The sequence below is a fragment of the Aphelocoma coerulescens genome, chromosome 1 (assembly GCF_041296385.1).
Source record: "Aphelocoma coerulescens isolate FSJ_1873_10779 chromosome 1, UR_Acoe_1.0, whole genome shotgun sequence".
In the NCBI taxonomy this organism is placed as follows: domain Eukaryota; kingdom Metazoa; phylum Chordata; class Aves; order Passeriformes; family Corvidae; genus Aphelocoma; species Aphelocoma coerulescens.
In genome coordinates, this window is record NC_091013.1 from 6,091,754 (window position 1) to 6,163,842 (window position 72,089).

General features: G+C 41.6%; 1 long non-coding RNA gene across 1 annotated transcript; it reads left to right on the plus strand.

Moving 5' to 3' along the window:
• The first annotated feature begins 10,913 nt into the window (after positions 1–10,913).
• On the plus strand, positions 10,914–48,070 carry LOC138114440 (uncharacterized). The gene is made up of 3 exons (XR_011152641.1): positions 10,914–11,046; positions 12,587–12,692; positions 46,903–48,070. It is a non-coding gene; the product is annotated as an uncharacterized lncRNA (long non-coding RNA).
• The last annotated feature ends 24,019 nt before the right edge of the window (positions 48,071–72,089 follow it).

Here is a 72,089-nt window from a genome sequence, read left to right on the forward strand (position 1 = left end):
CAGCTACAAAATGTTTATATTAGTGTATCTACAGGAAAATTGAGGATTTTTTAAATACAAACTAAGCAATACCTTGATTCAGACAGTTTTGATGTGAAGATCTGTAGCAGTTCTAGCAGGTGGTTGACACTGCATCTATCTACCACGGTAGCTAAAACAATTCCTTTTTATAAATGTAAAAGTGCTGTAGAGCTGAATGATATTTGTTTGCTGTGCAATTAAATCGTTAAGGTCGACATTTCAATTACCATCATTAGCCCTTAGCCTGAACACCCCACTGAGAGGGATGGAATCAGTTTACAACCACACAGAGAGTCCTGGCTTCAGGCTCTCTGAAGAGCTGGGTGTAATTCCCTGTGCTGGTCTCCTGTTCACACAATGTCTGGAAGGTTGCTTCCATCCCCAAACAGGCTGGAAATGATGGTTTAGTTCCCAATACAGCCCCACTTTTTCCCACTGCAAGCCAGTTTCAGTAATTTCAGGTGCTGAGAGCTGTGATGACTGCTCGCATTCACTGCAGTTCTTCAAGTGAGACCCACGTCCTCCTGTTGTCAACTTCTGCCCCACTCTCTCTGGGAGCTTTCTCACCATTCCTCTCCTGGACTCTCTGTTCCCAAACTTTCTTTAATTCCACATCTTGTTGCACATGTTCCACACCAGAGCCCTGTCCTGCTTCAGAGCCCTGTGAGGCAGCTGGTCTGGTACAGGATCTACTTCATCTGCCGAGGGGAGTGGGGGTGTGACAGACACACAGCCAGGAATTTTTGTCTCTTTTTTGCCCTAAGCCACTGCCCTTGCCCTGTTCCATGCTGGCATTTCCATGACCATGTCTCCTGGTGGAGCAAAACACCGGTGACAAGGATGATACTGAAGGTGGGGAGAACAGCCAGCTGAGAAAGGGGAACGTGGCACATTCAAAGCAGAGCTGGCAGTTTTGTAAAGCTGACACCAGCAGTGCAAATGCCCAGACAGATTACCCAATACACCTCAAAGGTTTCATCAGGAGAAGGCAAGAAACTCTGGTTTCAAGAATGGAAAATTTGGAGCAGTTCTGTCCAGTATGAAGAGATAGTTGAACCTCGAAAGCAGATTTTTGTAGGGTACCTCACATTTGTGCGTTGACTCTGAAGTTAATCCCTGACTCACATCCAGTCTAAATGCTCTTCCCAGTTACTCAGGTGTCATCCACACAGGAGACAGAGGGTGGATGGATGCACTGAAGTCTCCTTGAGCCTGCAGGCAGAGCTGTACAGGGGTCTCAGGGGGCTGCAAACCCTCTTCATTCAGGATGTCTGACACTCTTCCTCTTCTTTCTCTGTAGCTTTTCTATTGCAGTTCCCCTTCTGCAGAGGTGGGATGAGAATAGGCTTCCCACACTTTGTGTGCATTTTACCAGGGCTGGACTGGACCTTTTGGGAGATTTAACCACATGATCATTGCAGCCAGCTCTTTTATTTTGCCAGGTCAATAATCCAGATTGTGGGGTGAAGAGATGCCCAGCATGAACCCGTGGGGTTCTAGCTGGCCACCTCACTCCAGCTCAGAGCTGACCATGGATGAACACTGTGGATGTCTCCACACTGTGCTTCCAACTCCTGCATAACCCCAGCCCCTGATCCCAGGAAAGGGGGAATTTACTGTAGCTCAGAATTACACTACAAGCAGTGCATTGGCAGGCCTGCTAGTGTGGACTATCAAATTAAAAGTGACAATAGCTTTTTTTTTCTTCCTCTCTTTATGAGCATTTTTCTCATTTTTAAGTCTGGCAAAACTGATGCAGAGAAAAGGTGACTTATACAATATCACTCATCCAGCGAGTAGCAGTCAAAATATAGACTAAGTTGGCTGAATCCCTTTAGAGGCAGCTTTTGTCTCATATTTTGGCCTGACTTAGCATCATCTCACATCCCAAGGACTTTTAAGTGGGTACTGTCTTCAGCAACGCATGACAGTGACTGCATGACATTTCCCAGACTCCTGAAAACTTAATGCAGGAATCTAGCAGTGATTCTGATGTGCTTTTATGTGCACATCAAATCAAACCTCACCTAAGTACACAGGCACATTACAATGCCAGGTTTATCCCCATCATAACTCTGTTGGCTTTAATGGAGCTGCACCAGAAACAAGGTTTGGCTGTGAAACATTAAAGTAAGTTTCAAGATCAGGCTTTTCAGCCCATGTGCAACTATTTTCCACAGTGGCAAGAGTACATTATTCAGCCAGTGAATGAAATAGAAACACTGACAGTTTGAGTGTGATGTTGAAGAAAGTAGTTTTTTCTTCATGTGTTGAAGGAAAATGAACTGGCTGTGTTTAAGTATGTGGCCAAGCATGTGTGATGAGTAACATATAAAATGACTCAAGAAAAAAACCAGGACATTTTCACCATTGCTGGGAGCCATGCTTTCAGACCAGAATTCACACTAAATCCAGGTGGTGAGATTTTTTGGTTTGGCTTTTTAAAAAAATTTAAATCCATCTCAGGTTTATCAAAACATGGCAGAAAAAAATCCTGTCCACAGCATTTTTCCCTGTGGGGAAGGTCATGGTGGCAGAAATTTCACAAGGTCAACTGGCATCATCCTGTCCACAGCATTTTTCCCCGTGGTAGAGGTCATGATGGCAGAAGTTTCACAAGGACAACTGGCACCAGCAGATTTCCACCTTTCAATTGATTTGGGGCCAAAATAGTAATTGATTTTTCACTTTCTGCTGGTGACTTTAAATAGTCATAGTGCCTTTTTTTTTGCAAGTTTTTTTCACTAGTATGGCACTAATCAACTACAACAAAATGACTTCTGATCAAATTTTAATTTTTTTCATCTTATCATTAAATGTAATAATTTATATTTGGCCCATTCAATAAAATTTGAACTCAGATAAGCTATCTTCAATGAAATATTAAATAAATGGCAAAGAAGATTGGAGGGTTTCTTGAGTACTAGTATGAGTAGTAAAATCATAGAAAATTGGTAAATGAGTATTCAATTCCTCTATTTAAATGCCTAAAGAGAAAAAGGTAAACAAAAATATATTTGACAATGAGTATGTCCAGTGGGAACATTTCCTTGCATTTTACTTTATAGTGGCTAAACATTAAGTCAAGCCTTTAACTTGAATTTAATGTATTAAAGCAATAACAATCAAGGCACAAGGCATTTCCTGGGAATTAATGACTGACTGGGAGAGTTGATGGGCTAACATGAAGCTGAGGGCCATTAACCTCGGCTAGTCATTAATTTCCCTGAAAATTCCCTGTGCTGAAGTTGTTAGTGCTTTTCACAATCTTCTTATCTCTTAAGTGTAAATATAAACATTTTCCCTCATGTCTAAGAAATTTTTAAAAATAATCCATAGGCTGGAGCCTCTGGCAGCAATGTGGCTCCAGATGTCCTTTCCAACCCCAACCACTCTGTGACTCCAGGAGGACAGAGAGTTTTGACCACAGAAAAGATTCTCATAGGAAATCCTTATGAATAAATGCCCAATCTCCAACATCTTCTAAAGGGCCTGCATGGCAACAGACTCATGAAATCAGATCCTAAGATATCTCATGGAGTATAAAACCACAAAGGGCAGTTGTGATCCTTTACTCTGATGACCCTGTGTTCCTATGGACATGTACCTTACCAGGTCATCCTTGTGCATTATTAGTTGCTATTAATGAAGCTCATTGCAGTAATAGCTCAGGGTCCTTGGGGAATGGCTTCCTTTTGTGTCGAGGGAACAGAACAGACCTCCAGACATTCCTATGGCATCCACAATCTCACTTCTCCTACTCTGCTTGGAACAATAAATACATGTTCCACAGCAACTCTGAGCAACAGAAATGGTGATGGCATTCTTTGTCTGGCTTTCATTTTTTATCCTTGATGGTATTATTGATTTAACCTTTATGAAAATTAGTACCTGGAGAGGGACAGAGCCTGAAGATTTTATTTTTAAGACTTGCAATTTGCAAGAGCAATTTAAAATTCTTGCTCCTCCTCTTTGTTTTTATTTTTCCTTTCCAGTTTTTTTTTTTTTTTAAGCTGTGTTTTGTTTGGGTTTTTTTTTGTAGGGGCTTTTTTTGAGTTTTTTGTTTGGGTTTTTTTGCTGTGGTGCTTTTTTTTTTGGTTTGTTTCTTTGTTGGTTTTTTTTCTGTGTGGATTAATTTTCTTATTTGATGAAGAGGTTATTAGTCAGTGCCTTCTAACTTGGTCAACCTGCTTTCAGGAGTCATTAATTCATCTTACAATTGGCAATAAAATGTTCCATCTCATACTGTAGCCTGCTTAAAAATCCGCCATTGCTATCAACAAATGAAAACTCAGCATGTGGAAGTGTTGAAAAAAGATGCTGAACCACATGTAGAGAATTTTATTCATCCTGATATTCTGTGCACCTCTGAAGTAATTGGGGGATGTGAGCCCATGATTAAATGTAGATAGGAAAGTAACTCCAACCCTGTATTAGACCTAGTGATGAAATTACTCATTCCTCATAATAACCTCTGTATTAACAGATTTGAGATACACCCCTTCAGCATGGAAAAGTAAAGAAAAAAATCCATGACTGGGAAAGGGCCACTCCTCTTAAATCTGAAATCCAGCTTCTGTTTAGGTAGCATTGCTGCACAATTTTCCATAGCTCTGTCAGTTTTCTTCATGGATGCAGCTCTCAAAGTAAGCAGAGAAATGGAATGCAGCCCTCGCTTGACCAGATCAGAAGAAAAATAGAAGATATCACTTCCCTCTGTGCCCTGTCCTGACTATGATAGGATAAAGGAAGTCTAAAGAGGATCCTAAACCAAAAGGACTTCATTCTGGGGAAACTGTGACCCAAGTCACAATCCGAACTTCGTGGCTGATGCTTCCTTTTTGAATGGACTACATTAAAACTTAAAACCCAGTAAATGAGGTTGCATTGACAGAGGGGAAAAGACAATTCAGATACACACTGTGTTGCCTCAAACAGTGGTGAATTATCTAGTAGGAAACTATAGAAAGCTGTATCAGTCCCCTTTCTTTTTGGCAAAATACCATATATTTGACAAAACTGTTGCCACTAACTGGAACAATTGCTGCTGAGGAGGCTGTATTTTATCATTTGAAATGCCACCCCAGCTGTAAGAGTTCTATTAGATTGTCTGGCTCAATGTTTTATATTTAGTCTTATCATTTAGGAGCATCAGATACTCATATCTTGGAAGGTGTCTCTTCAATAAATGTTTAGTACTCACACAACAAGTGATAACACTGCCCTGGAGTTAACTCAATTTCACAACCTGTGCGTTCAGAGCATTATCATGGAAGGATCTGGGAGTTTATTTACATCAAATTGACCCATAATTAAGCTTGGCACTTGCATATATAAAATTTGTGATTTCTCTAGTGCTTTCTCTCCAAGATGTTCTACAATTCTTCCCTAGGCAGTCAGTCATCTGATTTTCCTATTCATTGCTGTTACAAACCCCTCACTTTATAAATGCATATATTGCATGGTCAGTTAGAGACAGAGCCCTTAGAAATAAATTTTAAGAATATATTCTAAAGAGATCCAAACTACTAGAAGACCAATAGTCCACATGTTGCAGTGTTACAAGCCAAAATGACTGCATGGAGCAGAAAGAGGGGCCCTGGAACTTTTCCTCCTGTGGAGTTGGGGAGTGGTTGAAGAAGTGTAACCAGGCAGAAGGAGATGTTTGCAGAGAATTGCAGTGACTCATTAGCGTGGCAGCTATTTGGTTAACCAATTAAGAATTATATTGATTTACACAGCAGTTTTTAGAAATGCATGTCAGTTTTATTGCAAGTGCTTTTAATAACCAGTGGTGTCTCTAAATGGGTTTGGTCCAGGGAAATGGTTGCATTAGAAAACAGATTAATAAATGACTTCAACGGTTGATGTGGACAAAAAAGGATATATTTCCCAGGGAGTTATGTGGTCATGGACATCTAATTTGTAGACCCATATTAGCTACGATCCACTTAAAAGTAGATAAAAAATTGTAATGATTTCCCAGTCTGTTGGAACTGAGCTCTTTTATTCTAGATGAAAAATACTGTTTTTTTAAACCTGTATTGGAATCTAAAGGTAAACTTTAATGCTTTTTGGCTTCTCCTTGAAGAGGGTTTCAGCAAACCCATGTATTTTTCTGGGGGGGAAAAAAAAGTGACTTGAGATATACTGAAATCCACTTGGAAAAGAACATGGGAAGGGGTTGAGCAGACCTATGGTGAAGACCATTCTAAGAAAGAAGACTGATTCTAGGACATGTGTTTAGTTTACAAGCAGCACTGATCATGAACCTGCTACACAGATGGCAAGGGAAGTACTTTAAAGCACAGTAGATGAAGGAGGAGAGTTTTACTAAATGGTTGTGTTTCCATGGAATTGACACTCAAGCCTTACTTTGCTCCTGCTAGATGGTTGCTGGCATGATCATGTTCATTGAGTAGAGACCAGAAATAGTTGGTATTGACGAAAGTGATGTGAAGAAAAATCTCGTTTTCTTGTCCTGATGATTGGAGATTTTGTAACTCTGAAAAAAAAACGAGTTTGGAATGATTGTAACACCATCAGATTGAAACTGCCTGTTTCTTTAAAATGTTGTCCAATTTTTTTAACATTTTATGACTGAACATAATTCTCAGCTATTCTTTTCCAAAGAAGGAGAAAAAGGCTCTTGATGGTCCTATTAATAGAAGGATGATAATTTAACCTGGGAGGAGAGATGTAACGTGAGGAAATTGGTTGTTGTTATAGGCAACTGTTATGCATTCCCAACGACTTCAGATAAAGCAGTTCTTCGAGGGAGAACTTGTTCTAGGGGAGCTGATCAGCTGCCTCCTGGCTTTTCCAGCTTGGCTGGAGACAGCCTTAGTACTTCCATTTGCTTAGATGTGGGATTACATGCAGGATTGTAATATTTCCTTACCCTTGCAGAAGTCTGGTCACACTTCTCCCACTACCACCATGAGCAGTTCCTTCCCTCTGCCAGCTCATTTCCTTTGCTCTTCTGAATCCCATGTCAAATATTTTAATCTCCTCTCCAGCTCTGAGGTTCTCTGGTGTAAATTTTAGTGCTCGCTGGCTAATGAATGTCTCTAAGCAGATGTTAAAACTAAATTAATAGTTTTAACTAGAACTGCATTTTTACTCCATAGCTCTGCCCATTTTTCTTTTGTCTCTGATGTCCATTGGGGAATGTTGCAGAGATTTGACAGAGGTTGAAGATATAAAAATACCGTCATTGCACCATGTTGATGTTCAGTGTACATAGCAAATTGAGGCAAGAGGATTCCCTGAAATTAGGATAACTTTCCAGCTGCTTGCACTCCATTTTGCACAGTTCATAAGGGCTGTTTAACACAGATTTCTCATTAGCACAATATTCTTGCATGTTAATGTTTTATAGGGTTGGTTTTTTTTTGCAGCTATTATGGGCAATAAATGGTTTCCCTATAAGAAAATTCTTTCTTGATAAATGTGCTTATGAAACGGTTTTAACTCCTTACTGCTACTCAGAAATGTCATGTGCTATCCTAACTCTATCTTTGATTGTTTGCATTCATCTGTGAACATCAAAGAGCCCACACTGTTATTCTTCCTCAACCAGCTGTTGGCTTTATTATGCCAAATTCTGGTTTCCGTAGACTGAAGCCATTCTTTTGATTATAAATGGATTAAAATTTGCTTTGTCACCTCAGTGACTCTTAGAAGGGATTTTGCATGTAGAGAAAAAACCCATAATTTTCTCAGAAGTAGTTTCTACAAACTACCTTGACACAGGTGAAAGATCTCTGAACCCACCATTCGGATTTCCCTAGACAATAAACAAGGGTGTAGTCCAGGCTGGAGAGTGGAGAAAGCACCATTTAAGATGATGACCTGCATGTTCTCAGAGCTGTAAGCACACCTGGGTAGCAACTGAAACAAGGAGCTAGACCAGAAAAACACTGGAGTGGAAGTGTTTTTGCCTGATCTGGTCTCAGATGGACAGGGAAGCACATGGTGTGGCAGATTAGATGTGCAGACACAGGATGGTGCTTAACAAGTCCTGGTGGAAGCAAAGGGAGAGATGATTTACCAGCATGTAAAATAAATGGATGGTGCATTGAGATGTATCAGTAGGAGTACTGAGTCACAGCTCATCATCTGGAAAACTGGAAATTTTCAGTACTACAGCAACCCATTAGTTTGGGAATGAGGGGACAGTGATAAGTAATGCTTTCTGGAGCATATTATAAGAGAAGTGAGTTTTATCTTCTGTGTGTTTCCATCATATAAGTTTTCCTGTCAGATTTGGGAGAACAATATTTCACTTGGCTTTCAGTTTGTCTCTGAATCATTGTTACAATGGAATTTATTCTCCCAAGCCTGAACTGCTGAAGAAAAAAAGGCAGAGCTGTTTGGGAGGTGGGTGTTATAGAGGAGAGGAGGCGAAAAAAAGGGTCTGTGCATGACTGATCTAATTTTCTGCATCTCACACACTCAAGGCAAGTACGATAGTGTCTGATTAATAGTCATTATTAAGTGACCAAATGCTTATTTTCTGGGTTTGAAAATCGGAATCAAGAGAGCATTTTTCCTGTGATGGGCTAGATTCAACAGCAGCGTTGTGTAAGACCTGAAAGGAGCAATGACTTTTTTTTGCAGAGGGAACAGTGTGCACCGGCCATGCTTCAGTGAAAAAGACAAGAACTTTCTGCCAGCATTTAATACATTTGTAACAGTTATAGGAAAGACACCTGTAGACAAAACATTATGTTTATGAAGGGCTTAGTGGAAAATGAATTCTTCTACACTAGAGGCATGTCAATGTGGTTTCTATTGCTGAGGTACTGTTTGAAGAGATACAGTCCTTGAAGTCATGGGCAGACCTTACCGTAGGTAACTGTGGAATTTCAGTATGATATGCACCAGTTGGTAACTCTTGGCATATTGATAGTTACATTTAATCAAAATTTAAGCAAGGAGGTAAAACTGAAAAACCTAATATTTTTGTCTCATGTACAACGAGCTCAAAAAGAAGGAGGATAAACATACAATCTGGAGATAAAAATATTATTCATTACTTAGCAGCTGTAAAAGCTTGCTCTGCATGTTTAACAAATGCTTTTTTAAGCAGAGCTATGGCACAACAATTTTCAGTGTTCACATTGTCTTCTGAATTATTGCACCAATGTGCCACTAGGTTGTTAAGTTTTGAAGAGAAAGACCAGGAATGTTTTCTTGGTTGGAGAAGATTAAAAAAGCATTTTCTACATGCCTGTATCAATTTTTATCCTCATCTCTTATGGGTTCATTGATACTTTTTTTGGTGTAAGTTTTGCTTGATTTTGATATTTTTACATTATGAATGGCTGCAGATATGTTTAGGTATAATTGCTGTTTATTAATCTACTGAAATTAAATTGTCCAAACTTCTCTCAGATAAGTACCCGTCTATGTTGCCATCAAAATATGTCTCTTATATTTGCTACTTTTACGGACTTCTGGTTTACTACTCATTAAATATTCAGGTAGTCTGGCGTCTCACTTATGAGATGTAAGAAGAGGAACTGAAAATAGCCCTAATTCTGCAGAAGACTAGACAAAGACAAGTGATTTTATTTTTGCACCTTACATCTTAATATGACTAGACTACAGCATGATATCATAGTCTGTAACATGACTGTATGGATTTCTGGCTTACCTTGAAAAGGTTGGGTCCCAAAATATTAGGATTAGAATAAGACATTTGGGAAAGATAAAGATTGTCTTAAACGAAGTGGAATCTATTGCTGTGAAAAGAATGAATGTCATATATTTTTATTATATGAATTTGAAAATGGTATCAGTTGGTGTGACGCTGCATCAACGCACTGAACTCCTCCCAACCCTCTTTTTAACTTGGTAGGGCACACTTTTAATGTCAACATCACCCACTTGACCAAAAAGATACAAACTCAAGAATTTAAATATCTCATATGTTTCCAAAATGCAAATACCCAAGGCAAAAGACAGAGAAGGAGAAAAGTGTTCATAAGGATGGGCTGTTCTTCCATCAGTGCGAGAGCTCAAGACAGCATGTGCACAACCCTCAAGTTCAGCTGCAGTTTTAGTTACGACACAGGCATTTTCCTAACACTTTTCTGTATTTACCTGCTGCTTTTTTCGAATTTTTTAAGCATCGCAACCCAAATTTTTAAGAGCCGACCGCCTCCAGCTAGGTCATCTCTCACCGCCAGCTGTCAGAGACCCATCAACAACTGGGCTTCCAGCACGTTCCTGAACACGTAGATTATTTGTAGCGGCCAAGACTCCTCGTTTGTTTGGGCGGCAGAGCGGGGAGGCACTCGGAGCTCCTCCAGCGCCTGGCAAACGCCTCCCCGCCGCGGGGGCGGCGAACATCCCGGCGCTCGGGGGCTGCGGGCACAGGTGGGACGCGGCCCCGCTGTAGCAGCGCGGCCACCGCGGGAGCGTCACCGCCGCCTCCTCCCTTCCCCCCGCAGAGCCCCAGCCCGAGCCCGCGGGCGGCTCCGGCGGGAGCCGCAGAGCCCCGCACTGGCGGAGGCCGCTGCGGTGAGCGGGGCCGGAGCGGGGGCGGTCCGGCGGGGGCGGCTCCGGCGGGGCCGGGGCGCGGACAGGTGGGTGGCGGGCGGTGCGAGCGCGGCGGCGGCGGCGGCGGCGGGGGCGGGCCGGCCGTGGGCAGGCGGCGGCGCGGATGCCGAGCCCCCCGCACGGCGGCGGCGGCGGCGGGAGCCCCGGCCCCGCGATAAAAAGGGAAGGGGCCGGAGGTGCGCGCTGCGGGTCCGTCCGGGTGCCGTGCGGCAGAACGTGCCTGGAAGGGATAGAGACAGGATAAGCCGGCGGAGGGAGCGGGAGGCTGTGCCCAGCGATGAGCCGCCTCCCTCGCTCCCGCCCGCCCTCCCGCAGGAATCCCGGGCGGGCGGCGCGGCGGCACCCGGGACGCGCGGCTCCCCTCGGCTGCGCGGAGGCAGCGGCACGGAGCGAGCGAGCCGCGCTGGCGAGGAGGAGCCGCCGCCTCATCCTGCGGCACCGGCCCGGCCAGCGCAGGTGGGTGGGCAGCGCCCGCTCCCCGCCGCGGCTGTAGCGGTGATCCCCCTGCCCAGGCTCCGTCCCGGCGGAGCCGCCGCCGCCGGTGTGCGGCTGGGGTGGGGGGCGGCTTGGGGGCCGTGAGTGCGAGGGGCTCCGCGGGGCTGGGGCACGGCTCGGGGCGCCGCGGCTGCCGGGGGAGGCGGCGGCGGGGGCCGCGGGCAGCGGGGCGGTGCCCGGCGCACCTGAGCGGCCGCAGCCGGGCTGGGATGCTGGCCGGGTCCCGGGGGGCTCCCGCGGCCGGGGGAGCCTCTCCTGTCCGGGAGTGGCCGGCGCCTGTGGGAAGGCGAGAGGGTTACCTGGACGTGTGCTTCGGGACGTGGGCAGCCTCGCCGGCGCTTGGAAATTTTATTTCTTTATTATATCATCTTCGGGGGTTTTTTTGTTGTTTTGTTTTTTTTTTTTTCTAAGACCAACTTGTTCTTGGAAATCGCGTTTGATTTCGGTTTCTGTTCCAGTGTGAGGTTTCTGGTGGCGGCTGCGGTGCCGCTGCCGTAGGGCAGCGCAGAGGTGCGGGTGCCCGAAGCCTCCCGTGGCGCGGGGACCCGAGTTTGTTTCTGCCCGCTCCTGACTCCGGAGCCTTTTTCCAGGGAGACGCGCAGTGGGAGCATTCGGGCGCCCGTTTCCAGGGATGGTATGAGCAATTCTTAACTGGAAGAAAGGAGAAGGCATGTGCGTGCAAAAGCCAGGTTTCCCCCCAGAGCTTGTACTCCGAAACTTCGCTATTCGGTGAAACCCGTGTTCTGAACAGCGAGAAGCTTTGGTTTTTCCAGGAAGGCATGAATTTTCTGTGGGTTTTTTCACATTTTCAGGGAAGGATTAACGTGAGGGCTCTGGGTACTGTGTGTTTAGGTCTTATTTTGTTGTAAACGGTTAATTTGGCAGGATCTGTGGCATATTGCTCAAAGTGCAGTAAGCCTGGAATAAATCGAGTGGTTTTCATTGTATAAAAAAAGTTCAGGATCGCTGCTAGTTCTATGAGATGATCTACCAAATACTGGCAGTTTTTAATTGTATACATTTCTTTATAGCCTACATCAGGTAACTAAGCTGAGCATGGAAATTATGTTTCTGTAAAATTATGTTCATTTTTCAGATGGAAGAACAAATCAAATCAGGGGGTTTTTGTATTTACGAAGTAATTAGGTGCAGATGGTTTTGCGTTGCTGCTTCAGAAGTCACCTTGCTTCGTCGAGGTTATGATGTGTCCACTAAGCAACAGGGATAAAATAAAAATCTGCAAAGAGTCTGAGAGTTTTAAATGTTCTCTTGGTTTAAATTGAGTTGGGATTGTTTGGTGGTTTGGGTTTGGTTTTTTTTTTCTTTTTTCCTCAAATGTAATAAAGAGAAAAATGTAAATAACTTGGTTTGAATATCTAAATGCAGCTTTTATGAAAGGGGATGCTTTAGAATGTTTGTATAGAAAAACAAGTGAGCTGAAACATTGTGCTAATAGGATTTGCAGCATAAAATATGGCTAATTTCTCTCGTATGACTACAGGTGGCAGTGTAGAAGCCAAGAACAAAAATTGGCAGAAATTGTGTTCTGTGTACAAGAATATGAAGAGTGTACTCATGACTAAGCACAGGAACCTGGAAAACCACAGGTATGTGAAGTGATTCATGCTGCTGCCTATGGTGCTCCCAGTATTTACTGTATTCTGATATTCCTGGCTCAATAAGTATTTTTGGACCAATTATCACTTAATGTGTTCACAGTGAGAGCCTAATCAAAATGTCATGGAAAAATCTATATTTGACTACTAAAAAGAGCAGAAGTACTTTGAAGGCAATATGCAAGGAGAGGTGGGATTTTCCTACTTTTATGGTTTGTTGTAGCTGTTAAGAATTGGAGCAGTAAGTTGCCTGAAGATTTTTTTTTTTAATCCCTTTAAAGAAATAGAGTTTATATTGATAAACCTGGCAGCAGTTACAGGCCTAAATATCCTTGAAAAGGAGAAATTTTAGATGCAAGAGATGAGTTTGCATGTCTGGATGTTTTGGATGTCTTATCAGTCATGTTTTTTAATGAGCACTGAAGGATTGAAAGTGTGAGGAAAATTGCAGAATTATGAAGATGTAATAAGAATTACCTGTCATTTCAAATAACTGTGCAGTGGAGATATGTATACCTTGTTAAGGGTTAAATCTTGTTAAATTAAAAAACCAACACAATGCTGTTTTCAATTAAGAAATAAAGGTAAAAATAAGCAGTATGTAATAAGAGCTCAAGATTAGGTCTCCTATTTCAAAGCACACGGAAATACTGGATTATTTCAATAATTATTTGCTCATTAATTAGCAACATTAGAGTAAGGCAAAGCTTTTCTTGCGTGTTTACCTTGGTGTGCACAGCCTGTGGAAATTAGTCCATGGGTCTGTATTCCAGGGTTCCTGGGAAGCCATGGAGGATGAGACAAACTCAGAGCTGGGGCTTGAGGATTTTTTAGAACTGATGAGTGGGAAGTTATCCTGGTAAGAAGCATCAGAGTGGAATTATCACTGCAATCATGGATATATTTATACTCTTGCACTTCCTTTTCTGGTCTAAGAGAGCAGTTTGTCTAAACCTTTCAGTTGCTCCTGAGAGAATGTGGTTATACTGCAAATCCCCACAGATGACTAAGTCACCTTATGTCAGCCACTCCACAGGAACTGGCCTTGGGCATGCTTTGAGTTGTGACCAGTTGCAAAGGAAGTTGCAGAGAGAATGATTTATTTTGCTGTTAAAATGGGTTAAGACTGTGCACCCTGTAGGTTCAACCAACCAGCTGACACCACAAAACTGTTAAATTATAGTGGCTTGGCATCCTGAGATTATGGAATCCAAGTAAAAATGATTAATTACTTCCACCCAGTGCTTAAAGTACCAGCAAGGAAACCATAGTTTGGGTATGGATTTGTGGACTCTCAAGCCCTGAAATTGTAAGGTCTCTGTAGTAAACCTGTGTCTCTGCTGGGGGATAGTAAGACCCTGATCTCTGATTTGGGGTTTTGGGTGCCATCATAAAGCTTTCCAAATACTGTGTGCCTTGGATAGAATACCATGCAAAGCTTTAAAAGTTCTTCAATTACAAATGAAAAGGTGGCTAAATCTAGATCTTCAGGCTGTTGTGCAGCAGAGAGCTCTTCTAAGCATCTGGCTGTCATGTTTTTCTTGTCACCTGTTACTTCTGAGTGAGCATTGGCACTAATTTCCATATAGACCAGTAGTTCTTTTATTATGAGCTGTTATTGAGCAACAGAGTTAAATATCCATCAAAAACTTATATTAGTATCCCTGATAAAGTCAGTTGAACTGTTTATGTAGTACAGGTCAGCATATGCTTGTGGCTTTGTTGAACATTGTTGAGTTCATTAGCTTGTGCTAACACATTTAGAAGAGAAAATGAAAATGTAATTTGTCATTGGCACAAATTTTAATGGGGTCTTCCATTACATCAAGTGCTGAAAATATGAAATTAAAAAAAAAATGGTAACTAAGCAGTGTGATGCTCAAGAGTTCAATTTACAGACACTTCTCTGTGCTAATTATGAAGTATTGACATAAATGAATGAAACCACTTGTTAAAGCTCCTTTTTCAGTGTATGGCAGTTATGTGTTCACAAGATGATTCATAACATTCAGCAATTTGTGATGAGTTTCCCTGCCATTACAGGAGATTACTAAGTATCTGATGTATTTGCACTACACTGGGTTACTTTAAATTAGATTTGGTGGTGGAAAGGGAAGTAGAACCATTTTCTATCAACTGAAAAATCAGGCCTGTTTTGTGAATCAGTTAGTATTGAATTTCTCTCTACTGTATGGCACAATTTATCCCTTACAATAAAATGCAAATGTTTAAGCATCTTGCCTATAAATACAGCACTGACAGTGCGTGTGTGTAAGCTCTCAAGACTTCTTTTGTGTCAAAAGCTGTGTACATCAGAGGCAATAAAATGCAGCAGACTTGATGTAATTGAAAGTAGAACTCATAGTAAGAAATCTAAATGTGGAATCTAAACGTGTGAGGTCCCCTTTTGAATCAGCAAGTCTTGGTTATGTAGAATACTCCTTGATTTGGTGAAGGGTGTGTTTGTAAGTGGAGCTCCCCTCAACAGTGGAGAAGAGGCTGCATCTTAGAAAACAGTTCTGTGCTTCTGTTTTGAACTAAAAGTTGTGGCTGGTTATGTGTTCTGTTGTCTTGGGAAAGCAGTGCTTAAAAGCTTGCACAATCAGTCCTTTCATGCTATCATGGAGTGGCTGTGATCTCTTAGATTATAAAGCATGATTGCCCAGCAGTTATGGGAAATGTCTGTTGATGATACCAGTGTGTTACACAAGAAAAATTAAACTTTCTCACTCCTCGTTACTTGCATAGAATTGTCTTGAAAATGGTTTGTGGGAACCTGGGGAATGGGTTAAAGATCCTGAATGGAAGGCAGGGAAGTTATTAAAATTTCACAAAATAAATAAATACTTTAAACTTTCCCAAGCACCAACCAGTCCAGTATTAAAGATGGATTTTTAGAAAACCACTGGAATGGTTTTAGATTTTTAGAAAACCAGTAGAAAACCAATGTCTTCCAGGGGGATGAGGATAGTCTGAATCAAAGTCTCTGGAGGGAGAGACACAAAGTGAAAATTTCAATGGAATACAATGAGAGTAAGCCTAAAACACAAGGAGTGTGTCTGAGGCCATTTAGCTTAGACCCTTTGGCTTCTCAGGCTAGAGGCTGATATCAGATCTCCAGTTAGAAAAGACCAGCATTTACTTGCCCTCAGTGGTATTAATGCAGCTGTTAAACCGAAGGGATGGTTATGACACTGCAAGCAAGATGCTCATTGCAGATTAATGCAACTGAACTCTTGTGAAAGTCACAACATGCAAAGTGTAAGGAAACATCTCCTAATTAGCAAATGCAAAAAGCCAATCTCCAGGCAGGTATTCCCACCTTTGTCTCCAGGGAGGCTGCCACTGGGGTCCCATGAGAAGTTGTAATGCAGCAGGACATCAATCCTGCAGAGGAGGAATGACCCTGAAATTACATCCTGTAGAGTCCTTGAGTTCAGGTGATGGCCAAGTATCCCTTTGCTCTAAAAATGTCATTGCAGGGTGTTGGTTCCAGGTGATGGAGAGACGCCTCCTGCTGTGGAGTGCAACCAGTGCTGAAAGGGAGCATTTGGTACCTTTCCAGCTATGTGCCAAGGTGGCTTACAGCAAAAGGAGTCTAGGCTTTCTTTTCATGGTGGAGAAAAGTGCTGGTGATACAAAGGCTACCAGAACAGTGCTGGAAGCAGTACATGAGTTGCTAGATAAAAGATTTAGCATAAATAGCTACACAGCATCAGTCTGCAGTGTAACCCCAATGTTCTGTATGAGGACAAGCAGGAAAGGCACACAGGTCAAGGTGACACTGCCAGTGGCTGAAGTACATGGGACAGAAGTAGAAAACAGTGAAGAACTGCTGGAAAAATTAGGTCCTATTTGGACAAGAGCACAGAAGGACAGGCAGGCAGACCAAAATAGAAGTGTTTCTATGCAAATGTTAGAAGACTGGAAGATAAAATGGAGGGATTGATGGCTTAGTTCTACAGTGAGTTATTGACAGTCCAGGTCTGCCATAGAGAAGGTAGCAAGCAGGACACTGATTAGAGTTCCTATGGACAGCCTGGTAAGAGGAACTGTCAAGAGAATAAGATGCTTGCAGCCATTGTGGAGAGGCTCAGAAAAAAAATGCATATTCCCTAAAAACTTCTTCTCTGACTCCCTAAAAAAGTTCTAAGGAATATTTAGCATGGTTGAGCAAGCTGTAAGGAACAGAAAGATACTCTGCAAAGACATGTCCAAACATTTTAAAAAGGTGAAATTTGTGCAAAATAAACATGAAATGTACAGTAAAACGAGTTAAAGCCTGATATGTGATTTGTAAAAGGCAAAGAAGCTCGTCATAAGTTCTTTCAAAATCATCAGAAATGGGAAGGCCAGTGGTTCAATAGATAATTAAGTTCTAAAAGAGCTCAAAGAATATTGCACCTGTAGCTAAAGGCATATGAGATAACCATGTTCACAGTAGCATTGAAGCTGGGGGTGCCAAAGGTGATGCCAGCTTTTTAAAAGGCTTCCAGAAAGCCTGTGGGAAATAACAGGACAAGTATGACTGGCATTCATACCAGCCAGCTTTCTGGTAAATACAGGGGAGAAGAAAACTAAATCATTCATGGATAATTTGATGTACCAGGAAAGAGTCAGAACAGTCTCACAGGTCTGGTGGAGTTCTTTGAAGGCACTGTTGAGGTTGTGAGTAAGTGTGATTTAGCTGATGCAGTACACTGGGGTTTCAGGGAGTCTTGTGGAAACGACTCACCAAAGGTGCTGAGCAAAATGAAACTGCTCTGACATAAGAGGAATTTTTTTGTCCTAGACTGATAGTTGGCCAAAAGATGAATAAATGACCTGTTTAACAGAGGGGATGGAGGTCACCAGTAGAGTTACTCATGGATCTGTGCTGAGTTTAGCACCATAATGCATTGGTAATCTGGAAGGGAGAATGCAGAATGATTCTAAGTTAATGAGAGTAGCATAAATGAAAGCCAGTTATGAAGAACCCAAGAGGGATCTTGTGATGCTTAGTAACTGGGGATGAAGCTCGCTGCTGGTGCTATGAAGTAATGCATGTGGAGGAGAACAGTCCTGCCATTATTGAGATCATTAGCACAGAAAGAAGCAATGTTGTAGAGAGTTTATCATGCCAAATCCAGGCACTGATCAAGTGTTTGGGACTGGTCAAAAAAAAAAAAAATAGGGAAAATTTTCTCTCAGAGAAATTTCTGCTCACAGAGCAGAAGTCTGCTGTGCCAGTTTATAAACTGCCTGTGCTTTTGTCTTGACCTCTGAGTGCTGTTCTGATCCCTGGGTTTAAAGGAAGGATGAGGGGGGAAAAAAGGAGAGATAACAGAACTAGAAATGGGTGGCAGTGATGATAAAGAGCAATTAAATAGATTGAGAATCTTTAGCCTGGCAAAGAAACAGCTAAAGATGAAAATGATAAAAATCTATATAGGAGTGTAATGGAAAAAAATGAACAGGGAGTGTTCATTAAGTGTCTCTTGTAGTACAAGACCCAGAGGGGATCAAATAAAATTATCAAGTGACAGATTCAGAAGAAGTAAGAGGTGGTATTTTTTTCATAGTGCATAGTTTAACTGTGAGCCACTGCACATACTGCAGGATTATCTGGGTGTGGACTGTCAGTGCAAAAGCATCAACTCTTGCTTAGAAGGACACAGAGCCCAGTCCCTGAAGGCTGCAGAGGGATCCCAAAGTGCATCCCTGCAAGCTTTTCTTGTCCTGGTGCTCTTCCCAGCCCTCAGCTCTCAGCCTTTGCTAAAGACACAATATGGGGATAGCTGTATCTTTGGCCTGACTGAATGTGGTTATTAATATGTAAAACGAAGACAAATTGCAGTCCCCTACAGAAAATGCTGACCATATGCCACTCCAGATGCATAACAGAAATATTGGGGAGGAAAACATGTTGAGAAGGACAGATTTTATTTTTCTTGGGCCCAATAACTTCACAAAGAAAAAACAGTTCTGTTTTCTTTGAAGACTGTACCAGTCTTTATTATAGCACATTTTAGTGCTATGGTTTAGTTGATATGGTGGTGATTGGTCAAAGGTTGGACTCCATGACCTTGGAGGTCTTTTCCAACCTTTATGATTCTATGATATGTGGAGTTTAATGCCTATACAAGGGAGTTGAGATTCTTTGTTCTGAAGTATCAGTATTCAGCTTTAATTCTGCCCTTGTTCAAAGTAAGTTGGACACTTGTTATCCCTTGCAGTTTATCTAAACTCAGATGGACTGAATTAAAAACCTACATGCAAAAATAAACTGGGAAATTTTGGTTCAGGATAAAATGCTTATCCATATAATAAAATGAAAAATACAGGTTTTGAACGTGGAAGATGAAATCTCTTTTCCTATAAATATGATGAGGTTACACCTAGGTTCATTAGTTATCCAAATGCACAATGACTAAAGCTGTGTTAGACTTGAACTGAATAAGAACTTGGAGAAAACAGGTTGTTAAAAATAAGCAAGAACTTGACCATTAGACATGAGAATGGCACTTAAGTATTAAAAGTATTTAGAAGTTAGGAAACCAAGATTGTGGAGCCTTGCAACCCAGTAACAAATGAAATTAAAGAAGAGTCTCCCACTGGTAAACCTTGGTGTGAACACAACTAACCACGAGGTACAGAATCAGCACAAACCCCGTGCTGCACCCTACAAGGAGTCACAGGAATGGATGTTGCAGGGGACACAAAGTTTAAGCCAGGAATATTTTCTCCTTAGGTTCCTGGGATTGGTACAATAAACCAGCTTCCCCAGTGGGTGATAAGGAGCACCCCAAGCTGGTTTCTGCTCTGAATTACCCTGTAGAGGAGGTTTTCTCTGTCCACACTGGCTGCAGACTGATGAGGGAAACAAAGCAGACTGGCCTCCCTAAGTCAAAGCTGGCCTTTGAATATACCCATTCTGTATGTTACTGTCAGATATGATTTTTCTAGAGGTTTTAGTAGGTCACTTTTTTTTCCCAGTGGTACTAAGATAAAAATACATGAAAAGACAATACCAGCTAAACCCATTTTTAAGGGTTTCATGGAGCAGTCTCTGTTTCCTACTAAACTTCAGATTGTCCCATCAAGTTTTCCGTACTTGCCTATTAAGAGCTGTATTAAAAAAAAGAGACTAAAATATTCTTCTATTTAGGGAAAAAAAAGTAAAATCAAAGATCTTTCTGAAATAAAAAGAAGAACCATGCAAAAAGACATTATATAGAGTTTTTGTAAATTAAAAAAGTAAGGCAATAGAGCCTGTTTCAAAGAAGGGGTTAATTATTTACCCCACCTAAGACACTCATCTCTCTCAAGAATGGGGGAAGAATCAGTCCTGTCATTAGCTCAGTTATTTTGATGATTCCCTTGAATGGTCTTCAGTTTTCCTATTTGTTCAACATTAGCAAAACAGACTTCTTAGAGTAATTTCTTGATTTTAATTTTCTATAATGGAATATTATACTGAAGGAAAAAAAGGATAAAAAAAAAATCTTGGTTTTCTGTTTATCTGGTAATTAATATAGTCAGCTAATGAAGCTGAACCACTGGCAGTCAGATGTTAAAGGAGGTTTGGGTCAGCACAGATGACAGTAAGGTTTGATTTTTCTCTAAAAATAATTTGTTACCAGGCACTATGGAACTGAACTTCACTATTAACGTAGTCAGAGGGTTAGACTTGTATACCTATTTAAAATCATACTTTAAGCCATAGTGTATGGTCTTAAGTAGTTAAGGGGATGCACCAGCCATAGCATATTTCCCAAGCAATTATTTATTCCAGTGTTATCTTAGAAAGTGGACACTGGTGTATGGGGTTTTTTTTATGGAATGGAATCAGTTATTTGGAAACTGTTTGTTCTATTTTTCTAATACAAGATCCTCTGAGAAAACAGGTTGTATATTTCAGTATTATAAAGCTCCTGCATGCGTACCCTTTTTTTTTTTAATTTTCCTTTTTGTTATCCACTACAGTTGCTGTATTTCTCTTTTTTTGGGGGGGGGAAGGGTGTCAGGCACTGTAATTATTCTCTAATGCCCTACAAACAGTTGATTGTACTTGTTAGTTTTTATCTGGATGGTTCTTAGTGTTCCTGATAATTGAGGTGGTTGTGCACTCTATATTGAAAATAATAATAATTCCAAAGTAAAAATGAAAGTCACATGCTGCCTTTGATTCAGATTTTGGTTGTATGAAGCCTGTGTTGCTCACAAAGAAAGTTGTAAACTCTTACGAAACCTTTGATAAAATGGAAGCCAGGGCCCAAAGCAAACCAGGAAACTGCTTATCAGGTCTCTCTTGAGCCCAGTGGCGAGGCACAGACCCACTTCTGACATCACCTCCTGCAGCCTTGCATCCTGCTGGCTCCTGAGAATGCACAGAAATTCCAGGTCCTCTAATTTCAGAGACTGAAACTGTTGCCAGTTTGCTTTTTCACCTTTTAGATATGCCTTCTTTTCTGGTTTTATGTTTGTGTTTTTTCTTCGCTTCACAGCAGTTTTACCTTTAGTCGTCAAACCATCACCCAATGACACAAAATTTATGGGTGGAGTTTTTAAAATTTGGTGCTTCCTGACACATGTAAACATAATCTCCCTGGTTGCTTTACCCCATGCACAAATAATTTCTAATTGGAATGAATATTTAACAGCATATCCAACACATAGACATAACAGTGCTATCTCCATTGACCCAGACTGGGTTATTTTAGGAAGTTTAAAGAAGTTTTTGTTTTGCTTGCTCAGTCAGAGCAAGCTGAGCTACCCTAAGTAGTGGTGTGCTGTGTCAGCTTGCTGGTGGCAAATGCCTTGAGAGGGTTATTCAATTTAACATATTTTACCTCACTAGATAAACATTGATACGATCCTTTACAGAGACCAGCCAAGTACTGACAACTTCTTAAACTCTGTTTTCTCAAATGCTTTCCCGTGTGGGCATTTGCCTGTTAAATTTGGAATCTGTAAAGGTGTAAGAATGTGTTGACTGTGGTGAGGATGCTTTTGAGTCGGGAGGGGTTCTCTTGGATGGTTTGTGGAATTTCAGGGAGCTGCAGTATCCAGACACAGCAGCTGCTCTGGGGTAATGTTTCCTCATTCTTCTTCATCAGCTCCTTGTTTCTTAACTTTTAACTCCCAAAGGAAAAGGAGGGTCAGGGGGACCTACTCTCTACAACTCCCTGAAAGCAGGTTGTAGCCAGGTGGGGGTTGAACTCTTCTCCCAAGTAACAAGTGACAGAACAAGAGGAAATGGCCCCAAGTTGTGCCAGGGGAGGTTTAGATTGGATATTAGGAAAAAAATGTCATGGAAAGGGTGGTCAGACATTGGAATGGGCTGCCCTGGGAAGTGGTGGAGTCACTGTCCCTGGAGATATTTAAAAGACATGTAGACATGGGGGTCCTAGATCTGAGTGGATTGGCAGTGCTGGGTTAATGGTTGTGCTTGATGACCTTAAAGGCTCCTCCAGCCTAAACAATTCTATGATTCTGTTAATTTCTTGCAAAAGTATCTTGTGAATCATTTATTTCACAAAGTCTGTGGAAAAAAAACCAAATCCCTCCCTGCCCCATTTCCTCCATAGACAGACCTAGAAAATCTCAACCTAAAATAGAACTGCTCTGTATTTCTGAGGCTGGGGAATGGAGGAGAGTGGAAGTAGTGCTTGTCATGGCTTTTGAAACCTTCAGAAGGTAGCAGTCCTTCCAAGAAGTCTGCTGTAGCTCAGTTCATTCAGCAAAACTCAGAAAGCTCATAAGAATTTGAAGCCAGGTGCATTACTTAAATAAATTACTGATTTATAGCTGGTTCAACAATTACTTCAAGTTTTATTTTGTTTTAGTGATTAAAGTTAGAAGAAGGTTTTGTCCCAAAAAAACTTCCTTGTGTTTTATTTCTCATTAGTTGATGCCTTGGAACATAGTGAGGAGCTGATCAAACCTATGGGTGATAGAAAGCTGGGAAGATGGAAAATTCCTAGGTAGTTAGAATTAAATCAAACTTAGCTGTGAGGCTTTTGGGTAGCAGTATAGTGTAAAAGATGAAGATTTAAAAATACAGGTAGCTGTTCTAAAACAGACATTAAGTAACTTGGTGAGCAGTGGCACTTAGGCAATAATTTTGTAGTTACCAATAAGAGTTGAAATTGTTCAGTGGAAAAAGGGAATGTGTGCCTAGATTTCATGTCCACCAGGGTCTTTACATTTAATGCAGTCAGAGGTTATGACAAAAATTTATCAAAAGGTTTAGGGAATAAAAAAACAAACAACAAGGCCAGGCAAAAGACAAAATGGCTGAATAGCTAAACAGGTATGATTAAAAAAGTCAATTTAAAAATCATTTTGTCAGATGTCTTGTTACATGGTTCCAGTTTTACATCTAGATTTTGACTGCTACCTGCTTGCTGAAGGTCATTTTCCTGTTATTCTTCAGTGGTCATGCTGTCAAAATATGTTCATCTAATTGTCTGCATTTGAACTGGGGAATATTTTATTCTGAAAATGTTGTGGATCTTCAACCCTCAAATTTGGTATTTTATGCAGAAGCATATCAGAACTGATAAAAAGTTTCATCTCTCAGACCCAGTGTTTCTGAAATAGGACAGGACTTTCCTTGAGTGGCAGCTGTGTCTTTGTTATGTGGGGAAAGAAATACTTCTGTCTTCGTGTTAAAGTTCATAGATGGTTTTGTTGCCTGCTCCAGTTGTCTCAAATGTTCTTTTACCTTTGCCATCTCCATGGTGTTTTAGTCTAAGACCCATATGAAGAAGCTTCTCTTATTTTACAAGCTGATTGCAGTTACTATTTAGTCACTTGGGTTTTCCACCAGCTCTGCTGATAAAGACACGTGGCCTGCATGGCACCTTGAAGATCTAGCACATTTTTCTCTCCCAAGGCAGTCACTTTACTGTGATTTTTTTCTTTTTAGCTTTTTTTTTTTTACACTGAATGTTAATCTCTCTCAAGCTGGTCTTACTGAAATGTTCTTCATTATCACCCTTTTCCTCCCACTCTGATAAATCCGTTTTATGCTTCTGCTTTGTCAGGCAAGACTTTCCCTCCCTCTGCCCCTCTTTTAGGCAGCATTATTTTCTGCTGGACTGTTAGTTGAAGGGCATTATCTTTGATGACTTTGGTGGGGCATTCACAAAGGTTGCCTTTAGTCTAGAGGGAACACTGATTGTGTTTCCTCCCTGGCTAATGGAAAATGACTGGGGTTTCCAGGGCAATTCTGAGTTTGCAAGTTGGGCTTTTTTGCTGAATTGCCCTCCAGAGGAAGCCACTGACTCCTCCAGCTGCACAAGGCTGCATTTGATGGCCACTGGTGAAGAGCTGGATCTCCCTGCCCTTGGTGGCTCCGTGTATCTGGAAAGGAAAAATAAGATGAATGGTTGAGAGTGACACCTTTTTGTTAGGTCACAGATTCTGGGTTGGCTTCAATTGTGTACACTTGATACAAAATGTACCCTGTGAGTGTTGCAGTGCTTGAGTTGTGTTTGCACTTTTAGTGGCTGTCAGTGCAGAATCCAAACAGCTTAGCTGGAATTTTCTCAGGGTGCCACTCATATAGTTGAGCTGCAAATAATTGGAGGCTGGCTGGTATCATTTGCTTCATAACACAGTCATTAATTTTCATCCTAGTTCTGTAAAACCTGCCCTGTTCTGCCATGTAGAAAACTGTGCTTTTTATCTTGCCTGAGTTGAAGAGATTTTTGAAGCTGGTACATGGTTAAAATATGATGTGGTGCTGTTACAAAGTTGTCACTAATGAATTAATTGCTACTCAAGAATTTTAGTTCTTGTACAATGTCCCCACCTCTGTTCTTGTTCTGGAAAAAAATTAATCTTCTGTGGAGACAAAGCTGCCTTTGAGACCTCAGAGGCCTTACTCCTAGTCCCTTTGAGTGGTTCCAGACTGTATTAAATGAAAAGTTAATGTTTGCTACTGAGGATGTCCATGATGCTTCACAATGCATGGATTTTGGGACCTCTAGAAGTAAATGGCATCTCTGCTCTCAGGTAGCTTTTTGTAGAATCAGAAAGACACTAGACAACAGATGAAGCCTTTGCAATATATTCTTTTGCTTTTTCTTAATTCGTTATTTTCTCTTTCCCATCATACTCACTGTGTAATCTCATTTGGAAAGTTTGCCTCAAATGCATAACTTGTGTATTTTAAAGCTAAATCCCAAACTCACATTTGTAATATTTGTTACTTGTACCTCATGTAATCCATATAGAAACCCATTGACGAAACCTGAATGATTAATTAACTTAATTGCATTTCTGTTTTTAATGTGAGTGGGTTTAATATTTTCACTTTTTGACCCTGCTATTCCTTTACTTATTTTTTTGCTGCCACATTTCTACATGTATTTTCATTTTTTTTTATGTTTTCATTTTCTACACCTACTGGGAGGGGATTGAGGGTGACAAAAGGATGTGAAGATGTGCAAAGAACCATGGCCTTGTGGGGCATAGAATTAAATTGTTTATTTGATGTTAATAACAACTTGCTTAATGCTATACCTAAAATCTATGTTTGGAAGAAGAATGTGGGGAATTCCTTTAAAAAGTGACACAAAAGCAGGAAAGAAAGTTAGCAGACAGTGATTAATTACTTTATTGCAAAAGGGGAGGTTTTTGTGTCTCCTCTTGGTTTGAAATGAGTTGCCATGTGTTGAGAAGGTAGCGACTGGCAGAAGACTTTCCTGTCTTACTAAGTTGTGACATCAGGAAATAACTAAATTTACCACGGGGAGTTTACCTAACTAACCACAACCTTTTACTGATATGTTAACTTTGTCCTCACATACAAATTTTGAAATAAAAATGCCAGTACTTGGTGTGTCACTGATGGGAAGTAAAAGGCAATATTTTGGTCATAATTGGTAGGAGGCAAGACTGACATTCACATGAATTTTCCCCAATTAGAGAATGAGCAGAAAATATTTCATAGAAATCAAATTGTTTCTTAAAATTTCTGTCAGACTGACTTGACATTTGTAAATGCTTGTGCTTTCCCCACTCTTAATGCTTAGTGTCTGAAAGTGGCTTTATTTAAATAAGAAACACATTATTTGTTTAAAACATTAAATATTTTCTTTAGATTTCAGTCTTCAGCTTTAGCACAGCCCTCAGAATTTTGTTTTCAAGGCCAGAAAGATTCTCATGCTGTCTTTTAAAATATCCTGCACGCCAAAGGACACAGAAATATGCTCTGCAATGATTCTGCTGTGTTCAGTATCTTGCAAAAACTTAAGGGGATGACAGAGAATCCATCACTTAGCCTGGTACTCTGTTCAAACAAATTATCCTCGCTGATAATTTATACAGACTTAAATCCTTAAGTCTCACTTGAAGACACTTCAGTTTTATCCCTTAAATCACCTGAGGCTTCTTCTATTTCTTCTCCACTTTTATTTAGCACCTTCTGCATGCAGTTTCAGTGTCTCTGTATTCTAGTATTGATCTTGCCATGCAGAGAAAGAGCAAGATTGGTGAGTTTATATCTGTTGGGTGTCTGGGGGCTGCCCTAATCCTTCTTTTCCATAGCACTGCCTGCCAGGCACATGTTAAGTGGTTTATTCAGTGATCCTACACCTCCACGAGAGCGGTGTCAGTTGGGGTTGCGGTGCCAGGTTTCAGCCATGCACCAACTTTGTGTGTTCTCAGAGGAGTATGGACTCGTATTTGCATTGCAGTTTGCCTTCACTGTGTGTAGTTTGTGTCTGCAGATGGGATTTTGGGGAAATACCAGGCCTGACTGGAGATAAATCTGCTAGTATAGGGTGTCTGAGTCTTGTAACACTCCTTTAGACTTGATTCTACTGTGTGAGTCTTAAGAGTAAGAAAACAGTCCTGAACTGTGTTTTCTCTATCTCCTTGCATTTTGTAATTATTTGAAAATGAGTCATGTACATATATGCTGGCTTATCATTATGCTTTGCAATTAAGTCAGACTGTACTTTCCTCTTACATAGGGAAAAACTAGAAAAAATTGACTTTTTTTTCTTCAATAAACTCTAAGACCTCTTGGGAACTCCCCTGTTCCCAGCTTGCCCTTCTACAATCTGTTTCTGCCCTTCTGATGCGTTGGATTTTAATTTCTTGGCAGATCTTTCTGAAACCTGTGTCTGATAGTTTGTAGCTAAAGACAGGCAGACTAAACCAGGCTTTCCAAAGCTGCTCCTCTTGTATAAATAGGCTAGTGTGACCCTCTGACTCAGTGTCATGGATGGTGGCAATGGCAGATAAATAAATAGGTCCTGGGGACTCTTCACTGTGCAATGTCCCCGAAGTCGTAGCAGAGCTGCTGGAGAAATTTGGGAGGGGAGAAGCAAGCAGCATTTCTTTCCTGACAATGTGAAGTGAAATGTTGGCTTTTCCATGAATAAAGTTGAACTATTGATCTGTTTTGGGCAACTGACCAGCGAAGATCATCACAGAGCTGTTTGGCTGCCTTCACACAAGCCCTTTTTTGTCCATTTATGTGTTTCAGTAATGATCAGCTTTGGCAGCCACTAAGAATTCCTGGTATGTGATGGTGCCCTGTAACAAGGTGTGCTACCAGAAGAAGCACTGTAGAATTTTGGCCTGAAGACTTTTTTAATACAAAAACATATTCTCTATTCCTCTCCAATACAAACTAGACTTTAGCTGCTCAGCTGTTGAAGTCCTTATGTGGTGTTATCCAAAGGCTTCTTCAGTGCAGGCCCTGGTCTTGGAGGTATCACCCTGTTAACTGCTGCTGTTCTCCCTGCAGCCCCTCTGTTGTCACTCTCTGTATTTCTCCTCTGGAAACTCTGTGGCTGCACATGGGTTGTCACCACCAGCATAATTCAGTTTGTGTGGGTCCCTTCCTCATCTATGTGTGAGTTGTTGCTGGGAGATAACTGGAGGCTGCTTGTGAGTGGAGTGAATTATCCAGGCAATAATTACCCATTCCTGGCCATTGACTTCCCATCCCAGAGGGAAGATGAGGATTCAGACTGTTGTGTAATGTTCAGAAAGTCAAAAGCTTTGAGAAAGCATCTGGGATTTGCATAGGCTGTGTTCTGCTCATGGGAGTTTGTGCTGCTGTGTGCAGAACCCTCATGTGCAAATGAAGGATATTGTACATCTCGTGAGATGTACCTGAGGCTGAGAAAGGGGGTGTAACCTCGTGGTGTTTGGCATCTCTTTGGGTGTGAAGCTTTGAGAGGCTGGAGTTTTTGCTCCCCAGCTGGTCCAGTTTGTGAGGTGGCCATGAACGCTGGTTCGAGTTATAGTGAGAAAACTCTGACTCCCTTGTCTGTCCCCCTGTGACATTGAGTTGCCTACCCCAGAAAACCATTTTTTGCATGGGTGGGGGAATTCAGAACCCCCACACAGGCTGCATTTGTGCTTTGTTTCCCTTTGGAGAAAGGCAGCAGTGTTGCAAAGCAAGAAACTGGTCTTGTCACTGGGAGCTGGGAAGGGACAAAGACAAATTCCCAGCAGAGCTCCATCATGCAGGGATGTTCAGGTGAGACAGCCCAGAGTGACACTAAGCAGGGCACAAGGTAACTGCTGTGGCTTGGGACCACAGCAGTTCTGTCATTCTGCACTGGTTCTTCCTCTTACTGTAGGGTTTATCTGGGTGTCTGCAGAAGGGCAGGTCATGGGCAAAAGAAAAGGAGAAGTTACCTTTCTCAGCAGCTGAAGGATGTGTGGGTTACCCAGCTGAAGAAAAATGGAATTTCTAGAGGAGAGGGCAGTGGAAAAGGATGATAACACACAATGGAGCGAGCATACATGATCAACTCCTGAGGTGTTAAATTGACTTTGAAATGAAAGATATGCCATTTGAGTTACGTTCCTTTGAGGTTCTGGAACTTACAGAATATAGAACTCAAAACTAAAAATGGAGTTGGGGTATGAAAGGTCCAGCATGGTTGTGACTAAGGTGAGGTCCATGTACAGATAATTTAGGCTTCTGAAAGCAGAGAAACAGCTGCACAGAGTTTAATGGGTTGCTCCAGGTAAAATTCACTAGAATATGTTTAAAAATAATGAACATGTTGATGTTTTTTTGGCAGAATGAAGAGCTTGTTTTGGAGCTGTTTAAATTCATGGCGGGTGGGAGGGAATCATACTATTGTAAACGTCATGAAAACAGGGGAACAATGTAGATCTGGACTCTAATTCCCAATAGGTTTTTTTCTTTTTTGTGTTCCCTGGTACATGCTAAAAATATTTTCAATATCTTAACATCTGCATTGTTATGAAATATGGCACGTCTTTGTTTTGTTTTCAGCTGTGTCATTCTTCCATTACATTTTGTTCCATTTGCTCTCTTCAGTTGGGATGTGAAGTCATTTTCTTTTGTCAGTTTTAGGCCTAATTGCCTTGACTCCAGAACTGCACTGTGCACCACTTGGAAGAAGTTACTTCTTTTGTTCTGCCTCAAAACAAACCCCAGGCTGTATATTGGGGGAATATGGGTTGTGACAATGTCTTCTGATTGACAGAGAGGGGCAGAAAATAGGGTAAAAATAAAGGCAGCTAAGCCTCTTTAAAGGTAGAAAAACATGAAGTTGAAGAAGTACTGGATATACCAGTGTATTTTGGATACTCCTGTGTATTAGCACATCTTACCTCAAATGCAGCCTCATGTCCCATTAATTTGATTCAGTTGGAGGATGGGACAGATGGATAAGGCAAAACAAATCTCCAAAGCTCCAGGCAGCAGAGGAAGATGGTGAATGGAGGTGGGAAGCAGTTCTGATTCATGTGTCGACAGAAGCAGCACAACAGGCAAGAAACAGGGCTAGACTTGCTGTGAACACAGGAAAGGGAAACTTTAAGTCAGACTGGTAATGAGGGCAAGATGGCAATGGGTGAGGGACAACCATGGGGAGCTTGGGTGCTGCTGCTTCCCAGAACACTGCCTGAAACATAAGATTTCTGGGTTCTGCTTTCTCTCCTAGCCTGGGGCACTGCAAAGTGTGATAGACCCTGGTTTTGACTTCTTGGTTGACTCAAGCAACAGCACGGAGTGTCAGTGCTCTCACCCTGTCTCTCAGGTGTGCAATTGTCAATAGGTTGACACAAAAGAAAAAATGAATTTGCCTGGTTTGATTGCTTTTTTCTGTCTCCTAAATTTGAGGACACTTTGCATGTACACAATGCGCTTTTAAAGACATGCTAAGGTGACGAAGCCCAGCCTGGGAAATGCTGAAATCAAGGTTGCATGTGTTACTTTAATTCTGTTTACATGGATGTGTCCTGTAGCAAAATCTAAGTATACGGTAAGTATTGGAGGTTTTTTTGGGTTTGGGGTTGTTTTTTTTTTCTGGGAGGAACACACCTGTGGTGAAACGATGGTGTTTATGGGATGAATCAGGGATAGGCAGTTAATGAGATGTTCACAGATATTCCTAAGATGTTTTTTTTTGCACAAAGCTGTAACAGACATTTGCCCTTGGCAATCTTCTCTTCCCAGGGGTTCCTGCCACCTGCCTCTGTGTGCAACTCCCCTCTTACTCATGGCAGCAGCAGCCTCTGGGACTTGCTGAAAATCCCTACAGGGAGGAGGTTCCCTGCTTTGAACCCTTGTCCAGAGGAGGTGCTGGGCTCTGCAGGCAGCCTTCATTTATTGTTTTGAAGTAGCCAACATCCCACTAATGGTGCATGTGCCGTGCTCTGAGAACATCTCATCTCTGAATCTCTCCTTGCCACAAGAGTGGGAAAGTGTGACTGACAAGGCACTGGACAAGGACAGAGAAGGGTCTCCTGGCTGAGGCATCAGGTGGTGTGAGAGGGAGCTGGTTTCTGGCATTGCTGCCTGTACCACAGAGTTCCTGCCTGAGGCTGTCATTTTGTGGCCAGCTGCTCAAATGCTGGGACGTGTCTTGTTTTCTGGATTTCCAAATCAGCTCCAGGAGCCACATGGTCATTCAAAGCCAGTTTTAGATGATTTGCTCTGAGGAATTCAATAAAAGGCACAACCACTATTAAGGAGTAATAGGGAGTGAGGCTTAACTATTGAATAGATTACGTGAGACTGGAAGAATCAGACAGCCTGAGGTCTGGAATGGTCTGGTGTTTGAATTTTCAATTCCAGGTCAAACATAACTTGCTGAGGTTCCCCTCCTCCTCCCCGCCAAGTTTTTATGTTCCCCAGAGTGCAGTGCACTTAAACAGAAGTGATTGGAACAAAAAAGGCAATAGATGTGTCAGTTAATCTATAGCCCTTTTCTATATTAAGTTAGTTTTAAATAGCATTAAAGGCTCAGTTTAGTGAAGCACTTAGTAAGGCATCTAACAGCATATTTGAATTGAGGCCAGCATTGATAAACTTGGATACTGTGTGATAATATATTCTAATAGGAGCTCTGCATCCACAATGGTTAATGTGTATGTCCCAAACAGGGCTGTGTTCTTCCTTCTGCTCAGATTCAGGGTTGCAGTTTAAAACAGGTTTATCTGGGGGTTTGGCTCACTCTTTTCCAGTAAGAATGGGATAAAAATGAAATATTTTTTCTTTGAAGTGATGGATTTATAAGCAAAGGATATTCTTTAACTTCCCAACATACCTGCTGTCTGTCACAGACCTCAGTCTTGCTTTGATTCCTTTAACACTTCTTTACTTTTCCAGTGGATATTGGATCATTTGATGTCCCTGTACGAGATGCAGTTACAGAAGGTTTTCTGAAAGAGGGTTCAGAGACTTCAGAAAACTGGAAAGGAAAAAACCAAACATCTTTAAGTAGACCAGCATTAAAACAATGCTCATTTTTAATTATGGGGAAATACGTAAATTGTGTCTGGAAGCTCACTGTAATGAGGCCTTTACAATTAAAAGAAAGACACTATTTGCTAGTTAAAAAAAACCCCAAACACTAAACCAAACAGAACCACAAAAGCATTAAGGGTAAGACTTTCACAGCTTCCAGAAGATAGACCTTTGGTTATCCTCTTAAAAGAAGGGATAAATATTAAAAGTCTCCAAAACACATGAAATAAGAACAAGAAAAGTAAATTTCTTGCAAGGAATAAGGAGTGCAATCAAGGACCTGTCTATGTAAGAGGCACAAGATGTACCTAAAATATTAAGCAAATTTTTGAAGACTTGTTAAAGTCATGTCAACCTGAACCATTATAAACAGAAATTAAATTAAAAGACACATTGTTTTAACCTGAAATTTCACTGAAAAAATATTGACTTCATTTTGTATTTAATTCCTGAAAAAGTTTTCAGTTTTTTTTCCTGTGACTGGGGACAAGAGCAACTTGGCAAAATGTCATTTAAAATGTTGTAAATCCTTCATTAGTTTATAGGAAATAATAATAGATTTTTTTAAAGTACATTTTCTTTATCTTTGTGGATTGAGTTAAGATTTCAAATTTAAAATTAATCTCGGTGATTCCATTTCCTTTCGGTCTCTCTGTAAATCAAATCAAGAGTCAGAAAATGCCATAGTTTTCTAAATGAGGATGGTGCTTTCTAGAAAATAGCATCTTTAAGATAAGAGAAAATTTAACCAAAGTGTGTGCATCCAAAACAAAATAGCTTTTATGTGCAAGGAAGAGAATATTTGATTATTTTACAGTAAAATGTAATTGCATTTGTTGTTAAGAGACCAGTGAAGTGGGTACATTCAGAAAACTTGTGATTGGAGAGAATGGCATTTCCCATTGTACCCTCATAAAACTAAATGAAGCAAGTAATGTTTGGATTTCATGATGCGTTTGATCAACATGTTAAAATAACGTTCTTTGAATTAGAATTTAATAAAACTATTACCACCTTCATTTATGGAAAAAGAAAATGTCTCCTTTTCTTATTTGTGATCATCAGTTGAAAGATTGTCTGGAAATCCTTCTACAAATTGAGCATAACAGCTGATAAATTAGAAAGTAGTGTTTTACTGTACAGTGATAGGGCAATTTGCTAGCTTTAAGTCTTAATTTTGAAGTGCTCTGGTGACAAAATTAGTTTATTTTCTGTATTTATGCTAATCTTTCAGTGAAAATAGCTAAATCATAGGAACCTTTAATTTCAAATTTCCATCTTTTTCTTTAAAAAAAAATCTTAGTAAATTTTATGGAAATTACTCATAAATGTGTATCTACTAGGCACAGTACCAGAATAACAAAACACAAACTTTCTTTTGTCCTTTTCTTTAGATCTTATTGGAAAAGTTATGATGTACCTTTGTTTCCTTTTTGTTTCCAAATCTGGGCCCTTGTTCTTCTGCATGCATAAAGATCTAACTCCATTTTAGAAAAAGACAAAAAAAAAAAAAAAACCAACAAAAAACAGAACACACAAAGAACCACAGGCAACAATGGTGTAAAGATTTAATTTTTTTTCATCAGGAATGTGTTCCTATACTCCTGTATTGGCCCATCTGGGTAGTGTATATTTCTCTGGTGTGTAGCCCCAGCTTGGGTTGTGGTTGTAGAGTAGTTTTGTGTGCATGGGTATCTGATGCATCCATAAATTAGAATATAAATAAGACTATGTTTTAACCCAACAACATTTAAAACAGTAGGGTAATATGTAGTCTTTTCTCTTCCTCCTGGAATAATTGTTCTATTAAATTTATTTTTCACCATTGTTTTCTTTTGTAACATTTTAGACTCTAATAAAGCCCCAAACCACTCTAGGTAGCTGATACTGGCTTAGTGAGTAACTTTTCTTGTATATTACAAATATATTAGGTCATTTGAATTTTTGTTTGATATATTTCCCTTCCGTTTTATGTATGTGTGTGTATATATACATAAAAATATGGGAGGAGTGAGTATATATATATATTAAAAATATGGGCTGTACATATATATAAATATGTGTGGGGGTATGTGCATATATATATGTATATACATGTGTATTTGATACCTATTCAGCTTCCTCTGGTTGTTTCTATCATTGTGACTGAGATAAATGGGGTTTTTTTCTTCAATGGAAGAAAATCACCTCTCTCAGTAGGTGATTTGTAAGTGAAGTTGTCTTGCATATCTAGTTCCACTTCTGGAACTCCCCCTCCAGAGAACATCTGAGGGGAATATCCCTGGGTGATTCATAGGAACAAATAATGAGTGGGGGTAAGATTTTGACACAGAAGTTATTGGCAAAAGCCCTGTGAACTCCAGGGGGATGAGAGGATGCACAGTAAAACACCAATGTTTTAAAATCACTGTTGTTCCCAAACATACTTTGTGCTGCTTCACCACAATTCACTGACTTACATGCATCTTATGAAAAGTAACTCTGCTAGTAGCAAAACCTCAAAATTTACTAGTGCTTTTGTTGTCTTTATTAGGCAGCAACTTAAAATACTATCAAAAAGGTGTTGAACAAAATCAAGATTAGTTAGTTTTAAGAGGGTTTTTTTTTTGCCAATTTTTTTCTCTTGTGTGCTTTTACTTCTGTAGAGGAAAAGATTATTTCTCTTCAGTTAAAATCCACAGTAAAGTGGAGATCAAGAAGAGCATTGGTAGTCTGCTCAGACTTGAGAACCTTAATGGCATTACACAATGAGTAGTGAAATAATATAAGAAATTTGGGGTTGTTTGACTTGGGCTTGCTGTGCTTCTGATGCACCCTCTTCTGCAAACACCTACATCTGTAAGTCCCACTAGCATGGTTTGCTTGTGTAGTGTTAAACATTCATGCACGTGGCTGAGATCTGCCCTCTGTACTGTGACATTCTGAGTGCTTAGGGGTCAGATTCAAAGCACTTATGTCTCAGGCCTTGCAGAACTGGTGCTGCCTTTGTGAGCCTGAAGCCCAGCTGGTGGGGTGTAGATGGTACATCTGGTCTTCCCCTGAGTGACTTCAGTGAAAAATGGAGCAGGTTTGAAGCAGGTACCTAAAGTTCTGTTGTGAGACTGGTGACTTTGAGATACCACAACGCTGCCTATTGCTTTTTGCCTAAGGAGGGATTGATGCACTGCTCTGCAGAAAATGATAAAAACTAGAAGACAGCATCTAGAATATCAAAACCTCACATTTGTGGCACTGGAAATATCATATGAAGTAGAGTTGTGGTCTTAAATACTCCATTTATTCAGAACGTTGTTTCTTGTTTTGAAAACATAAAGCTGCATATTTGGTAGTTTACAGATCCACCAATTTTGCTAAGAGTTGCCAAGAAGAAGTTGACAGCTTGGACCAAAGATTGCTGTGGTTGCTATGTGCAAAAGCCTAGAACAAACCAGCGGGAAATAATACCAGGGTGGGAAAGTATTGCTATGGTTACAGAGTATTTTCTTTAAAGGAGAGGTGGATAACGCAGCAAGAATCACTGAAACTTAGGTAATAATGTATTATACAAAAGGAAAAAGACTGAAAGATAATAACTGTCTTCTGATCTTAATGGCATTTTGCTAGTTTCCAGCAAAGAGGGATTTAATTAAAGTAGGAATAATTTGTGAAAGCTTTGTTAGAAAAGTATCCTTAGCTTTTATTTTTTAAAAGTGGAATGCCAGCACAATACCTTGCATATTTTGGCTCAGTCTCTTTGTTTTTTAAAACAAAAAAGATTATTTTTTTTTTGTCAAGGAGATTAAGAGTTCTTTTAAAAATAATAAGTGTAATTATACACAAATAATTTGGTTCATATAAACTTTAAAGGCAGGCTTTCAGAACATTGAAAATGGTAAAAGAACTGCATTTTGCAAAATATATATGTAAAGTGACTACAAAATATAATAAAAATTATAATGATAGAAACCTGCTTTAAGTGGTGCTGTAAATCTGAACTATAAAATTCATCTGGGAAACATCCAGTTTCACTTGTAGATGTCCTGCAGGATTTAATTGTAATCACCTCTGTGAGTTTGATCCTGAAAATGAGGAAGTAGAGGACCACTGTGCAGCTCAGAGTTGTGTCTGATGGTGTGGGCTGGGCTGTGCCCACCTCACCCTGCTCACAAGTGCTCTTCTGGGAAAGGTGGGGCTGGGGACTGGGGTGGGTTGACCCGGGCTGGGTTCCAGGTGGCCACCAAAGCCCCTCTGTCACTCCTCTCCTCAGCTGGACAGAGGAGAGACATTATAATGAAAGGCTCATGAGCTAAGGACAGGGAGAGGTCACTCATCAGTGATTTCATGAGCAGACTGGTGGGAGGGACAGGGCAGATCTGTGCTCTAGAACCAGGAAAAGGGAAAATGTAAGAAGTGGACTTTTTTTGTTTCCTGTGGCTACTGTGCTGTGCTTATCCTTCAGTCTGACATCCATGCCTTGGAATGCTGCCTTGTTCAGCTGCTCTTTGAGGCCATCACTGCAGTTCACTGGGGTGTGGTTGATGGAACCAGATGCAGCTCCTGAGCTGTGTAACTGTGCTGAAGGTCTGCACCCGACCCTGGCTAATGTGTCAGCTTAATTCCTTGTCCAGGGACACAGAGAAGAATTGATTGTGCTGGGGAGTAAAGGATGGAAAGAGAATAAATGGGCAATTTCTCTGTGCACAAGAGCCTGCTCTCCTTCAGAGCATGACTCCACCACACCACATCAATTGTTCATCACATCTCTGCCTTGGGCACAATTTGTTGAAGTTGAGGAGGAGGAATTAAATTGTCAGTTGAAATATGTTCAGCTGTTTGTGACTGTTTTCTGTAGTTTTAGTGCTGTTTTGCCTGTACTGTGAGGTAGGGATTTGAGACTTGGAGGTGAGGCAACATCCTTTTAACTTTGTTCTTGACAAGTATAATTAAACACGGAAATAACCTGCTGTACCTAGCAGTACAGACCCTGGCTATTACAACTGAGATCAAAGACCCTCTTCAAGGTAATCTTGTAGCTTTTCCAGGAAAATCCTGACTTTTCTGCAGTGGACACATAAGACAGACTGTGGAGTGCCGAGTGGGGAAGGAGTGGCTGTGATGGGGACTGATTATACCAGGGCTGGACTTCTTCTGTATAGAAACACTGAGACAAGGGGTCTGAGAAGTCCAGAATAAATATCTGAGATGGGGGACAAGCAAGGGAAATTAGGTCAACTGGGGAGATGAGGAATGGCCATTTTGTCAGGAAAATAGGGAATTTAAGAAAGAAGTCCTAAGAGAGAAAGGAGAACTAGACTAGAGACTGGAACAAAATTAGGAGCTGGGGGCAGTGGTAGAGCAGGATAATGATGAGGGCCAGTGTTTGGAACTCTAAGAGTGGATGAAGAGCAAGTCCTGTAAGGAAAAAAATGAAGAGTATATAAGCAGAAAATGTCAAGGCTGAGGAAATGGTTCAAAAGTTGTGTGCAGCTCAGGTGCACTGCTCCCTGCAGTGGAGAGCCAAAGATTCCTGAGCAGAGCCTCCTGTCTTTTCCTAGATGTCTTGTGTAGCTGACCCACTGTCAAAACAATGGCTTACATGGATAAGAGCATCTCACTGCTGTAATTATTCCCCCCATTAGTACAAATGACAGAGACAAATGTAGTGTGGATTCAGCTGTTCCACACTGGGCCATTTCCCTGTGAGTATGTGTTCTGTATTTTTTCCCTAGGGTTTTAAAAAATATACTGAATAAAAACATACTGCATAGTAAGGTAGTAAAATAATAAGAAAGGTGCTAAAGATTATCCAGAGTTGGAATTAATTTTGTCTGTGCTCTCATAGCTCACTGTAGCTCTGATTATATAGCCATGTTAGAGGGTCTAATTACATGTTCACATGGTATTTATTCCACAGTACTTCCTTCTTGCACTCACTATCTCGGCTGAATTTGCATGGGGATGCATCAAATTTGACAGCTATAGCTTCTGAAAGATGTGTTGTGAAGGAAAGAAGTTTGCCAAGAAAGAACAACTCGAGGGAAGGACAGCTGAGGGCTGCCCAGGGATTCTCCTCCAGCCTTTCTCCCAAAGGTCTGTGAGACAGCTGAGTCCCTCACCACTGGTGGAAAGCTGTTTTCCCTACTCCTTTATCCCATTTTCAGAGCATCTGACTGCTATATTGTTGGCATTCTTGAGCAGCCTCTTCTCCTTCTGTAAGTTCAGTGGCACCTACATTTTGAAGGTCTCTGACTGCTGGTTGGAGACACCTTACTCAGAGATGGTTGCCTCCAGCCAAGATCTATGGGAGGGTCTTGCTGTGGGCATGGCTGGGGTGGTTTGGAAGCAGCTGAACCATTGTAGCATAGCCTGTTGTGGTCACCTGGCATCATTTCTCATTTTCTTTGCTATGGCTTAAATTGGATGAATCATCCAAGGCTTACTGTCTTTACACCTCAGTTCCCCAGGTGGGAAATTAAAATAGTTCTTCTCTCTCTTTTTCATAGGGAGGTGGTGCTTATAAATATTTTGGAAGTAATTTTCCCAGTATCCATACAATGATGATAAACCCATGAAGAAATTTGCAGTCCCAAAGCTGGAGTTAAATAGGACATGGCAGGAAAGTCTGTGGCCATCTGGTGAATGGCAGAGTAAACTGGAATATCCCTTTGCTCATTGAGTGAGCAGCCAATGATCTTGTGCACTGAATGGGATGGACCTGCTCAAGAAAAAAAAAAAAAGAAAAAACCCCAGCTTTTGAATAATAACTGAGGACTGCTATTGTGGTGTGTGCACACATAAAGGAAGATGGATTTACTGTTGCACAAGGGTCCTTCTGTCTGGCCCCATCTGCCTTTTGAGTGCTCAACTTCACACTAAGATACCTCTTTGTGCATCTTATATTTTTAGAAGCACTAATGCTTTGCAGGCCTGTGTGCCTTTTACCTCCTTAATGATTCCATAATAGCATTAAGTAACTGGGAATACTAATTCAGCAGTAAAGTTTTCCTAAGATAAGTAGTTAAGAACAGTTCTAAAAAGCTGGTCACTTGGCAAGCCCACATGTGCCTCCATCTGGCTCACAACCTGAAAAACACATTTAGAAAGTAATTGAGATAATCTCTTTCCAAATCATGGCATTTAGTCCTACTGTTTGGGTGCAATGGACATTATATTTAAAGACTTGCATAAGCAAATTTTACATTCCTTAGGACTTGAAAACGCCTCTTCTTTCTCTCTCTCCTGTTCTTGCTCTACACCCTTCCTTGAGACCTGACTTTCATTCACCTTGCCAAGGTCCCCTCCTTTCTTTTGTTTTCCCATGGTTCTTAAATTAAATAAGACTTGATTTAAATAATAGCATGCTATAGAAAAAATACTAGGCTTCTAGCCATAAAAACTGTGAACAAGCTATTTGAATTTTAGTTAATACCTCACATTTATAGAGGATAAGTTTTTGAAATAAGCTGTTGAAGCTTTTTAAACTGTGAAGAAATAATGACCATTTCTCTCTGACCAGAGAACTTCAGCTCTCATTTCTTCTCTATTTAAAATCAAAAAAACCCAACCAAAATGAACCTTTTATGATATTATGTAGCATACTTTAATTTTTTGATACATCATCAGTGAAAGCAAGTGCTGCTCTTGTTGATAAATGTCACTGCTTATTAATTTTAGCATTGAGTGTTTATAAGATGGCTTGGTAGAACAAAACCAGAGACCAGGGTGCTGATCACTGGTCATCAGTCTTGTTTATGCTGATAAGTTTTTGATGTCCTGAATAATCCCAGTGAGATAGATCTGCAAAAGAACAATGGATGGCAGGCCCTGAAATCTTCCTCCTTCCTTTCTACTGGGAATCACTGCTGGACTCTTCATTTTGAGTGTAATCATTGCTTGAGAGTGATATAACAAGATACAAGTACACTGAAAAATACTGAGCAGGTGTTCCTACAGACACATGCAATAAATATTCTTCCTGGTTTTGTAGACATGGAACAAACATCCACTTGTACAGGAACAGTCCAGGTATGAGAGAGCTGTTAGAGTCCTCCTATTTGTGTGCCTACATCCAGCACAATGGGATTATTCACAGCATGTCACATCGTAGCCCCTCCAAAAGGAGGCTTTAAGGGTGTCCATTCACACCACAGTCCCAAAACAGAAGATGACAACACCAAAAGACTGAAACTGCAGCGTGCCTGAAAATACCGCAGTAGAAACGAGAGTAATTATTGGTGCTGTGCTCCTTGATTAGCTTTATTGGCCTCTCTAAGGAAGCTGAGCAAATGTCAATATATTTAAACTGTTCTGGTCTCTGAGGAGCCAGTTCAGAGCTACAGAACCCCTGCACCTTCTGAGGCAAGTGATTGAATTTGTATTTTTCTTAGAAATGTTGGTCTGGATAAGCTCTTAGTTGTTTTCAGAAGTGAATTAATAGCAAAGATGAAGTATTTGAAGATACCTTTCTTCTTCTTTTTTTTCCTTCCTTAATTAGAAGGATCATTGGTCTGTAAATATTTCAGAGAATAAAACCGGATTTGAAAATATGGAGGTCACTGGAAAAGATGTGAGGAAAATCCAAGCCCTGGCAATGTAATTATTTTTGTGGGACAGAATGTATAAAATTTAATTGGGAGTATGAGGCACAGTAGAGGCAGGACCCTGTTCTGTTTTGGCTGATTTTTTTGTGCTGAGTGTCTGAGGGGCTCTCAGTGAACTTTGTGCTATAAGAAAAGTCACTTGGTCTTCTACTTTGGAAACAAACCAGTTTGTTTCCCTTTTTATGCTGTGGTAAAATGGCCTAGATTTGCCTCTGTGTCTTCTTGAATTATAAGTGGTTTCTAGTTTATGGCTGAGCATAATTGCTCTTGCTGTGGGACAGACAGCATATACATTCATGTGAATAAAGAGATTTAGGGTCTTGGATGCACATCTTGTCCAAATGATTCAAATAGGAGCATGAAAGAGTCACATTGTAATTTGGGGTGCTTAGGGTGGGTTTTAGTGCCTGCACATCATTGTCAGTGCTCTTTGAGGTGCTGCAGTGTGTCCCAGGCCTTTGCATGGGGTGTGCAGGTCTGGGGCAGATCCTGAGCCCTCAGGAGTTTGGAGAACTGGCTCCAGGGGGTCAGGGCACCAGAAAACTGGACTGGAGGAACTGAGCTGCACCTGTAAAATCTGAAGAGAATTTGTGGTTACTGAATTTGTGTCAGAGAAGCTGCTTGTTTGGTAGCTAGCTAGCCCCTTTGGCAGTAGATTGTCTGATAAGGAGACCCAAAAGAAAACATTTTATACTCTCCTTCCCATGACAGTTTGACATTTCAGAGACTGCAGTGGGACTCTACTAGTTCATCAAACTCAGAGAGCTTTTGCTGCTTCAGTTCTGTTGGAAAACACCATGAGAACATCCTACAAAAAAATACCTGAGTGACTTTACTACTTTTAATTATGGAAATATTTTACATGTATTTCCTCTCTAAGTTCTCTGTTCTAAGCCCACTCTCTCAAAGTGCAGGAAAACTGTGGATGAGGCAGAAAGTGTCAAGGTAACAGAAATTAACTAAAACCTTACCTTTTCTACTCCAGGAATAACTGGTATTTGAGAGAGAGGAGGAGAATAGTGAGGCTGAGGGATTCCTTGTGAAGGAGGGGAGGGAAGCAAAACCTCTTTCAAAAAGTCCAGCCTGTGGCTGATAGTAAGAAATAGTGGTATCAATGAAAGTAGTGTGCACCTTAGTCCAAATAAGCAACTTTTCCTAACTTCTTGAAAGACCTGCATACCTGGAGGACCTACATGGGCAAGCACAAAGTCCTGCCCCTGGGGAGGAACAGCCCCATGCACCATCCAGTATATCCTGGGGGCTGACCAGATGGGGAGCAGCTCCAGAAAAGGCCCAGGGGTCCTGGTAGACATCAAGTTGAACATAAGCCAACAATGTGCCCTTGCCTTGAAAAGGACCAGTTGCATCCTGGGCTATGTTAGGAGGAGTGCTGTGCAGCAGGTGAAGGGAGAGGATCCTTAGGTGATCCTAAGGGGATCCTTAGGCTCTCTGCTCAGCCCCTGCTGAGGCCACATCTGGAGTGTTGGGTCCTGTTTTGGACTCCCCAGTAAAAGAGAGATGGAGCTACTAGAGACAGTCAAGTGAAGGGACACAAAGATGATGAAGGGACTGGAGCATCTCTCCTGTGAGCAAAGGCTGAGAGAGCTGGGGTTGTTCTGCCTGGAGAAGAGAAGGCTCAGAGGGGGGATCATAAATGTGTTCAAATGCCTGAAGGGAAGGGGTGTTGCAAAGAGGACAGAGCCAGGCTCTTCTCAGTGGTGCCCAGTGACAGGAACAGACACAGTGGCCCCAGACTGAAGCACAGGAGGCTCCATGTGAACGTTAGGAATCACTTTTTTGCTGTGGGGGTGACGGAGCACTGGCACAGGTTGCCCAGAGAGGTTGTGGAGTCTCTGTCCTTGGAGGTGTTCAAAAGCTCTCTGAAGGTGGTCCTGTTTGAGCATGGAGGTTGGACCAGATGACCTCCAGAGGGTTTTCTTCAACCTTAACTGTTCTGTGATCTTGTAGTTATGCTGAGACATCTCCTCTGAGGTATTTCTTTACTATAAAGAAGGTGGAAATTGCCATTCTGTTTTCCCTCACTACTCTTGCATCCTGGATCTGTTTATTTAGCCCTCAAAATATCTTCTAAAAGTAGTTTTTTATTTATAAAACTAATTTATATTAATATCTAAAAACTATTTTTTATTTTAGAAGGCTTAGGTAATAGTTCCGTTCCTCTGTAGCACTGAAAGGTCCGTGAGTGGTTCTTTGCACAGTCTACACAACTCTGGTGTTTGCTGATACAAGTGAACACCAGTGTGGCAGAACACCACTGCTCTGTGGAACATAAATCTACTCACTGAAGGTAAAACAAGTAGCAAAACACTCTAAACATATCTAAGCTCCTAGATATAAATTTGTATACATTATCTGACCATACTTTTGGCATACTGAGATCAGATGGGTTATTCTTGGATAGCTGAACACTACTTCTACCTCTGATTTCTTACTTTTTTTTTCTTTTGCACTCGACTGTCACCTTATCATTATTACCCAGACATGTATTCATATATATGTAATTCCATTCATTCTTGCTTGCAGCCATAATGTAGTTTTGAGACAGTCGTGCATACTGAGCAATGTAGCAATCTGATCGTTACTACTCTACAAAAGTCTCCTCTCTTCCCATCCAGCTTGTCCAAGTAGCAAAATGCTGATTAAGTTCCTTTCACTTGGAAATTTTGCTCTGATTACAGACATGACAACTTTTTTGTTTCCTTTCCTTTTCTTTTTTTTTTTTTAACCTACCTCCAAGTAGAAGTAGTGGTGATCTTTCTCTGCTGACATTGTTTTCTCTGAAGTAAATTATTTGATGCTATTTGTTCTCTGGAACACTTGTGTTTAGGTAGTGACTCAGTAGTCTGGATGCCCTGGTGGAGGTTGCTGGTTTGGTGGACACACTCATACTGGTTTATGTCAACAGAGAATTTGTCCTGTAATGTTGACTCAAGATAAATATTTTGAAGGAGATAAACTTGAAGTGTTCATAGAATTTCTTTCTTTAACTGGGGTTTTTTGGGGTTTTATTTTTGGTGCAATTTTAAAAAAGATAACTTCTTCCATCTTTGGAAGAGTTATCATAAGTATTTTGCGGTTTTTCCTCCTCTTTCTTCCTGCCACAAATTATCAAACCATTAATGGTCATTTGTACTGAAATAGTCTATTAGTTACACTAAACCTGCTTGCTGTGACCTGGGCTGTATTAATTATATCTAGCAACAAATTGTGGGTTTTTTTATATTTGTTTTGTAGTTCAGTTCTACTCACAGTTCCTTGGGGACTGAACACTAAAAATATGTTTAACTGTACAGATTGTTCTAGCTGTTAGAGACCATTTCCTTATTCCTGTAAGAACTTGCTGTGGGAGCAGCTCTGAGTTGACTGAAGGGCAAATTTTTTTGGCAGAATGAAAGTCATCCATCTAATACCAGATCAAAATAGCATCTCTCTCAAATAGATGCTATCGAAATTTTTTTTAAAAGTGAAAAAAATTAGAAATTGGAAAGTCACAATCAAAAAAGTACTTACAAAGGCTCTGCAAAGAAGCCAACTGGTTTAAAAATAAGAAGCCCAGGAGCATCAATAAGTTGACCAGTTACAGTGTCTGGTCTTGCAAAGTTACACCTCATGTGTTCATTCCATCCACAATGCCTTGGGGGCAGGTTTCTGTATCTCAGTATTAATGGGCTTGCTACTACATAATTGGTGAACTTGTTGCAATGAGAGCCTTGGAGTAAGAATCGTGTTTGAGTTCATCCCAACAGTGTAAGACAATAGGACACCTAAACAGTGGCTCATGTAAGTAAAGATATTTAGGATGGCTTTTGCTCGACACTATGGAATGCTGTCCCATTGGTAAAATGTCTGAGAGATGCAATTTCTTCAATTTTAAGAACCAGATGTTGGTTCAAATTAAATCAGAGAAGTTTACTGATGTTAGTGTACCAATTTTGAATGTCTTGAAGGGTATGTTACAACAAAAATCTCTTTCCAGGCACTGTATGTGTGTTTCCTGCAGCAGATAAAAGAAACATGAGCAGATGCACTTTGCTACTCTAGGCCAAATTCCTTTAAATATGTTATTCAAAACTTAAATTTGCAAATTATTCTGCTGTAATGTGGGGTTAATGGTTCAGAATGTTTCCTCTATCCCTGCAGAAAATGCCTGTGCACCACAGTTCATTTTATTAGGTTAAAACCTGCAGGACTTTTGAACCTTGTGATGCTTGTTAGCATAAAGCAAGGAAGTTGCTCTTTTTGTTGGGCACAGGACTGGTAACCAGGGTATGAAACTCTATTCTTGCCTCAGTCTCCAAGCCTTCCTGTGTGACCTGGAGAAAATAATTAGTCTTCTTGACGCCTTATGTTGTGCACCTATAAAAAGGCAGAAAAGTTCTGAAAGTCCTGAGAATGAGGGTTTTTAATTCCTGAGCATTTTCATGATGCCTTGGGATCCTGAAAAGGAAGGTACCAGATAAAGGCAAAGAACTGATTGCCTTTATTTTTGCAAAGAATGTTTTTCAATGTCCTTCTTTTTCAAGATTTGAAAGCACAATTTGGAAAAGCCCCTTGAAGTATGAAGTCTCATTTCCTTAATATATCCATCATCAGACATAAACACTTTTTTTTTTCCTCCTCCCTCTCTCTGGCTCACTTTTTAGCTTTCATTTCTTACTCCTCAGGAAAGTCTCCTACAAGTGGTCCGTGTGTTTCTGCTGATTACTACTTGATGCCATTTTAGAAAAATGAAGCATAATTAAATAGTAAGAGGAACTGGGCAGTAAAAGGGGTAGCTTTTGGACAATTCATGGAATAGTCGGTGCCTTTTAATGGTAGGGTACTTCCTCTGCTCATGAATTATTCATTTTAATGCTTTTGTTATAATGGCGACAGTGTTCGGTCTCTGAGGCAGTTCTGGACAGCCTTCCTCTGCTGAAATACTACACAGCAGCAGCTACCATTTATTTTATAAACTAATGCATCTAAGTCAATACCGCAGTGAGTAAATGTATTTTCAAAATCGAGAAAATGAGAAAAGAGGACGGATAACAATATTGTAACCAAGGGGATCTGTTTTGCTGAAGGGTCCAGTTTGTTTACTTTTCTGGGAACTATTTCGGGATGTAATTTAAAATAAATATTTTTACAGATTATTGTGTTTAGTATTAGATTCAGATTATGTCTATAATGAAAACAGGCATTAGTATCTTTGCTGTATACAGCACTGTGCAGTAAAAGGCAGTTAAAAACCACTCACTGTACATAAACACATCGAGTTTTTCTTAAAACTAATGTTTAAAGGTTTCTTTGAAACAGTTTTTTAAGATGAAACATAACATAACCACATAACCCACACAGAAAACGCATCTGAGTCATGTGCATACAGAAATAAAAGTTTCTTTGTGGTGTCTAGTATCAGCCCTTCATTAAAGCATGGACTTTCCTGAAGAGAAATTCCAGTGCAGGCGGTTGAGGGTTCTCCCCATCTTTCCCCCGCCTGCCTACACTTCCCTGAACTCTGAGTTAAGCCCCTGAGCCTTGGCAGGGTGTGTTAGGGAGAGTCCCGTGCGGAGCAGGGAATTTGGGGCTGGGGGCTCCGTGGTGCTGTTCCCAGTGGACACAAATGTGTGCTCCTCTCAGTGCTCTCCCTCTCTGATGTGATTTTAGAAGTGGTGTTTTCTCCCAAGCCGTGTCCTCACTCCTAAAATGCCTTCAAGCAGCAGATAGTGCGTGTGGGGGACGGAAGCAGTGAGCAGATAGATGAGTGATTAGGTCATTGGGATGAGGACGGAGGGTTTCTTTACGCCGAGCTCCCTTCTCGTTTCTTGCTGATCAGATTCTCCACGAACACGGAGGGCTGCAACTGCGTAAGTAGAGGAAACAAAACTCCATAGATGGATAAAGCTGCAGAGCTGTAAGGAGCAGTGGAGAAGAGAGAAGTCTGAACTGAAAGTATATGTGGTTTCGGGGAATCTGAATCATGCAGTGTTACTTTCACTTTTTCTAGGCTTGTGTTTCCTATGAACAAACCATTGGGGAGATAGAAGTTCTGATTTAGATAATGTCTTGCAGTCTTTGGAATAACACATTCTGCGGGAGGGGGAGTCCTTTCGGCAAAGGTCGCGCTCCGTGAGCCGAGAGCTTTCCCCGCTGCCCACGTCCACATTGTTTCTGCTGGGAATGTCAACTTTGGGCCTTTTCCTGCAAATTTTTCATGTGTTTAGGTGACCACCCCACGTAAAATGGAAGCACCGATAGGAACTCCTCCTTTCCTTTTTCCTGTAGCTCTGCTCAGACCATTCTGTGTTAGCATGGTAGTGGTACAAAGTGTGTGGTCTTTCAGCTCTGACTAATGCATTTTGTGCTGTGTGACTGAAAATGCCTCGTAGTCTGCCAGGGCTGACTGAGGGTTGTGGAATGTGGTGCCTTTTTCTCTGTTTTTCTCTGATTTATTTTTTTCTTCCTCTTTTTTTTTTTTTTTTTTTTTTACCCCCCTCCTCCTTTTTTTTTTTTTTTTTTTCCTTTTTCTTTTCAGTACAAATTGTGTAGGCAGCTTGTTGAGAAACCTCGGGATGCAGGGGAAATGCTTGTGCGTTGTGGAATGCGGCTTCCCCTGGGAGACCCCAGCCAGGCGGGCAGTGAATGAGCAAAGTGGAAGAATGAGAAAGGGAGGAGGTCGGAGGCAGGGACAGATAGGAAAGAGTGAGCGAGGAGGAAGGAAGGAGGTGGAAACGGAGGGGCCCATTTCCCTTTTTTCTGAAGCAATGACAGCTGGTTCTGTCCTGCCTCACATGACAAAGTGCTGTGGAGAGGAGTATTTAAGCTGGAAGCCAATGAGCAAGAGTGGTCAGCTGATTATATTTTAATTTCTTTCCAGGCTTTAGTCAGGTGATCCCTGATGAGTAGCCAGCCCACCAAGAAGGGACTTCAGCACACAGGTAAGAGAGAAGCTGTGTACTCTTACATGCAGCTGGGGGGTCTGGGCAGAAGGTAAACAGCTCTAACATTGTTTGAATAGTTTAAAAAAAAATTCCTGACTTGCTTGGGTGTGTAACACTGTGATTGTCTCTTTCAATGCTGCTATTTCTGCTATTCAGTCTTGTTCTCGATTTTTTTTTTTTTTTAATCTGTCTTCAATTAGAAGCTTTATTGCAAAAAAAAAAAAAAAGAAAAAAACAATTGTGTGGTGTTAAATATAGACCTGGGTATTGCATGGATATTGCATTTTGTTACTTTTTGAATAAAATAACTTTCCATAATGCAAGTGTGTCAAACTCATATTTAGAGGGGAATTCCCAAATACTTGAACTATGAGTCATAAAAAGTTAAAGGACCAGTACAACAGTTCAGGATAAAAACTCCGTTCAGCCTTGGGTGGCTGCTTTTGTCAGTGTTGGTAGTAAAATATGTCTTAAAAAAAACCCCAAAGATGCACAAGGCTGAAGCTGTTTAAACTCTGCTGACCAAACCTAGAAGATAGGTGGCAGAGATGAAACAGATGACTGGGGAGGAGGATTGTGCAAGTGCTCTTGATTTCATGCATCTTTTCTTTCATTGTGTCTAGCAACCTGGTGAATGAGTCTTCTTATGTGCTGAGGGTGCTTCAAAGGGCTCTGACTCCTTAATTCCTGTTATATAATGTCTTAGCAAGAAAACAGACTGAAAACCAGTAATAAGTACACTTACTATAAATGAAAGAGTACAAAATAAAAATGCCTGGTGTGTGTGACAGATAAAAGTGGGGTTTAGCTGGTTTCATGCCTTGCTATTGTACTACACTCTCTTTTCTTTAAACATATCTACATAAAATGTTCTTCCTTACTGTTGTTTTTCCTTACTAGAAGAGCTCAGATACTCTCTGATGTTCTGAATGACTCCTGTTTAAAGATGTGTTCAGGGTTTTTAAAGATGAAAGAGGCAGACAAGTGTTCCCAGCTCCCACCTGCAGCTCTGAAAAACTCCTCATGGTCTAGTGTTGAAAACTTTATTTTGAAAACCTGTCATACAAATTTCTATGTTTTACTGGTAACATTGCTCCTGCTCACTAATTTGAGTATTTAAATAAAAACTCTTTGAGCTGTACTTTCTTCTAAGAGGCTGGTGCTACACACAAATGAATAAAGATGCGTGACTTTCCAATTTTTTGTTTAATTTCATGATGTTCTCTTTTTCTCATTGTTAAGAAGTCTCTACTTGTAACAAGCTGGCTGGGGGATGTTGGTATTGTCTTACAACAACAACTGGTTCTTAGATGCTCAGATGTCCTGAGCTTTGATCTGGGGAAGACCCTGGAATGGAGTAGTGGGATAGGTGGAGGAGCATTTCTGTTGCCTTCAGTGGACCTTTATCATGTACAAACCTCAGGAAACACCCAGGCTTGAGTGGCAGTCTGGGAGGGTAATTGCAAAAGCATGGGAAGCATCAGAGAGGTTGAGGGTAACAGTGGATTTCCAGCAAGGGATAAGAGCTGTGGAGCTGGCTTCATGGCGCAGAGAGCGCTCTTCAGTTTCAAATAATCCTTGGCAGTAGTTCCCCACTGAAGGTTTTCAAGGCATGCTTTTCCCTTCTTATGGGATGGGAGGAGGAGGGTTTCATGAGGTGAGGAAAGCTCAGTGAAGTGAAACAGTGTCAGGCAATAATGGCTCTGGTTAGCAGGGATTGCTCTGAAGTGGCTCCTTGCCGTGAGGGCAACAACGAGGCACTTGGTGTTCAGTGCCCCCGTTCCCAAAGAGAATTGGGCTTGGGGCTCTGGAAAATTAGGCAATAGTCCTGAAAGTACCCCAGGTTCCTGCAAGCCCTTCTGCATTGGCTTCATCTTAAGCAAAGCGATCTTTTATGAATGGATGCAAATCTTCTTAAGCTCCTCGCAGTTGTCCTGAGGGGAATTCCTGGCAGGTGGGCTTGTCCGGGCTGCGCGCTGCAGAAACGCTGCCAGGGCACACGCAGGATCCAGGCAGTTCATGTCCTCACACAGGGGTGTTGCTGTGGAGGTCGGACATGTGGAACTGGAATGGGTAAAAACTTCCAGAGAGTACTCACTTCTTTTTTTTTTTTTTTTTTTTTTTTGGTCTTCTTGTTGCCATTTTGGTTTTTGGGTTCTGTTTGCTTTATTTTATGGGCTTTAACCTATTGATTGTCTGTGACCACTAGCATCTTCAATAATGTAGCCTGTCTAGTTCAAATATATCTCAGAGACAGGAAATACTTTTGTTTCAGGTCTATTTCTGCCTTTTCACTTGTGTTCTTAATGTTTTCATCTGAAGAGAGGGATTTGTTTGAAATATTTGAAGTGCAGTTCCTAGATTTCCACTTATTGACATGAGACTATCTCTTTCACATAACTTCTGACTTGTGGTCACTTTAGGTCATGTTTATTTAACCCTGGCAATGCCTAATGATCATGATTGCCTTGGAGATCGTAGGAAAAAGTAAATAACTTGCCCTGCAAATGAGGAACTGATTCTGTGTATATGGCATTATAAAGGATAACGTCTGCAGCATTTAATTTTCCTTAGAGCAGTGGAAGAAAAATTACGAGTTTAACAGCTGTACTGAGTAAACTTGCAAGAATATGAGCTCTTAACACCTTTAAATACAGAGATGCTTACTTTCATAAATAAAATTGGTCTAAGAATCTCAAGAAAGTTGAATCACATTATTTTAATGGAATATTTGTTATAATGAAGTGGTTTACAATACATTTTCTCACATTGTTATTATTAACTTCGGAAAGTGATTTTTTTTTGTTGTTGTTTTGCTTTTTATTACTAGATAGAGGGCAGACCCTGCTGTTACTCATTTAGTAAGGTCTCTGTACATTGTAGGGCTTAACTTGACACCAAAACAGTCATTACTTAAGTGCTACATCCCACTTGTCTTACAGTTGGACAGCGCTTTAGCTGCTTAAAACCAAAACCCTTCATTCCTCCCTTCCCTAGTTACGAGCACAAAGATCTGAAATGGGATTTTCCACTCCTGTGGCACTAAGAAGCTTAGACCTTTTTGATATTATTCACACGAACCTCTTAAGGCTTCGCTTGCATACTGACGCGCGAACAGCGCCGTGAGGTTTCACTGTTACCTGGCAGAGGCCTTCTGGAGCCGTCGGGATGCTCTCGGAGGCGGGGTTTGATGGTTTGCGGCGCTGCCTCGGCTCAGGGGTGCGGGGCTTTGTGCTCGCAGCCCGGGCGCTGCTGGAGCCGGGCGGGGCAGTGCCGGGGCAGGGCGGCTGTCGCCCTCCCGTGGCAGGACGCGGTACTGCACCGCCCACGCCGCTCCCCCGGCTCGGGGGAGTCACAAACGATGAACTCCCATCATTTCCCTGCCTTTTTTTTTTGTTGTTGTTTCTCCACTCAGAAGATGAAAAAAGAGACTGTTAGAGGCAGCTCCAGCAAGTTCAACATTTCTCGCTCTCTAGTTTCTCGCTTTTCCCTGGTATGATGGAGAGGGACTTTTTACAAGGGCGTGTAGAGACAGGACAAAGGGGAATGGATTCAAACTGAAAGAGAGTAGGTTTGGATTAGGTATTAGGAAGAAATTCTTTACTGTGAGGGTGGTGAGGCACAGGCAGAGGCTGCCCAGAGAAGTCGTGGCTGCCCCATCCCCAGAGGTGTTCAAGGCATGGTTGGGTGAGGCTCTGAGCAACGTGGTCTAGTAGAACGTATCCCTGCTCATGGCAGGGTGTTGGAATTATATGGTCCTTAAGGTCCCTTTCATCCCAGGCCGTTCTATGATTCTATGGTTTTATGCATGTTTTCTGTATTGGTGCAGGTTGTGTGATATAATACACAGTGAATGGTGATTAACAGTGTGCAGAGACATACTAAAAAACACCCCCCTCGATGAAAATTGAGAATATGCTGAAACAATGAAAAAAAGAATCTTCAGAAATCTCTGTTTACTGAAATGTGACGTTAAGGTTAGCAAACCAGATTTAGCCTTGCTGCAAAAGCAGAATAATTTTTAACATGGCTGGATCACTAGGAAAGGCTGTTTGTGAACTTTCCATAATCTTCTAGACTGTAATAAAATGTTAGAAATACCCAAACCTTTCTAAATCAAGTATTTCATGTTAATATTTAATATCAATACACGTGAGCTGCTTCCCAAATCAATTTTGCTTTTCCTCTTTGGAGTTGAGCAGAAAAAACCCATTCCCTTACTACATTGATAGTAGCAATAAGCTTGTAAAAGAGTCATGAGCTCTGACACTTAATCACTCTTTGTGAGGAACAATTATTCAGAAGCGAAAGTCCTGCCACAACACACATTTCATTTGAGAGCTGTCACTGCACCACGTGCTCTAAACCTCAGTTCCACGAACTCTGCATCCAGCCAGTTCACCGAGGGAAAGGCACAAGCAAGGAACTATGCTTGATATGAAAATGCCTCTGTACTCATCCTAAGAATGAAAGGGATGCTCAGAGAGATGGAAGGACCAGGTGTATGGAGCTGCGTGCACGGGGTTTGTCCCTGGCAGCTTTTGCCATCTTTTCTCCCCCCTGCCACCACATGCACCACTTGGAGCAGCGACAGCAGATTGCACTCTGTGGAAGCTGATGAGAAGGATTTTTGTGAGCCTGAACACAGAAGGTGCCATGGCAAGCATCATAAATGTCCCATATTATAAAAATGACAAAAGACGAGGAAGTACGAAAAGAGTTAGTGATGCTAATGATGTGCAAAGTTCTTCAGCAAAATCAGGACTCAGTACTTGCTCACAGAAAGCAGAATATGACTGAAATGAAGAAGAAGGGGAAAAAAGGCTGCAATTTAAATGAAGCAAATGGCGTCTTAATAAGTTTTGGGGGTTTTAGGGTTTTTTCCCCCCATTCATTCAGTTCATAGCTGGCTTTATGGTGAATCACCTTTTCTGAGGAATTTATTTGTGTGTGTGCATTTTTAAAAGTAGTGCCATGATTTGCCATTTGTAAGACAAGAATATGGGTAAACCCCAAAACAGTGACCTGCAACCAAGGTTGGCAATCATTTACATCTTAACAAGAGGAATCAGAAAATCCACGTTAGGGGTGCTTCCCAAGCATTGTACTCCAAGCACTTCAGTAAAACTGTGTATTCTGAAGCCCATATTTATTTTGTTACTCAGTTGAAAGTCATACCAACAGAAGCAACATATTATGACAAGTTGGTATAGCTTCTGTGAAGTGCCGCTGCTCAAAGTGTTGTTTTCATTAGAATTTTTTTTCCTTAAAAATAGAGACCTATTATGGTGACACATCTTGTCTGTCACAACAATAGAAGCTCAAGACCTGCTTTTCCAACTGTTTCCTCCTCATTTATGTAATTATTAAATGCCCAAGTGTGCACTACACGATAGAAAATTTTAATCCTCCAATCTCTACATTTAATCTGTGATACAAATTCATTGCTTTTTTCAAAGACTGCCCACTGCTTCCTACTGGGTGGGAATTGCTGCTTTTTGGAGCAGGGTATAACAGTCTTGTTCTCTCTAGACCTACAGGAAGTTTGCTCCTGAGGAGTGGCCAGATATGAAGTGTTGCAATAAATCATCTTGCAAATAGGCAACTATGGTTTTAATTGTGTTTTAATCTGTGCCTGCTCAAATTGTACCATTGGTTCTGAGCAATGGCTGCGTGGGATCTCTTATTGACTAGTCCATATGAAAAATGTATAGGGCAGTGTATTTTTCCAAAGAATATTGAAGAAAATAATTTTTGGGGTTCACTAAAATTAAAAGGTCTCCTTTAGGATGAAAGGTTCACTGTTGTGAGAATTCTGAAGATGTAATGAGCCTTTCACATAGCCCAACCTGTTCATCATCACACCAAATTCCTGTGAACAAAAATGAGCCATAGAGTTAAAGCTTTTTCACTGAACATTTTGTTCTGTGCAAAGTGTTGTCTGATATGGGACATACATTACGTGCTAAAGCTGAATATTCTTCATAATTGAAGACAAAGCTCTTTTCAGAACTTCTCATCAGTCTCTGAAGAATGCTTTGTAGATACTGATGTAAATGTTTCCTGAGAACAGGGCGGGAATCCCCCCGAAAAAAACCTCTCCGTCTGGAAGGAGAGTTCAGCCCAGCAAGTCAGGATGGGGGTTTACTGGCTGGGGGCGGTGGTGCCTGTTGTGTGCTTTTGGGGGTTATTTGGTTTAGGTCCGTTCTGGAAGAGGCTTTAACTCGAGTCCTGCCTGTGTACCAAGCGCACGGGAAGGACCTGGAGTACCGAGCGCCTCCGTCTCTCATCGCCAGCGCCGGGAGGGAGCGGAGGCGGCGGCGGCGGCGGTGGGGGAAGCGCTGACGGGACGGGAGGGGACGGGATGGGACGGGATGGGATGGGATGGGACGGGACGGGACGGGACGGGACGGGACGGGACGGGACGGGACGGGACGGGACGGGACGGGATGGGATGGGATGGGATGGGATGGGATGGGATGGGGCGGCTCCTCAGCGGCCGGCGGGGGCGGCCCCCGGGGCAGCCGCGCTCCCCCCGGCGCGCTCCGGGGCCGTGCGGGGGCGGTGGGCATTGTCGGGTCCCGGCCGCGCTTCCTCCTCCACCTTTTAAAAACCCAGCCCGGGACACCGCGTGCGGAGCCCGCCGAGCTCCAGAAACAGGAATAATTCTGGGCAGAGCCTAAAGGTTCTGTGCATTAACCCAGCATCGCCCAGCTCCCGTGCAGGAGTGCAGCCTTTATTGGTTTCCAGTTAGCTTCATGCAAATTTACATTGTGTTTTCTGGAAGCAAAGCCCTTGTAAGCAACATTTTGGGGTAAGATTTGCTCTCTTTAATTTCGGTCAAGGTGGTGAAAGATGTTTCTTCCCCTTTTGGTTTCCTGAGTTTGACTTACTGCAGCTCTGGATGTGTTCTGTGTTCAGTATTTTTGTGAGCACTTGGCACTAAAGTGCTGAACAGCTTGTCGTTACTGGTGCCTGTTTCCCCCTGAAGCACACAGCACCTTTTTTAATTTAAAGGAATAGCAATAAGTTATCCCAAACTAGTAATATTTGCCTAGTTAAAGTTTTCCTTTCAGTTATGAAAGTGCAAAATAATTTTAATTGTGTAGTCTTCACTCTTCTTGTTCTGTAAGAAGCTTAGAAGCTGTTACAGATTAAATACTTGCCAATTTATTCGGTATTAGTACTGCTTGTGTTAGAGAAAATACAGGCACAGAGTGGGTTACTCTGTGTACCCAGGTTATTTTGTTCTCCCTTTTTGTGAGATTTATTTTTCAAGTAATAACATCCAGTTAGCCAGCTATTGGGTGGACAGGCTGAATAGATTCCAACTTTATAAATGTTAATGCATGTTGTGAGTGGCCTTGAGTAATAATGGATGACAATACAGCATTCAATCAGAGAGGATGCCTGAACCACTCAGTGCAACCTGCTACGTACTTTGGGGAGGACATGGCGAGTTTCTCAGTCAGAGAGAATCTGGTAAATGCAAAAAGCTGCTGGGGAAATGCAGCTTTGTTTTTCCAAAGAAAACAGCAGGCAAAGCCTTAGAATCATAGAAAGGGTTTGGTTGGAAGGGACCTTAAAGGTCATCTAGTTCCAACATCCCCTTCTATGGACAGAGACACCTTCCACTAGACCAGGTTGCTCAGAGCCCCGTCCAGCCTGGCTTTGAGTACCTCCAGGGCATCCACAACTTCTCTGGGCAACCCGTGCCAGGGCCTCACCACCCTCACAGTCAAGAATTTCTTCCTGATATCGGATCTGACCCTACTCTCTTTCAGTTTGAATGCATTCTGCCTTCTCCTGTCACTCCAGCCTCTTGTAAATAGTCCCTCTTCATCTTTCTCGTAGCTCCCTTCAGGTACTGGAATGCCACAACTGGGTGACCTCAAAGTCTTCTCTTTTCCAGGCTGCACAATCCCAATTCTCTCTGCCTTTCCTCACAGGAGAGGTGCTTCATCCTCATAATCATCTTCATGGCCTCCTCTGGACTCGCTCCAACAGGTCCATGTCCTTCCTGGAGATGACTTCTCCTATTAAAGTACCTTGATATGTGTGATGCCATACCTTCATTTAAGAATTTTGTGACTTTCCACTTCTGAGAAGTCCAACCCTTAGTCCACAGAGAGTGTGTAACCATTATTCAGAAACTGAGCTCTGCTATGGATCTTAAACTAGAAAAAGTGAAGCAGTTGTGGATTGAGTCTTTAAAAACTGAATGAGACAGCAGCAATCCTCTAATCAGGTGGCTGTTGAGTTAGTATGAATGATACTTGTCATATGTCCCTGTAAGTATGGGCTGACACTTGTTTATTCCTTGCTAATTTAGGCAAGCATTGTCTCATAAAGTTGTGCGATCCTTATTGGAAATATATAGGCACTTTTTCAACCAATTATGAGAATTCATCTGTTCTCTATTTTTTTAATGTAATTATTTAATGTGTACATCTGACATTTGGAAACTTTAACTGAAATTAGTCTCTCTTAAATGTGTTTGTCACTAGGATTTAAATGGGTCCCAGTATATTTATTTCATGTAGTGGAGGAGGAGGAGGGGAAGTAACATTTGAAAGTTATCACTGCTTGCCTAAAAAGCATACAAATGCTACCATATGTCCGGAGGTTTTACGTCATTTATTAAGATGAGAAAATAACCTAACCATTCGTACTTTGAACAAGGTATCTAAAAGTGAAGTAGTATTTCTCTGAGAATGATATTGTGCAGTCTATTCAGTGTAGGAGAGGTAAGAGTGCTTGATTATCTATAGACACAACGTTGCCAAGAGCAATAAATCAGGTATTTTTAAGCTACCCTGTGAACAGGAATACTTTAATGTACCAGCACCACTTGCCTTTCAGACTTGACTGAGCAGACATATTTTAAGATGTTTGTTACAGTGTATTTTTAATCTAACCTGCGTCCCAGAACATTTATTTGTGGAGGCGTCTAAGTGGTTAGCTGTCCTGGACTTAACTGCAGGACACTCGGAGCCTGCAGGAAATCAAAAGATTCCTGGGCATGGGGTATATGAATCCTGCCAAACTTCACTGCATCTGTGTCAAGAGAGGACTGCTGTGGGGCAGGAAGGTGCCAGCAGAGCTCCAGGAATACCTAAATGTGCCACCTTTCCTTATGTAGGTTCTGCACGTGTAGCCAGTACGCCCTGGGACTGCTGATACTCCACGTGCGGGGACACTTTGGCTTTGGGAAGGGTTTAAGTGAAGGATTCTCCTTGTGAAATGGAGCAATTTGGCTGTTGGAGGCAAGGGACATTCAATAACAGCACTGATGATGTCTGTGACATGAAGGAAAGATGTGCTGGTCACTTTTTGCCTGCTGTTGGAGGGTTTTTGTAGCTGTTCACATGCATTTTCCCAGCGGAAATGTGTGAATGGGATCTTTAGGCTGTTGAGCAAACATGAAGCTCAAAGAGCTTTGAGGAGGAGTTACCAAGGTGCCACTTTTGGGAGTATTGGCCAGACAAACGCTACAAAGACTGTGCAGATTTCCCAGTGGCTTACAGAATTACTTAGTTTTTCCCATTTGATTGTAGTAGTGGCTGTGACATGGCTCCCTTTACAAATCAAGTGGGTGCATAAGAGAAAGGAAATGTTATGGGTATGGTAGCAGGGAAATCATCCTTGTGAATCTTTTAACTACTCCTGCAGCTTTCTTTTTATGGGTTTGTTTTCATTGGTTTGGGGGTTTTTTGGTTTGACTTTTTTTGCCCTTTAGTTGCTGCTCTGCTGTTGATGCTCTCTCCTACACACACACATCCCATGCTGGTCCTTCCTCTCCAGCTACAGGATGATAGGATTTCTATAGGAGTGTTTCACAATTGTCCCTGAGCGTGTGGGGGTGATAATCAGGCAAGGGGTGTTATCTCCCAGTGCTGGATTTGCCAAGGCTCTCCCTGAGAAACCCTGTAAGCAAACACCCAGCCAACACAGCCTCTCATACAGGGGTGATTGCAGAGCAGATAATATGAGGATAAGGCAATCTCTGCTCTTTCTCCAAGTCCTTCCTAGCCAGTTCTCCAGCAGATTTTCTTTAGGACAAGATAGCTGGTTTAGAGCTGAAGATTTAATATTGCTGGAGTGCTTTTTGATTTGAAGAGAATGTTTTTGTTGATCTTCTCCACATGTGTGCGGAGTAGCCTTCAAGATGTCATTTGTGGTCATTTTTTGCTAGAGAAAAGGTTCTGCCCAAGCAGACTTCTGCCCACAGTCATGTCATAGCAGCCATGGTATAAAATGGGGTGATGTACCCAGACCTGGCCCTTCAGGCAGAGAACAGGAGGTCAGCACTGTCCCTGCTTAAGCACCTGATTGCTGGGCAGGTCTGGGTCACCTGGCAACCCTGGTTGTGAGTCTTGTTTGGCAGCATCTGCAGAGGGTCTGAGCTGTTTGTGGAAGCTCAGAACCATGGGTTAGGAAGCAAAGTGTCCCAGCTCTGTGTGGGAGGAGCTGACTGTTACTGTGTTCTACCTCTCACTTCTAGGTGAGTTCTCCAAGCCAGGTTCCCCACATTTTGTTGGGCAGCTCCTTGCAGGGATGATTGTGCTGGCTCTTTTGTTTTCTTACGTCACACACAGGGGTTGGAGAGAGTGATATTACAGACCAGACTCTGCTTTTTAAGGTATGTGTTGGCAGTTTTGCTCAACATCTTTCAGGGACAGTCATGCACAGCTGTCCAGGCTGCCTCTGGTGAACCCTGTGGGGAGGAACCTTGGCTTGGTTGGAACCAAGTTGGATCCTTGGCTTTCCATCTGTCTTTCATCTTTTAGCAAGAAGTTTTACCTCAGCATCTCTTTTTTTTTTTTTTTTTTTTTTTTTATTAAGGAAGTATAGAATACATTTCTTACCCATGCACTCCACACAGAAGTACAGGTGTGTTGTCAAAGTTGTATGGAGATTATTCAGCACAGTGAAGTAACTATGAGATACTTTCACATGACTCCAGAGATGGAGGAATTCCATGTTGGCTGAGCAATACAGCATTTCTCAACCTTAGGGGCAAGGGAATTTTGTAAGGTGTTTTTCATTTTTCCCTCAGTAATAGAGCTTGATTTGTTTGAACTTTAATAGTTGGGGTAGAAAAAGGCAACTGGCTACATCCCATTTTTCAGCTCGGAGAACTTACACAGAATTACTGCTTGTAAATTTTAAGTGATGTTTAGATTGTTAAAGAACAAAGTGATTAAATTATATGATTTGGATCCTCTGAAGTCTTTCTAAAGATCTGAGTGTTGTTTGGTTTCGGTACGCTTGCTTTAGTGTTTGGTTAGGGCTCTTCATAAACAAAATACAAACATTATCTTTATTACTCACAGTGCTGTTGCATACTTGCGGTTTGGGTTTTGCCAACTATTTGCATTGTATAGCCACAGACTCTGTCTGGGTGGCATAAACAAAAACAAAGCCTTTCTGTTCCTATCAAGACTTGTTTTCTCAATTAGGCACATTAGTGTATCATTAGGTAGAGAGGTAAGATTATGTCTGTGTGTGTGTGACTCTCCTCGAGTCTGAAGTGGCAAAAAACCACATCAGAATAGATTTACGTGTCTTATTAGCCGTGAGCACCCACAGCATGATTAATGCTCTGCAACAGAGACAGACAAGGCTGTCTCTGCCCCAAGAAGCTCACAGTCTAGCACTGATAAGACTTGCCTTGTAATTTAGGAGGTGTTAAATTAATTTTGCGTTTATTAGTATTGTGACCCTCCTCTGGATGCAATTCTGGAGTGCAGAAGCTGTTGTAGGCACATGAATCAGCCCGCAGTGGCTTCACTAATCCATGCAAATCAAATTCCTCCTGTTAGCTCTGTAAAAGGTGCAAGATCAGAATTGTCTGTGCTAAGACTTCTCTCTCCTGGAATATGCCTCAAAACAAATTCCAAATAATGTGTTTCAGGAATCACAGGCTAATTTAAAAGCTCACATGTGCATCCATTATGAACTCACCAAAACTCATAATCCTGGACTGCCTTTTAAATTTAACAGGGCAGGAATAAAAAATGCACTGGAGGGCAAGCAATAGTTTGTACCCAAGGCCACACTGTGCCTATGAGTTTTGAAGGTAAAAAGATCTATATTTTGTTATGAGTGGTATGTTATGTTCCTGACTACAACTGCCATCTCCTCACATCCATACAACTCCCCCTTCCTATAGTTTTCTTCATAGGATTGGAGAAACAAAAGGTGTAATTGTGGACAAGTATTTGTTCTTCATTTCTGATCATGTTCCCATCCCATGCTGCAAATTGTATTTGCAAGTGTTGGCATTTTCAAATGGAATTTCCCATCATCTTTTCTTGAACTGTTTCAGTAATTCTGGAAATGTGAAGGATGTGTGACTTTTTTGAAAGCAAAACAGAATTTCGGTTTTCAAAGGCTACTTTCAGAAATACTTCTTAAGCCATTAAAGTAAATAAGTATTAGTAATGTGTGTACTAATTTAAAGCCGTTGAGTTTACAGGAGGTTTTCTACCAAAAAAATCTGTGGTGTTTAGATAAATTCCTAATGATTTTTCTAAGTATAATAAGTATATTATTTTCTGTAATTGGATAAAAATTACTCTCTATCCTTAATACGGTTTTGTAGCCAAGATAGAAGGCTCTCTTTTAAATTTGTCATGGAGACAAATGGAGTTGAGAAGAGCTGGTAGAAAAGATATCTTCTAGCAACTACTTAAAAACCTCATAGCTAAAATATACAAAATTATATTGCATATAATAATAATAATATTCAAAACATGATTAATATCTGGGACTGAGGTATAAGAGCTTTTCTGTTTAGTGGCTGGGAACATTACTGCTCTGATCAATATTGGTATACAGTGAATTTTTAGCCAAAGAAAAATGTTCTTTTTCTTTCTGTAGCTTTCTAACAGCTGCAAGAAATGGCAGCTATTTGCCATGGAAAGCTGGGAATTAACTTTACCAAGTGATGTATATCATCTATAGGACAGTTCAAAGTCCCTACTAAGCTCTGCCATTGTATGCCAAAATAAGGAGGAGGGACATTTGAGAAGTTTGGTTTCTACACAGTAGTTGAGAAATAATTTAACCAGAAATTTTAAAAAGCCCAACAACCCACGGCCTGTGGTAGTCTGTTGTGTAATAAATAAAGATGACCACAGCTATGGTAAAAATGCTGGTTTATCCTTCAGAAAGAGATATTAAGCATCTTCTCTGGTTAACTTCTGGCAACTTGCATTTTATTTCTACTTGGAGCTTATTCTTCATTGCAAGTTAAATTAGGGAAGATCAGTGATTTTTGTTTTGAGGAAAGTGAGGGGGAATTGTCCTTCCCTGAGGTTGTGGATATAAAGAAAAATGTTTTTGTGTTCTTAATATGCCACCACACCAGTAAGCTGTCTCAAAATACTGGTTGCCACAGTGGCAGTGATCTGTTTGCAGGAGAATTTCTATTGCTGTGTTTTGAGGGATTTTTAAGGTTTTTTGGGGAATTTCAGTTGCTGTGTTTTACACAGTGATTCCAGTAGATGCTGTTGTCTAGTAATCCTTCAGTCCTGAGTGTTTAATTTCAAAGAGGTCTTCTGAGTTATTTTCTTCCCCCTGACATGTCCTGCATGTGAGGTGAGACCGTGAGGTGCTGTGAGGCTGGGATAATCCACATGGAATGTGTTGAATCTGCCTCTCACCAAGCACTGCAAATTTGGGTGGGTTTTTTTTCTACCTGGCACCTGACAGAGGCGTGGGTGAACCTGGGTACTGAGCAATGCTGATAAAAAAGGAGGAACAGACTCCATGAGGTAACAAGAAGGGTGTTGGGCCAGCAACTTCATATTTGAGAGGGTTGAAGGAGGTCTTCCAGAATGGTTGAGGGAATTGTCTTCCATTTTCTTCCTTCCCCCACATGCACCACTGGAAAGTCACAGCAGCTGCAGTGGTCTCGACAGAAGTTTTCTGTCTGTCTGGGAATCGCGTCCTTAAGGCTCGTGGTTCAGCTGAATTCCTGAACATGCTGTATACCAGTCCTTTATACAGAGAGTTTTACTGGGCACGTGCAAGAGAATTACTATGGGAAAGATCTGGAGTTGTTTAGGGGGAGGAATTGATTCCAAATGATGCCTTGCTGTAGCTTTATTGTGTTTTTCAGACAGGGAATTAAACATCATTTTCTCCACACTAGAAACTTGGAGGCAAAGACTCACTAACTTTTGGTTATCAAAATCAGTGGTTTCTTACTAGTACAAAAATACATATATCCTTTCTTATCTATCTAACTAGTAATTCATAATGCATATGTTTGTTCCCAAGTATTTGTGTTGGCCTCTTTAAAAGAAGTTTTATGTTCTAAACCCCTTCTGGTTTTCCCAGTATCTCATACTTAAATGACTATTCCAAAGTGTAAAAAACCCAGTGCTCAACACTCATTTTTCCATGACCTTATCTCACTCTTACAGGAAAAGACAAAGGGATATTGAGTGTTTTTCTGTTTGGCTTATCCATTAAATAAGTTGTCTTTATTAGAATGCCTAATAAAGCATCTGTGCTAAAGTGGTAAATCATGTATTCCCTGGACTTACATCCTTGAGCTAGTCCTGACTGAATAAACTATATGTGGTCTAATATCTAATTTTCATTATTAGCAGCAGTTCTTTTACCACTGGAGCAAAAGAACACCTAAATGATAAAGAAAGATTTTGTTCAAAGAAGCTCACCTTTTTCTTGCTATAATAGGAAAAAATTAAAAGGAAGAGGAAAGTAATTGAAAGGTTTAAATTCCTGCGAATTTTTAAAATGGATTATATTGATTAACAAAATTGCTGCATCTTACAGCAGAAACTTTTTACAAGAAGGCAGTAATTGTAATTAATTTTTAGTCTGTGCCACATATTTGATGATAGCTCTGATTCATGCAATTATATTCTCTCTTCCTTCACCCACAGCAAAACACATTTAATTTGATTCATACCCTTACAAAAAAAAAAAAAAAAAAAAAAAAGGCAAAATTACTCACATGGTTATGATTCAGCTCTTGGCATAAAACCCTGTCCTCCTCCATCCTCCCCTTCTCCCACCCAAACCTCCCCCACCCTCACCCACTGTATATTTATGTCACTGTAGTCTGAAAAAGTTGATTTAGAAACGGAGCAAATGAAATCCTTCTTCAAGCTGCCATTTTACTTACGTTGATATGAGTCTAACAAGACTTCCTTTTCACAAGTGCCATGGAGGCAGCAGCAGTACTCTGGTTTTCTTGTTACTTTAGCAGACAACACCACTGCGTTGGTCTTGAGTTGTGCTTGCTTTTAGCAGTTCAGCAGAGCTGCAGCAAGCGATGCTAAAATTGGGCAGGTTCTTGTATTTGTGAGTCTATGTTTCAAAAAAACCAATTCTTTGAGAAAACCATACATAGGCATTTTTTGTTGAAGTGGAATACCAGAAGACCTTACTTTAATATTATTTTTTCCTTCTTAATTAGTCTTAATTTTGTGTCCTTAACAAGCTTTCCCCCAAGAAGAGATAAAAGCTGCTTTCATTACACAAATGTGTAGCAGTGTTTCGTGTTTCCTAAAAGTTTGTGCCAGATTCCGCTGTGGATGGGTGGTGGAAACCTCCTGTCTTCACCCACCACTGGAAACACAAATGTTACAGTTCTGCCCATCATTGTATCTGACGAGCCCTGTTCCGTGAGAGCTGAATGCTGAGCACAGCTCAGGTTCTGTGATCAGACACTGCAGGCATTCAAAGGAGATGTTTTATACATGAAAAAGAGATGTTTACAGAGAGCTGGTATGTAGAGGTGATGCAGTCCAACAATCCCAGTGGAAATTAGGAGCAGCTCAGTGCCTCTGAAAACTGCTGTGTGTTATGTATATAACACTGAGCACGGAGGAGCTTCCTGCACACTGATGCTGAGAATCAGCCTCAGCAGGTACCATAACTTGCATAAGCTGGTGGGGAAAAGTGCATTTTCAGCCAAGCATACTAATACAGCCCTTCCACTTTCACTAAAAAGAGACACATAGGGGATAGCTTAAGGGTAAATATCAAAGAGGATTGAGTTTTTGGGGTTTTGTTTGTTTGTGTGTTTTGTGTGGCATTTTTAAATAAGAAGGTTCTCAGAGCCTAGATCTCTTGTTTACCCAAAGGGAAAAAAAAAAAAAAAGATGGACTTGCTCACTTTCTAGGTAAATGATGCATGTTTCTTTATATATGTGCTTACAAGCTTTACTTTTTCAATAATATCGACAGAGAAGGGGAGAAAAGAGAAAATTCATTTCTTCCTCCTCTCCCTAACATCGTCTGCTTCTGCATGGAGCTATAGGGAAATGATATGTACATTCACACGTGTCCGTGGTCTGTGACTTTGCCTGGTTCACACGTCCCAATGATGCTGGGAGCTTCCCCGTGGGCTGGGCTCTTCCCCTCCGGCAGAGGAGGGCCTTCAGTGCAATTAGCATTGAGGGTGGTGTCAGTTTGCTGGGGAGCTCACTCCCTTCCTCAGGGAAACATGAGAGTTGGAGCATCTGCTTTTTTCCCCAGTCTTGAGATGACTTCCACATCTTCACTCCTGGTCACAAAGTCCTGTTGTGGATAAATCTGACCTAGAGTGACGAGTGGTCTTGCACATGTGGTGTCTTTGTGGCCTTTCCCTCTCCTCCCTCATGGCTTTATGCAAGATGGGGACTGTCTAGCTTGGGCTGTCTAGCTCCCTGGGGAACAGGAGAACCTAAGGTGTGGTGGGTGGTGGCCTTTGGCAGTGCTGTGGAGTGCTGAAATCTTGACAGGATCAGTCAGTCCCTCTTGCCTGTGTTGTCAGCTGGATGGTCCCTGTGTCCAATACCGGTGTTGTCCTGCCCCTGTGTCCACTACCAATGACAAGCATTTCAAAAGCAATCAGGCAATTTACCCCTCACATTTGGACCAAGACACAAAGGTGAGAAAGTCAGAAGGGAAAGATATTTTGGAGAGGACAATTGCTGACTACGGTAGGAAACAGTGTCTGCTGAAATGATAAAGAGAAGCAGGTCTCCTGAGGAAATGGTCAGCAGAGGAAAACACAGGAGGTGGGAGATTTTGTCTGTGAGGGTGCACAGAGCAGGGTGAAGAAAGTAGTGCCTTCCCTCTCACATTCCTCATTCTCTGCCTTCTTGCTCTAGTTGGGTTTCCGTGTTTCTAGTTGGGGTTCCGTGTACTTACTCTAGAGAACTCAACAGAGGGAATCCAGATGAACTTCAGTCATGTCTGAATTGCCAGGCAGCTGAAATTAGACCATCACTGCCAGCAATTCAGTGATGCACCTTTCTGCATTCCCATTTTGCAGCAGGACAAAATTCTCAGCCTCTGACCCTAATCTCTCAAAAAAACCCACCCTAAAATGCCACCACCACCAACTACACCGACTTTGCCAAAAAGAGCATTTCTCAACAATGAGGACAATGATGAAAGCACCTTCTTACCCCATTAGAGAGCAGCTGCTGTAATTTTTCAGTGTTAGTTTTTGCCACATAGAAGGTGACTGTAGATGATCTAGCTCAGCGCTAGGCTGGAATGAGATGCACAGTGTGCTCCAGGAGATGGGGCGTGGGATGGGGAGCCAAGAGCTCCTTAGGTGCAGCTCACTTCCTGATGGAAACTTCTGTGATGTTGGTCAAGACATTTTAAGTATTCCTGGCCTCTCTTTTTCTGAAGGAGACTAAAGACTACCATTTCACAGGGATATTATGAGGATTTACCTTAAAATGTATTTCTGAAGTATTTATAATGGTTAATCAGCTTTTCCATTATGGAGTACTTATGTTATTTGGCTGGCTTCAGCCACACGAATTCACACAAATGCTATACATAGAATACTTTGGTGGAATATTGTGTTTGGCTCATCTGAGTCACGGTTTCCATTCAAAAAGAACTGATTGTTTTAATCTAAATTATTTTCATGAAGAACCTTGTAATAAATGCTTCGGGAAGAACTCGGAGATGGAGCGTGATAAAATCGTTAGCATGAACTATCTCATCAGAGTCGAAGGCAGATATGACAGCTGCCTACCAGCAAGCTGCAGAATGGGAGCATTTGTGGTATAGCACAGGAAAAGAATGGAAGAATGGGGGCATTTGTGGTATAGCACAGGAAAAGGAAAAGCACTGTTCTAGTGAAGAGAGGACAATACAGATCACTTCATGTTGTGCCAGCAGCTGGCCCCGAATACGTTTAAGATGGAAATTTTGAAAAAAAAAAAAGAAGGTCCAAACCATCAGAAGCAACTTCTGGAACAACCTTTCAATTGCGGGAACTGTGGGGAAGTTGGAACTTTTTTCAAGATGGGGATACAGTCACGTTTATAAAGTCCTCAGGGAGATGTTAGCTGGTTTGCTTTCCAGTTCCTAATTTCTGCAGCTCCACCTATTATCTTAGGTCTTGTCTTCAATTCTGCTATCTATCATTAAAGTTCCAGTGAAGGTGGACAGAGCATCTCCCATTTTTTATGTTAGTAGGAAGCCCATGACTATTTTAAGAGAGATTTATTCACTGTCTGCTAAGAAGATGGAACATGTAATTCTCCATAAACTAATCTATTTGTTATTTAAAATCATTTACTGGCTTAATGCTCATAGACAAGATTTATAAAGTATTCCGATCTCTTTATTCTAATCAAATCACTTTAATCAAAGATAAAAAAATACCCCCAGAAGCTTAAAACATGTGATCATTTTCTTAAAAAAAATACAGTAGATGAAAAACTGATACTGAGTTTTGTATGTACACAGTGTGAAAATTTTAATAAGTCATCTGCCTTTAATTAAACATAACATTTTTTGTTATCCTCATGCTATTCTAGGATAGGATGTTTTTGTCATTTTCTGGTTTTATTGGTCTATGGAATAGTCCAAACAATTTGAAAATGTGGTTAGATTAGTTTTCCTTTGGGTTTGACCTCAGTAAACTTATCTTGTGGTCCAGCTAGATTCTCTTTACTGTATTTATTACCTCAAGACAGTTGTTGTGTGTTGAATTAATACAGTGTGAAAAAGGGGAGGGGGTGGGGGGGAACTGGGTGTTTTCTGTTCTGTGGGGGTTTTTCCCCTACCCCTGAGAGCAACTTTGAGTCATTCTTCCAAGAGATCCTACTCCCCGCTGCTAAAGAGGGCTGTTGTTCTGTGGAACAGGAGGGTGGGGGAGAGGCGACTTGAGTCATCTCGGCTGGTTTGTCCTGGCATACGTTTCCTGCCCATAAATTGGGATTGGCAGGGCTTGTCAGTGGCAGGCAGCCTGGCCGTTGTTCCGGCTGTGCCTTGGACGGCGTTTGCTGCACCCGTGTGATGTTCGCGGCCGCACGTGTTTCTTCAGGGCAGGAAAACGGGGATGCAGCGTGGCTCGGTGGAATCTCAGGCGGGCGCTCGGAGGTGTTGGCCTGTGTTCCGTACGGGTTTGTGGGCAGGTGAGGTTTTCAGCATTGCTTCTGGGTGAGCCTGCTTTTATACACTATTCGTGTCTTTTCGCAGCAACCCCTCTCAATTAAAATGTAAAGCATTCATTAGCGCAGGCGCTTTTTTCTTGCAGGAGCCTTTTCTGGCACGGAGGGGGCTGTTAATCGCTAATCGCTCAATAATGCCTTTCATAATTCCCGTTTTTTATTGACTCGTGCTATCCGCCACGCGCAGAAGTTTTTCGGAGCAGTGCCGGCACATCCCTCACCAGCAGCCTTTGCTTTGCGAGCTGCTTCCAGCTTATACGTGAAAATAGATCTGTGTATGTGTGTATGTATATATATATATATATAGGTAGCAGACAGGGCTTCTCTCCGCGGTGAGGCGGGAAGTGCCGGTTTGCGCCTCTGCCCTCGGCGGGGGGAAGCGAGCGAGGCGATGGCCGCGGTGGCTGTGTAAACCCCAGCTCGGGGGCGAGGATTAGCGTAATGTGCGCCAGACATTCCTCCCGCGGAGATGCTGGCCGGTGCTGAATGCGGCCGTGTCTGTGTGAGGCGAGGGAGTTTCCTGCTTTAAATCACCGAGCAGGCTCCGGCTGGGCGTTCCCTCTCCCGCTCTCTGCCCTTTTTTCCTTCCCCCTCAATGAGTGTCCTTTGTGTAACCCCGCTAATTCAGAAAATTCTCCGCCGTAATTGGAACTGCCCCGTCACGTGGCCGCCGCCCGCCGATTGGCCGCCCTTAATTGGCGGGTCGCTATAAGAGCGGAGCGCGGCGGCGGCGGGCGCTGCTCCGCGCCGCTCCCGCGGCCTCGCCGTCCGCCGGGCCCCGCGCAGGGGCCTCGCCCGCCCGCCCTCGCCGCCCCCTGGCCCGGGGCTCCCGGGAGCCGCCTGTCAGCGGGAAACGCCGCCGGGCTCGGGTGAGTGCGGAGCGCAGCCCGCGGGAGCGCCCGGCCCGCGGAGCCGCGCTCTGCCCCGTGCGCGGCGCTGGGGGAGGAAGGAAGGGGCGCACCTGTGGGGCGCGGGGGGGAGCGCCGCGGGTGCTGCCTGCTCCCCCCTCCTCTTCTCGCCCAGGGGGAAGCTCCTCGGAGGTTTCTCGGAACCCCGTCTGGATAAAAGTACCCCTAGCACGTGTGTCCGCGACTTCCTTGTCGCGGGGAAACTCCTTTCTCCTTCCCCGGGGGTGGGAGCTGGACCGCGGCGTTCAGGTGTGGGTGGTGGTGGGCGAAAGGAGGATCCCCGGTGTGCGGGGTCCCGCTGAGGGGGAGGCTGGGGCTGCAGGCGCTGGAAGTTTGCTTTGCCATTGTTTTTCGTGTGTGGAAACTGAAGTGACTTTAAATCACGAGCTAAGCGAGATCGCTTGCGTTCTGCATGTTAAAACTAGATATAACTTCCCACGTGCATGTTACTTAATATCCTCTCAGTGTCTAGAAAAAAGTAATGTACTTCAGAGACACAGTTCTCTTCATGGCAGAAATATAGTGATATATAAATATCTATAAATATTCAGAATGTTGGGTTTTACAAGACTTCTGAATATAGTGTGATCCTAGGAACCATGTTACCGTGTGAGTGCATATAAAAATGTTTCTTTCAGTTATATTTCAATACGGTACATTAATTGCTACATTGAAAACTGCCTGCAAGTCAGATGGGAAACAGTAGTGCCTGTAATACTTGGTAGACCTTGCATATTGGTCAATAAGTAAAGAATGGATATCTTATGTGGAAGTTGTAACCTGTGTTTCAAATCTGCTGTTAAACTTAGTGAGCTTTATTTTTACTTTCTTTTTGAGCTGTAACTTATTGAACATGCATTTGGAAAGATCTTTGGTTACAGGTTAAAAGGTGTCATGCAGAGTATGGTCTTCTCTGTTGGTTCTGATGCATAAAACGCTGTTTCTTATTTTTAAATCTCTTGCTTTCATCTGTCTCAGATCCCCATGTGAAGATTTTTCCAAAAAGGGCAAAAAGAAACTAGCTAGTGTTGAGATTACATTTCTGGTATGAAGCTTGTCTTAATTGTTCAAAGGCCTTTCTCTCTTTCCTAATACAATTTTCGGAAGCTCTTTGAACAATGCTGTGTATAAAAATAGAGCTCAAGGTTGTTGTGTAGCTAAATTTATTGCAAAAACGAATAGGAAATGTCTAATAAGAGAAGCAATAAAAAGAATAGATGTTGAGATAAGCGGGTCTTCCAGAGGCACTCTGGCTTCACAAATCGGGAGGAGCGTAATCCAACTTCTGCTGTTGGAGTCTCCTCCTCAGCTCAGGTGTGGCTGGGCACCATCTGAGGGTAATGTTCTGTTTTCAGGCTTGAGCACACGGCTCTGAAGTTCTATGGTTGTGGTGGGGCTGGGGAGCAGCTCCCTGCAGCTGGGTACGTTTTTACTTATAGATTTACCAATTAAAATTCCAGAGGAAGAATTCATAAGGTTAGCATTCTTCCCAGAGGTCCCCCTGCTCCCTTCCCCCCACTCTCCCAAAAATAAAAAGCACATACTACTCTGTTTAAGTAGTCAGAGCTTGAAAAAAGTTTAACTGTAGTCAATTTGCTGTCTATTATTAAAATGATCAGTCCCCTCCCAGTGGGTTTCACTCACCTGTTTTGAAATGCTTGTATGAGGTGAGGGCTGACTGATTCAAGCATAAGCTGAAATTTCGAGAATTAAATAAACATGTTCCAGTCAAATTCTGTTTAGATCATGTCTGTTACTTGTATTTTGGTTTGTGTCATACTGTTGACTGTTCCAGTTTATTCATAAAAAAACCCCTTACGTTTTGTAGTATATGATCTCATGCAAAACCACATTTTGCTCTCATTCTGTTAGTAAGTTTTTGCTGTCTGATTTTTGCGAACATATGTAATGAAAATATTTGTTTTAAAAAAGAAAATGCCTGGAATTACAAAATGCTTTGGGGGAATCTGAAATTTTAACTGCAACAAGTAAATTTTGTTATGCGTCACAATAACAGTTTTTACTAATTATTGCAAGTGGTGTTGCCTGACTGATGTAGAGAAGGGCAAACATGAGGAACATGAGAAATGCATTAAAATAGCTTTTTTGAGGGGGGGGGACACTGTTGTAGTTCTGTGTCAGCTGGCAGCTTAGATGCTGAAAGGGTTATGTGGCTGATTCACCTCTGTTCCTGATTTATTCAGTTGTTTGGTAACATTTCAGCAGCGTGTGGATTCTGTAAAATATTTTGATTGTGTGGATAGCAAGGCACGTGTGTGATAGAGCAGCACTGCATGGTGACACCCAGAATTGTCAGATAGCAGCAAGTTCCAGACTCATTGATTTGGGTGTTCTTAGACCATGTGCTGGTGCGCATCACGTTCCTCTCTCACACATAACACACACTGACCTTCTGGATATGGATAAATTTTTGCAACTAAATGGGTTCTTTGAGTGAGAAATCCTTATAATAGCTACAGTGAACTATGGAAACTTCAAATGTGTGGTGTGTACCCTCTTCACCCTGTAGCATCTTGAACTGGTTGGATTCCATAGGTCATTTCAGTGTCTGATCAGCACACAAGCACACTCCCAAGTGTGACGGTGAGGGATTGCTTTTGGTAGTACCATGGTTCCCCACCTCTTAGACATTACTCTTTCCCCTGCCCAGGAATTGGGGTCTGGGTTAGCTGTTACACTTCTAGTTAGCCTTAACTTAGGCAAAGTTTTTGATAGGCAGGGATGCTTGTTTCCTATCCCTGAAGATATGTTACATTTATTACATGGCAAAGGAAGGAGTTGCCCTTTAGATTATTTTTCTTCACTGCAGTTCTTTGAGCAAATTTTTCCCCTTTAAGTGCTAGTTGCGTTGAGGTCTGAAAACTGGTTTCTTTACATGGAATCTGTTCTCTACAAATGCAGAAACACTTTGTTCATCCATCTGTAATTTTAGTACTGCAGATAGTTCTTCTGCCCCTATAATTGTTAGAAATGCATGATTGAAGTAGTTTTCTTTGGGGGTTATCATGTTTGATTTGTTCTTACAAATTACTTGGCACATCTGAAAAGTTGAGCTGGTGTTACTTGTTTGCTTGGGATTTGTGAGAAAGATGAAACATCTTTCAAAATACGTGTGTAAGAGATGTAGCAATTTTATAGGCTTGTGATAGGCTGTTGATATTTCTTTAAATGCCTTGTTGAAAATCCTCAGCACCAAAAAAAAAAGGTTAAACTTAAGCTGCTGCATGGACAGACTGAGGTGGAGTGCATATCTAAATCCTCTTGTCTCCCACATATGATAATTGTGATTTATCATTGGCTTCAGTTCAGAGTGCCGGAACATCATCATCAACTCATTTCTGTGAAGATCTTGTATTGCTCATAAAGGCTGATGAGCAGTAGCGATTTAAATAAGTGATTTACTGGTACAAATAGTAGTATCTTAAAAGTCCAACAGTCCCAGGACAGAAAAATCTGGTTTTATGGTTCAGATATAAAGTTTAAGAATGAATTGACTCAAGCAACCTTACAGAGTTGCTGGATGGTTTTGAAGTTGATGATGGAGTGATGACCTACAAATTGTTCTTTCACTTTCACACCTTCTGTCTGGCACATAGGAGATTCTCTGGACCATCACCCTGCCCAAATGGTTTGGCTGACAGTTTTTAAGCAGATCCTGATGGCTGTGTTTCTGACCTGTTCTCAGAGATAACTGACACGGGCCTATTGTGCAATTCCCAGCAGAAAAGCTTGCTTTGTCTAGGCTTGCCTAACAATACAGATGCTGCTGAATCTGACTATTCCTGGCGATAAATTTTAACTGAAACTATTTGTCCAAGAAGAACAGTTTAAACCTCCTTTTCAAGTTTGTGTACTATTATATCCCCAGTGTCTCAAAAGTCAGGTCATTGTGTTGCCTAAACAGATTTGGAAAGGTTGGATTGGGTGTGGCTCACAGGAGAACACGCTCTGTAATCTCCTAGAAATTACTCTTTTTTTGAGCCTGATTTCTTTATAATGGTGAAAAATTTCATCTTTGACTATAATATACAACAAGATACGCTGGTGTAAGCATCCAACTTTAGGGAAGAAGCTGTAGCTGTTCTTTCAAAAAAATATACTATATTGGCACAGCTCATACTATGTATTATGAGGTATTGAACCAGGGAAACTAATGATCTGACAGAATTATTGCCTAGAAACACTGAGCAAGCAACACGTTTCTCAAATGGAAAAACTCGCTGACTTTTTGTATAGCCTTGTTCAGATTCTTGCCTACTTCTAAAATGTACTTCATTTCTCTGTGAGAGCACAAGTGAACATTAGATCATATCAACCAGCAAGAAGTAAGTTTTCTAGGCCAAGCTCTTACTAGTGGTTGCATCCATTTTGAAAATTTCTGGCTGTCTCCAAAGGTTTTTGTAGATGAGGGAGAACAAAACCCCCTTCATTTTGAATATGTGAACGCTTACTCGTGTTACAACAATACATGCTTGCTTTTAGTACTAGGCAGTGATGCAACCCTTCCAGTGAAATCTGCAGACTGGGCTTATTCTCTACATAATGAGATATCAAAGTCAACATCCTGGAAAAAGTTATGTTGGCCTTGTAATGGTCATTCTGCACTCCATCTTTACAGTAATGCTGCCTCATACATGTGTGAGTACCTTTCTGCAGAATTTTGGGTTCCTTTTTGCACATCAGTTTGTGCTCTTGAAAAGTTAGCTCTGTAGTTATTATGTGATGAGATTTGTCTGTTTCATA